The sequence below is a fragment of the Ursus americanus genome, chromosome 27, assembly GCF_024610735.1.
Source record: "Ursus americanus isolate L20-20 chromosome 27, mUrsAme1.1.p, whole genome shotgun sequence".
NCBI lineage: Eukaryota > Metazoa > Chordata > Mammalia > Carnivora > Ursidae > Ursus > Ursus americanus.
Window position 1 is genome coordinate 31,599,611 of NC_142153.1, and position 71,943 is coordinate 31,671,553.

Below are 71,943 nucleotides of genomic sequence, written 5' to 3' on the forward strand. Positions count from 1 at the left end.
GAAAAAAATGGGGCAGAGGGAGAAGTGAGTGCAAGTGGGGGAGGAGGCAAGTACATGGCTGGCATCTGAGGCACTAGGTGATGTTGGAGCAGGGATAGATTGAAGGGAGCATTTGGTGACCTTAGGGATTGACAAAAACAGAAAAGGAGGGAAAGGAATAGGAGCCAAGTTACTTAATGAGGGTGCAAAAGGGGGCATGTGGAAGTGGACTCCAGATCATAGAGAGGCCACACCACCGGAAGTGACCTGAGCAGAGGAAGAACAGGACTTTGGGACAGGTACTGTACTGGTGATCCAGGGTGAGCACAGGCCTCAGGAAGAGGGTCCAGGTAGGGAGGGTTAATGTAGGTTAAAGAACAGGACGAGGGGATACGGGGTACACTGAGGGGACATAGGAGTCCAGATTGAGGTGAGGGGTTGGGACAGTGGTGGAGGGTGTAGGTGGAATCTAAGTCTTTTTCTTCTCTCCTAGTGCTTTCTTTAAACTCTAAGCAGTTATTCCATATAAATTAGAACCTCAGACTCTCTGGGCAATTTTGCTAGGCAATATTCTAAGTTTGACCCCAAGATTATGTCCCTTGGGGTTCACCCCTGTATAATTTCCTTCCTTTGCTTCTGTTCTGGACCTTTGGGTGTGATGGAATATCATTCTCTTCATTATATGGCAACGGGGAAGGGGTTTTGCAGATGTCATTAAGGTCTCTAATTGGTTAATTGTAAGATAATCATAGGGGTGTTTTTCCAGAATAAGCATAACCTAATCAAGTGAGCCATTTTGAAGAGGATCTGCAGGTCAGAAACAGAGGATGTCAGAGAGCTGTGAAGCCAGAGACAGTCTGCTGCTGGCCTTGAAAAAGCGAAGGAAGGATAAGCAATAAATGTAACCTCAGGGGGTGGAGAGGAGTCTTGAGGAAATGGTAGGAGAAGGACGCTTTCTGATAATACCTTTTGGATGGTTTTGGTTTGGGAACACTTGGTGTACTCAACAACGAAATTAAAGTCAACAGGATGAGTGGGAAAAAATTGAAAAACAAATGAGCCTAACTTTATATCAAATACCATAATCACAAAATAAAGTCAAGTCATTTTTTAACACAGTGTTTTTACTATATACACTTAAGTGAAATACAAAAATACTTGCAAATTATCCTTATGCCTACTTGATTTTTTTTTTTTTTTGGCAGTGGTGTGAGTGTAGCAATTTTTGAAGTTTTTTTGTGTATGACTGAGTACGTGATTAAATATATTTTAGGTTGTTCAGCCAAAGTTTTACCTCGTAATGGAAAATGGAGATACAAATACTTGAGGAAGAAGAAGATAAATCTCAGGGTGTTGAATTGGAAATAGACTTAAATAACATGAATTAATGATGTGTGTTCTTGTGCTTCCTGATCCTGCCCTCTGAAAGGGCCTAGAAGCAGGGCACCTCAGTTGCAATGACAAATATCACTCAAATACTGGTTTCTAAATTTCATTCTCAATAATGGGAACTAGGCTTCCTTCGAGGAAGGGTTGATTGAGGCAGGCAAACAGAAGATTGGTATTGAGGAGGGAAAGTATCTAAGGTATCTTTTGTGGGAAAGTAAGGAAGTACTCACAAAAGGAGAGGTAGACAGGTGAAAAGGAAATGGGCAGATCAAAGGGGCCCAATGGCCACATTTGGGACAACCATATCATCAAAATAAAGAACGAAAATAATGGATTTTTAGCACATTGAAAGATTAACATATTCATACATGTACATGCGTCTATATGTGGAGGGAAATGAAATGCTCTTTATAGTAGAAACCAACTAAAAGCAGAGAGAATGGTAGGAAAAACATCACCACTTGAAACCACCAGAGTGAAAGGTTAACATTAGGTAAACACTTTAAGTATGTAATTGAAGTTTTTACCACCCATGAAAAAATTAACATCATAATGAAAAGCATTGATACCTTCAGCTCCTTGTGTAAATCACTGAGAAAGACCAAACATCACTGTGTGGTGTTCCTGAAAAATGAAAGACAAAGAATGATGATAATACATGAACTACATGTCACAATGAGAAAACAGAAGGAAATACCATTTTGGAGAATTGTGGTAAACAACTGGTTCAAAGTCTACAAAAATGACAATTTCATGGAAGACAAAACTGAAACATGTTCTAGAACACAGGAAAGTATCAAGATAAGAGAGCTTAAAGCAATGTATGATCCAGACTAGGATCTAGAGAGTAGAAAATTAATAGCACCAAAAAGAATAAAATACTGAAAATATATTTAACATAGGTAGATCTGTTCTCTGAAAACAGCAAAATATTTTGAAAGAAATGAAATATACCACAAAAGAGTACTTATGGAATGAAAGTGATTATGGATTGGAAGACAATATTAGATGGCAGTATTCCCACATTGACCTACAGATTCAGTGTAATCTGTATCACAAATCCAGTTGACCATAAAATGTATATGGGAGTGCAAGGACCCAGAATAAACAGAACAACCTTGAAAGGAAAAATTAAATTGAGTGCTCACATGTCTCACTTTCAGATCTTACCACAAGCACATGAATCACGACTGTAGTAGTGGAATAAGAATAGACTTCTAGATAAGTGGACTAGATTTGAGAGTTCAGAAATAAATCCTCATATTTATAGTCAATTTATTTATGACGAAAGTGCCAAGAATATTCAGTGGGACTTATAATAGTTATTTTAACAAATAGTACTGGAGCACCTGGGCATCCACATATAAAGAAAAGAAATCGTACCCCTATCTAACATACAAAAAAAAAACCCTCAAATGGGTAAAATAGCTAAATATAAGAGCTAACATCACAAAACTCTTAGAAGAAAACAAAGACATAAATATTTGTGTTCTTGGGGGTGCCTGGCTGGCTCAGTCGGAAGAGTATGTGACTTGATCTCAGGGTCATTAGTTCAAACTCCACGTTGGGTGTAGAGATTATTAAAAAAAAATTTGCATATATATATTTGTGTTCTTGGATTAGGCAATACCAAAAGCATGTGCAACCAAAGAAAAAAAATTGATAAATTGGGTTCATCAAAGTGAAAATGTTTGTGCTTCAAAGAACACTGACAAAGTTGAAAGACTTGCCACACAATAGGAGAAAATAATTGCAAATCAAAGATCTGAAGAGAGCATAGTATACAGAATGCGTAAAGTATTCTTACAACTCAAAAATTGTCAAAATAATCCAAATTTAAAAACAGGCAAAAAACTTGAATAGATCTTTTTCCAATCTAAATGTGACCAGTAAGAATACAAAAAAATGCTCAGAGCGAGTGAGAGGACATGGAAAAACTGGAACTCTCATGCACCCCAGGTAGGAATATAAAATGGTGCAGCTGATTTGGAAAGCAGCCTGGCAGTCCCTCAAAAAGATAGTTACCATATACTCAGCAATTCAATTTCTACTGACATATCCATAATTGAGAACATTCGTTCACATAAAAATGTGTATGTGAGTGTTCTTAGCAGTTTCATAGAGCCCAAAGTGGAAACAACCTAAATGTCCATAAACTGATGAATGAATCAGCAAAATGTGCCATAATCATACAATGGAATGTTAGCCTTTAAAACAAGAATGAAATGCTGAGGGGCCCCGGGTGGCTCAGTTGGTTAAGCGACTGTCTTTAGCTCAGGTCATGATCCCAGGGTCCTGGGATCTAGCTCTGGGTTCGGCTCCCTGGGAGCCTGCTTCTCCCTCACCCTCTCCCTCCAGCTTCCCTTGCTTGTGCTTTCTCACTCTCAAATAAAAAAAATTAAAGAAAAAAGGGGATGGAATGCTGAGTATGTGCTCCTGTACTGATGAACCTTGAAAGCATTATATTAAGTGAAAAAGGCCAGACACAAAAGATACATATCATGTCCTTCAGTTCATATGAAATGTCCAGATAGGTCCACAGAGACGGAGTGGTTGCCGGGGACTGGGAGGAGGGAGGAATAGCGAATGACTGCTAATGGGCGCAGGGTTTCTTGGGGGATGATAAAAATGTTCTGTAGTTAGTGATGATGCTAACAGAGCCTTGTGAATATACTAAAAATAAATAAATAAATAAAAGTCACAGTTTAAAGGGTGAATTTTATAGAATGTGAACTGTATCTCAATTGGAAAAGATTACACCAGCTAAAGAACCAGAATCCTGGGGTGACATGTGCCCTATGATGGAAGGAGAAATGAACTCGGAGTTGGGAGAGCTCCACAGGATACAGAATGTCCCCATGGCGGCAGACAAAAGCAGGGGAGCCCTCAGCTTGCCCATGGATTTGGGGCCCAGGAACCTAAAGGCAGCAGTGTTGGCCCCTCTGCATCCAGCCTTGCCCTCTTAATTTTAGGAGTTTGTTTCAGGGGGTCTTTATCTAAAGAGTCACTTCTCTCATTCTTGAAATCATTATTTCTGACTTTCCTCTAGATGGTCCTCCTCACAAATGAGAGAAATGAGTAAAATAGGAGGCAACCCTGAACTCCTTTCATTGGTGTTTTTCCTTTAGTTGTTGGCCAAGGGGGAACACAGCATCAGAGAGGAATGTCATAATACCATGATGTGTGGAATTTCGGTGGAAGAAGTTTAAAACATTGGTATCTTTTATATGATTTGCTACCAATTGTAGAAGCAGTCACAACACACCTTTTGGCTGCTTACTTGTGGAAGGGGCCCATCTAATTCTGCAGAAATATAATATGGATGCAAGCAGAGTCTCAGCTCGATAGAAATGTGACTCACTGATCCATCTGTCACCTCAACCACGGGCATCTGCATTGAGGTTCCCTTGCTTGGTTCTATAAGAAGCCCATCCAAGACTCTGTGGGTGCAGTTGGAATTGCCCCTGATTTGAGTTTGGGCAGAAAATGTAACAGAGGACTGAGGATGGGGAGTGAAGACCTGTGAGCAGGGGCCACAGCCCCAGGAGAGTCCAGTTTCCTCTCTGCGACACTGTGGAGCCTTTGCATCCGCGTTACTCAGTCGTACCTCCGTGGCTGGGGATCTGAGGGCCAGACATAACCACAAACACCTTTCTTTGCTCCTGTCACTCCAGGGCTCCCGCTAGTGATGGCAGATCCTCTTCCCTGTTCCATGTGTTTGCGCTGCTGCTCACACTCATGTCCACAGCCGGCAGTGTGTTGTGGGTCCGCAGCAGCTGGCAGTCTATGGACTTCCAGCTCAGCGTATTGATCTTGGGTTGTGAAATTGTGTTTAAACACTGAGAACACGGGTTCAGGTTTGTAAAAATATCTATGCCTTTATATACACGCACATGTTCATACTATTAGTGATCGCCCGCTAAAGACCATCAGGAACATGCCTGCAATTGAATAAAAATTGGATTCATTACTCTTTTCATCTAGAGACAAGTTTCAAAATGGAACTTTGGAATATTTCATTAAGAAGGTGTTAGAAGGACCTCGTTTTCACGTGTGTTAGTTGATTTTGGAAGTGAGTTAAAAGAAGCAGTGATTTGATCTAGATTATTTGCTGTCAGAAAGCAGGGATAATTATGAAATCTCTCTGTGTGGAGGTATGAATAGAATAAGACTACAGCTGTAATTTGTAAAGAAATAGCAGTCTTATATCGGCTGGGAGAAGGGTGTGATTGGTATTTTGTGGCTTGGATGGTGTTCATATCTTGTCTGTGTCCAGACATGGTAACTGGGTGGATTTGTCTTTCTTCTGATCCATCATGGTCCTATAATGGCCTTAAATGATGTCGATGTCCTGTGCAATTTGTTACATTCACCAGGAGCACATCAAGACCTAGCAGATGATACCAAACCAGTTTATGGATGACATGGTTTGCTTTTATCTTCCTCATACAATTTAAAGAGAAGTAGGGGCAGAGATGAGCTGGAGCATTCAGGGTATTTGTTCTGGACTCCAGGTCTATAAAAACAAGTGGAATAAAAACCTGACAGAAAATAATGGAGCCATGTGAGCCTGACTGTAGGAGGAAGGGAGCTGGGCTTGGGGTTACAGTGACCTTAATTAAACAAAGGGACAAGCTGGTGTCCAGGCAGCCAGTAGATGGTCCTTCCCTATTGTCTCCTGAAGTTGGTCCCTTACCTTCCCTTGCATCAAGAACAGGTGTCAGCTTGCTCCGTGCCCTCCAGCTGTCCTCTACCCACTCTCTTTGTACCCAGATCCACCCCAGAAACTGCTTAATGCCAGCCCTGTAGGATTTAAGGCTGCTAAGTGTTGAGACTCCCTCACTGACAGATGCCAACTTGGGGAGGGTGAGAGGTAGAAAGACTGAGCAGTGATGCACACTCGTGTCACAGTGGCTGTCCTATGTCACATTTGAGAATATGCCAAATAGTAAGTGAATTGATAAAAAGTAAAGATTTCTTCCATGAAAATCATTTTGTATGGAACATTCATGGCAGTGAAAAGTAGTTGAAATAAAAACTAAAAACCTTGGCTTTTATTCTGAAAATTGATGTGTAAACTACACAATGTGGCAGAATTAAATGACACTGCACCTTGGCCCCCACTGGGGAGGGCCCATGAACGAGTGTGTTGGGGGGCATGTTCATGACACATACTTGGGGTGTTAAGTGGACTTGCTCTTCTCTGAGCTTGGTGGGTTGAATCTCCTAGAGAAAAGTTGTCTCAAGGGTCTGCATTTATGTTCATGAAGCTACTTTTTCTCCTGCTTTGGGGGGATCAAAGGTAATTTTCTCCTTCAAGTAGTCAAACCTCCTTTCTGTTCCCTAAACTTCTCTAGCTTTTTGGTTCAGGAGAACAACAAGGGAAGATATGACTAATTACTAAATTCTTCTAAATGATCCCTGTAGCATAATAGAGGAACGTGGTGGTATTTTGTTGTTGTCACTATTAAGTAAGAATTATTGTATTTTAGATATATATTCAAGGTTGATATTAGAAATCTGTTAAATCTTGTTTTTTAGAGAACTAGAATAGTAGAAAAATATAAATGTGTCTCTTAATTTATGTGTGATGTCTGTTGTTGATTTGCATGATAATATGTGGATTTTTATGTTCCAGTCATAAAGAATAAAATAATTCTATTTTAAACTCTATCTTAGGATCTGTTATCTGGCCACATTTCACTACAGAACTGTGAATGTTTAGGGCAACTTTTCCAAAACAATTAAAATTGAATAATTGCAATTATTATGAAATTTGAAATCAGTAGTATAAACACAACACATATTTTTACTGCATAGGCCAATTGTTGACTAAAATAGTCTAGTAGATAGTAACTTGAATATTCAAATAAAGTACTCTTTACCAGAAAATGATATATTTACAGTATGCCATAGTGTGAACCACTTAACATTTCAAGTGAGAACATTAGCCAATATTAGGAATTCTTCATAAATATAAAGTGAATAATAATGATTTTATTATGTGGAAAATGAAAGGACATTATAACTTCCAGATATTCCGTTCTTTTGGAAATACACAGTTTTTAAAAAGTTAATCAGCACAGAGGATTTTTAGGGCAGTTAAACTATTCTGAATGATGTTGTAATGATGGATTTATGTCATTAAATATTTGTCCAAACCCACAGAACGTACAACAGCAAGAGTGAACCCTGAGGTAAGCTGTGGGCTTTGGGTGATGATGACGTGTCAGTGTAGGCACACCTACGCCTCTGGTGAGGGGATGCTGGTGCTGGGGGAGGGTGTGCGTGTGTACAGGCAGGCAGTAGATGGGAAATCTCTGTACCTCCCCATCAGTTTTGTTGTAAACCTAAAACTGCTCAAAACAAATACTTTAAAAAAAGTGAACCAGAAAACGCCAGCACTTTAGAAAACATCACTTTCTTTGTTGGCCAAACAATACCTCACATAGCTTCTATATAAATATTTCTGAGAAACTTAGAAAACATTCTGTTAAAGTTTTATTGGCATTATGTGTTATATCAAATAATATAAATTAGTAATGTAGAATATATTAATAGTACTTCATAATTTTATATTAATAGAGTACAGTTATTTTTAGTAATTATTGAATAATTCAGTAGTAATAGTATAAGCACAGATTATATAGTATTATTGAAATTGATACATGTTTACCATTAGAATATTTCATTATGTTTTCAGTAATGACTGTATCATTAATGTTTGCATTTATTGTTCAAATTCACCCTTCTATTTTAATACTAAGTGTTTTATCATAGTTTAATTCTACAAAATCTTCTCATTGGTTTTTCTTTTGAATTTCAGACATGATTGTGGTCACCCTATCATTGAATCCTGCTGTTTTGAAATCTGAGGGTTCCTACTGTTTTGAAATCTGAGGGTTCCCACTTCCCACTGCTGCAGGAAGAAATGTAACTTTGTTTCACCTCAGTTATATTTGATTTCTAGCATTTTAATTAAAACAATTTTTAAAATGTGAAAATCCCTAAGAATATTCTCGTCACTAAACACAATGCAAATTGGTACGGATTAACTACAGTTCTTGCTTAATTCAGAGATGCTTTTCAGGACTCTTCCATACATATGTAGTCATGAATAACCAGATGGTGACCTTTCTCTGGGCTACAGTTTTTCCCAAAGAACAGCTGTGCAGTTTATCTTCAGGAACTAATAAACTGAGTAAGGGATGCCTTTGCTTTTTAAGTGTAGTGTTGATATTAATCACCCAGACATTGCTTTCCTCCGTAGAAAAGACTAGTAACTAGGTGATTGTGTTCCTTGCCATAGTTCAGGCTGACATACTCAAACTAGTACTGGGCTGAGTGCAGTGATAAGGAGGGCCACTGAGCAGGGGGTAAAGGAAACTCATGTACTCGAACAGAAACACCAGAACCAGCTTTGGAGACGGTTCTACATGTCATTCAACATCTTATATGTTTAAGAATCTCCAAGGCTTACGCATGTCTTGCAGAGGAAATCCTCAAAGGATTTGAGGACCTGTTTTCTTACTGGGGAGGTTTTTAGTCCATGTGTAACTGTAGTGTAACGTAATGGGACAGTAAAAAAAAGTTGGTTCCTATGTACCATCTGAGGACAGAGAGCTAGTGACAGGGATGGTCACAGATGCACAGTAATGAAAGTACAAGAATGCAGACAGTCTGTGAGATAAGTTTTCTTAACCTGTCATTGTTGAGTTCACAGATCAGCTAGTCTCTTCGAGGGAGCCCCGCTGCCTGTCCTCCCAGAGTCTTAGCTACGGTGCTTAGGGAAGATGGGGTGGGCTGCTGGGGAGAGGACACAAGCACCTCTCAGGGCTCCAAAGGTGGCCACAACCCTGAAACTAGTCAGTCTGTTTGGACCTTTTTTTGGTAAACTAACCACATTTTACGGAGATGTTTAAAGCAGCGACAACTGTAAGGGTGGTTTCCATTTCCTGTGGACAGTTCCCCAGTAACATGCAGAAACCTAGAAACCAGGTCCCTCATACAAGTTCATGGTGATAGGCCCTGGGGGAGAGAGCGTTTTACTGCTGTTACATAAGCAACTGCCTCTAAAACTTTTAATATGATATATGGCAAGATTGGGAAAATGTTTTCCTTTGAAATTCTTCTATGTTTCTCTTCTGGAGGTGAAATGACTAGATTTAACTTTTGGTATGACCATGCCCTTCTCTGAATATGACAAAAAATAACTCTAGAAAGAAAAAACTGAGGGGTGACATCTACAAGATGGAAGGCTAGGACGTCCCAGTGCCCATTTCTCTCACAAAAATAAATAACTACAAACTGGCAAAAATAGCTCTGAGAAAGCCGTGGGCTATGACAAAGAAGCAGCAAAAACCTTGCAGAGCTCAGAACCCAAGGATGGCTACATGAAAAGTTCAGGAAACCTTCTAGCAGTGCAGCCCCTTCCCCAGTCCTGAGCAGCTCAGCTGCAGAAGGCGTCCACCACAGGAGTTCCACCCCACATGGGAAAGGGAAGGAAAACAAGCCTTACCACTGGGGACATGGCAGCCTTTGCTACTGAGCTCCCCCATGCTCTGCATCACAGCTGACCCCAGCTGACCGTTATTGCTGCAGTGAGACCTGCCCCCAGGGGCTCTAGCTGCTGCTACGCGCCGTTCCCCAGGCCTGGGATGCGACATGCCGCCCCATGTACGGTACTGGAGCTGCCGCTGTTCGGAGCCCCACCGACGGCAAAGCACCCTCCTCTGCCCTGTGTGCCACCCCTGATTCCCAAGTCACACTTTGACCACCACTACCCTTGGCCCTGCTGCCCCTGCCCTGACCCCTACCCCCAGGCCTGGCAACAAATATTATCATTCCCAGCGCAGGCGGGGGCACAGGGAAACATGTAGTGCCATGCATTTCTTATGGACAAAATAGCCTTTCTGGTAGCAGTTCGTGTAAATCAAGAGTTCAGTTCTGTTAGGCAAATACTGAGCTCCTTTTTGGTGCGAGGTATTGCTGCATGCGGGTGACAAAGGCCCACACTTGCTCGCAATGAGTGAGCGCGCCCTGTGCGGCAGACAGACTCCGGTGTCTGTCATCAGGCGGTGGAGGGCAGAGACATGCGCTGCATGTGGGAAAGGCAGGAGTATGACCGGAGCTCGGTTTGAAGGGTTCGAAAGGATGGTTTGAAGAAATGGTCCTGAGCAGGATCTTAAAGCATGATTAGAATTTAGTTGAAGATGAGCAATGAGAAGGAAGAGAAGAAGGGAAGGAGATCTCTGCAAAAGGCAAAGCACGGTCACAGGCATGGTGTCTGAGGAGAGGGGACTGCAGTACGAATGTGAGGCCGAGTGGCCAGGTAGGGGGCTGCAGAGGGACCGCCCCCCTGGACCCCTGAGCCCCCGCTTGGGTAGTGTGGGCTTCACCCCAGAGGCAGTGTGAGGTCCAGACACAGGGAAGGGACGCCATTAGAGGTGTAGTTTTTTAAATCCTGTATAAAAGTCACTGCGGTGTATTTCTCAAATTTAAAAAGTAGCAGATGGAAACAAATGACTCAATTAAAAATTGGGCAAAGGACTTGAAAAGACATTTCTCCAAAGAAGATCTACAAACAACCAATTACGTGAAAAAAATGCTCAACATCAGTAGTCATGAGGGATGTGCAAATGAAAACGACCGTGAGATACCACTTGACACCCATTAGGATGGTTTTTATTTTAAAAAATAATAAATGTTGGTGAAGATATGGGGAAACCAGAATCCATGGGGATGTAAATGGTATAAAATTTCCCAGGTGGAAAACACTTTGGCAGTTCCTTGAAAGGTTAAATGTAGAATTACCAAATGAGCCAACAAATTCCAATTTGGAGTGTACGCCCCAAATAACTGAAAGCAGGGAGTCAGATACGTACACAGCAATGTTCATAGCAACATTCTTTGCAGTCAAAAAGTAGAAACAATCCAAATGTCCATCAACAACACATGAATGGATAAACAAAATATGGTATATCCATGCAGCGGAATAGTTGGCAGCCCTAAAAAGAAATGAAATTCTGACGTACGTTACAACATGGGTAAATCTTGAAAACATTTTGCTAAGTGAAATCAACCAACCACAAAAGGACAAATACCATATGATTACCTGAGGGACCTGTAGTCAAATTCATAAACAGAGTAGAACAGAGGTTATCAGAGGCTGAAGGAAGGGAGGATTGGGGAGTTTGGGATGATGAAAAAGTTCTGGGATTGGATAGTGGTGATGATTGCCCAACAATGTGACTGTACTTAATGCCACTGAATTAGACACTTAAAAATGATTAAAATGGTAAGTTCTGTTACACATATTTTACCACAGTTGTTTTTTTTAAAAAAGAGAAAAGACTGATCTACAAACTAATGGACAAACGGATGGAGGATGCCTATTGTTTGTGAAGGACAAAGGGGTGGGGCACCCTGAGAAAGTGTGAGATGCCCTTTCCACGGTCAAGTTCAGAGACTCCACTACTCCAGCTCTGACTCACAGCCTAGCAGAGAAGTCATGGTTCATGTCCATCTCCAGACAACTGGGAGGTGCTGTGTCTCCTGTTAACTCCAGCAACATAGTTAAATAGTTAAATTAGCGTAATTAAATTTGGTAACACAATGTTTGGCGTTAAGCGTTGGCTCTCATCAGAAACAGAGTGCCTGCCGTGGGACCTGCCATGGGCAAGTGTGGGCAAGTGGTTTGGAAGTTTAAAGATCAACACAAGCGTGTCCTATGACTTAGTGTATCTATTCCTGGTTCAGTTCCAACAATTATTCTTCCGCATGGTCTCCAGAAGACATGTACAAGAACGCTCGCTACAACATTCACATCATGCCTGCTAACAAAGGGTGGGTATGCCGATGTCGAAGAGTCACCAAATGGAGTACGCAGCAGCAGTGTGAATTCATGATCTACAGATCCACCACCGATTAGAACAAATTAGCGGACGTAATGTGAAGCCAGCACAAGGGCACATGATCTGTAAATTCCAAATGTAAAGGACGCCGTGAATCCATGCTGTCAGAAGTGGTGGCAAGGGCCACCTTTGGGGTGATACACCGACGGGGTGCACAGAGGTTGAGTGGCAGGTGCTGGTCACGTCTGCTTCTTAATCTGGTTGCCAGTTGCAGTGGATTCAGGTTGTGAAAATAGATCAAGTGTTTCAATTTCAACAAAAATTTTTGAAAAAGTGGAAACAAGTTTTCAGAATGCTTCACAGAACTCCGTCGTGGCACAAGGTTGGAGACAGCATGACAGAGTCTCCGGACATAAACCAGATCTAGCCGGGTGTGCGCTGTGATGACACTAATGATTGTCGGAGCCCAGGAAGACCCACAGAAAGGGCCACAGTGTCTCCAGATTCGCATCTCTCTCTCTTTTTTTTAAAAGATTTTATTTATTTATTTATTTTACAGAGAGAGAGACAGCCGGCGAGAGAGGGAACACAAGCAGGGGGAGTGGGAGAGGAAGAAGCAGGCTCATAGTGGAGGAGCCTGATGTGGGGCTCGATCCCAGGACTCTGGGATCATGCCCTAAGCCGAAGGCAGACGCTTAACGACTGAGCCACCCAGGCACTCCCAGATTCGCATCTCTTTGAACAAATAGCCAAGCACTGAAACAGACTCACCCGTGATTTTTCTTCCCCAGAGGTGGGCCAGGCTCTCTCCCTGGCTACTTGGCAGCTGTGTAATTGTTCGTGTTGAATAAAAGTCCACCCTGGTAAAAGACAATGTTAGGTGATTTGAGAAAAAATATCAATTTTTTAAGTGATTTCTAAAAAGTTTTGATGTTTAAAAGGTATTTTCTGTTTTGTTGGTTTTGTTTAGGTTTCCTGAAATAAGGAACTTGACTGAATTTTTTCAGTAATTTCTCTACTAAATTGTAGTCTCTCAGAAACTGGAGATCCTGCCACACTGCTGGGGGGAGAGCCTGTGGTCTCCCTATTCTGTTTCTAGTTTCCACACTTGACTTAGGTCTCTGCTCTCCCTTTTCTCTCACCCACAACATCATGTCTTCAGCCAAGAAATCCTTTTCCTGTGAATCAGGTCTGTGCAGTGCTCCACAGGAGAATGCATTTCTTGACTCAGGCCTTCATCATAATGTCCACAGTACTAACAAGGGGATATTGGGACCAAATGATTGTGTGTGTTGTTTAACAAGTGGTAATTGTGGAGCCCAAAAAAAGAAAGAGTGAAGATAATTATAAACTAACTTCTTTGCATACTCCTGGGTTTTAGTAAGTGATAACCCAGATCCCTATGAATAACCAAATAGTTTTACCACACTTATGTTTACAGTACATTTTAAAAATTCTATGGAAAGAAATTATTGAAAACAAACATCTATAATCCAATTTATCTGTTCTTCTAATTTTTAACCCTCTTTAGATTCATTCTTCAGTTCCCCAAGTTATGCAAAACTTGAAGACATTCTGTTACTATTTGAATAAAAGAGAATCTTTTAAAGTGTAGTTTAAAATGGATTTTTCATGGCAAATAACCTTCTAGTGAGGTGTGACCTTTAGAGATACCACATGTTGCTCTACACCTTGAAAATGTTACCTATTATTTCATTATCACAAAGAGAAGAACCAACAATTTAGGTTTAGCATGAAGTATCTCAGTTATTTAGACAATTACTGATGGCAAACTGGAATCAGGAAAGGCAACTAGAAAAAAAATATATGTATAGAATTTTTAAAAAACAAGCATTGATGATTTTTTGCCAACTTTGCCAAGCAGTGTTCTGATTGTATTTGATCAATTTAGGATGATTGCAGATGACATATGGATAAACATGTCTGTGACCCACTTTATATGTAATCTCTGTGTGTACATAAAGGTACAGTTTAGGGGTGCTTGGGTGGCACAGTCCGTGGAGTGCCCGACTGTTGGTTTTGGTTCAGGTCGTGATCTACGGGTCATGAGATCAAGCCCCACGTCTGGCTCTGCGCTTAGCAGGGAGTCTGCTCCAGATTTTCTCTCTTTCTCTCTCCCTTTGCCCTTCCCCCCCTCTAAAATAAATTAACAAATCTTTAAAGAAATATTTTTTAAAAAGATACAGTTTTAAAAGTGACAAAACATGGCTGCAGAAAGAGAACATCTTCCAATGGGTGGCCAACACAGAGGTAGGTAGACGTGGTCACTGCGGGCTTGGGGCACAGGCTCATCTCCAAACCCAGAGCCTCTGCCTTTGTGAGTTTCAAATATTGGTATTCACTTCTTTAAAGAGCACAGTCTCTTTTTAAAATAAGTTGAAGACCAGTGATCTCATCCTTTTCCTTCCTTCTTAGGTGAAGAAACAAAAGCATAGAAAGGTCCAGTTTGTATCCCCAAATCCAAGCACTAAATACAGCATAGGAAGACTCAGCTCGAGATAATATAAACACATGGTGGAAACCAGTTTTCTGGGAGAAAGTTGTACCAGGAAAAAAATATCACTAAATGATGCTGAAGTAGAATTGAATGCAACCAAAACAAGCTTCCTTGATTCCAGAGGTGGTAGGAAACAGAGTCTTTCAGGCCACTGAAATCACATACACCGATAGCTTTGTATTATTTGCTCTGGTTTCTTCACATTATGAATTTAGTAGTAAGTATAAACGAAGTTCCCATAATATCTTGATTCTATAGAACGGTGTATTGCATCTACACCCAGGCTCTAGATGCCACCTCCATCATAACTACGGAACACAATATATTGCCTACAAGCAATTCGTTGCAATAAATTTGCCGCCATTTAATGTCCCAAATATAGAAAATTGCCATATCCATCATATCACTGACTTACCAAATCTATATACTTTTCGGCAATTGCAAAGGAATTATAAGTCACTGTATAATATGATGTGATTTTTTTTTATGTTTCAAGTTGTATTTAAATTCTAGTTTGGCCAACCAAACTTGGTTAGCTGAAGTTTCATTTTATTTAATGGATCCATTAAATAGATTAAATCTGTTGACTATTGCAATGGGGACTAGAAATCCTTGAGATCTTATAGTTCTGCTAGTACTTAAATGGGAAGTGACAGTAATTGTCACGTCTCTAACACAGAAGCCTTCAGTAATTGCTCATAGGAGGAGACAAGAAGGCACAGAGGAAGGCTGGGTGGCAGGTGGGATGGGAGGTGGGTCAGATTAGGGCCACGTATCTTTGTGGAGATGAGGCTGCTCGTCCGTGAATGACCAGGGAGGCTCAGATTTCTGGCTGTTAACAATATAAACAGAGACCAGTCCTGAGGTTTTGTCACAGAATGTGGGGAAGATATTGGTGCAATTTGCTCCTTATGTATTTAGTCCCCTGGTTAATGTGAGATGGTCCTGTCAAGCCAGGAATGGAGCCACTTGACCAAGGGGACTGGGGTTCTGGGGTCTTCCTTCATGTGAGGGCCCTTGGTGTTCCGTTTGCTTCTCTGACAGAGCGTGGTCGGCAGTCAGGGGACCACCTTCCAGGGGAAGATGGACCTACAGAGGCCTCATTTCCTGTCTGGATCTTCCTTAATTCCTGCTTCAGGTGGTAAGTAGGACAAAGGTGCTCTCTGATCAGGAACACAGTGAAATGAATGCAGTGCCAAAATGAGAATTCCTCATGCCACTTGACTCGTATTCCCACTGCTAAGATAAAATCATTGGCAAACAATTCTCATGACAATTTATGGAAATGTCCTAACTAGATTATATATACAGACACACACATACAGGCTTACCTATATGAATATATATTAATTTCTCTAGGAGCTTGGTGTTAGTTCATCTTCCATATCTTTTAATATGATTTATATTTAATGCTAAAGTTTCAATGGAACAAATGCTTATTTGACACAAATAATCAAATGTAATTTGCACACCTGTCTCCGTGTTTGTATTTTATGAACATTGGCTGTGTTCAATAACCCATCTTACCAAGAATACTTCTAAGAACAGAAAGGTTTGCCTGGCTGACTGTGCTTTGTGTGGTCTGAACTGGGGAGAGTCAGTGGTACTCTGGTGACATCTGGGCTGGTGTCAGGAATCCTGGATGCCATCACTCTCTCTCTGTGTCTCTCTCTCTCAATTAAATAAATAAAATACTTTTTAAAAAAGAGAGATATTCCACAAATAAAGTACCTTCCAAGACTAAAAGCGTTTTGAAGTTTTAGGGCTACTACCATCATCATTATGAAGAGGAGCACACAAGCTTCACACGCGGTGCGTCCCCCCATGGCCAGCAGGTGGCGCTACGACCCCGCGGTTTGGACTCCCAGCAGCAGATCAGAGTGTCTGTCAGACGCTGGTACTTGAGGATCTGGAAGGGACCAGGACTTCACAGAGGACTCGAAAGCTGCTGGCCTCTCCCAGGGACTCAGTGAAGGAGTCACCACATTCTGGGGAGGGAAGACTGAGTTAGGAAAACCATAGAAGGAGCATGATTCTTTGGAGAGGAAGGAGCATGATTCTTTGGAGAGGAATAGCTTTTCTTCTTTCTTCTTCTTCTTCTTCTTCTTCTTCTTCTTCTTCTTCTTCTTCTTCTTCTTCTTCTTCTTCTTCTTCTTCTTCTTCTTCTTCTTCTTCATGTTCAGTTAGCCACTTATAGTACATCATTAGTTTTTGATGTTTCTTTCTTTCTTTTTTTAAAGACTTTATTTATTCCTTCGACACAGAGAGAGAGACAGTGAGTGAGGGAACACAAGCAGGGGGAAGAAGCAGGCTCCTAGCAGAAGAGCCTGGCATGGGGTTCGATCCCAGAATGCCAGGATCACGCCCTGAGCCGAAGGCAGACGCTTAACGACTGAGCCCCCCAGGCGCCCCTAGTTTTTGATGTTTCTGGTGGGCTATGGGTGGGGGAACATAAATCAGGATGGGGGAGGGGTGGTGAGGACTTATCATAAACTGTAGATGTTCTATAAAAAGAACAGCCTATAGGGGCACCTGGGTGGCTCAGTTGCTCCAGTGCCTGACTTCAGCTCAGGTCAGATCTCAGGGTCCTGGGATCCAACCCAATGTCGGGCTCCATGCTCAGCGGGGAGTCTGCTTCTTCCTCTTCCTCTGCTCCCCCGCCCGCCCCCCCCTCCCGCTCCTGCTTTCTGCTCTCTCCCTCTTTCTCTCTCAGATAATAAGATCTTAAAAAAAAAAAAAAAGAACAACTTATAACTATGCTTCTTAGCAGGTGACAAAGCATAGTGATAAGAAGCCATATTATGTACCTTCAATATAATACTATTAAAATATTACTATATCAGAAGTTCAGCAATAAGAGAAGGAAAAGGAAAGTCAACGGATCAGCAAAGTAGTAATTACTAAAATTTCATTGTACACACACCAAAAAGAAGTTTGTGACCCAGGAGCACAGAAACCACATAGGGATTGAGGCTTAGGGGTATATTGTTATAAACCAGCTTATATAACGGGAAGGCAGTGACTGCTTATTCTTCGCAGTGACTAGTTATACTAATAGAATTTTATTAAATGGTAAGGAATTTCTTACTGGTCACCTCATATCAACTTTGGGAAACAATTTTAGTTTTGTTTTTGATTTCCAGAGATACAGAGAAAGAAATGACTCAGTTCGAATTTGTCTTACAAACTAAAGTAAATGATGTTTTGCTTATTCCACTAAACTGTATTTATCTGCTCAGGGAATTTTTAAGGCTGGTCTCCATTTGCTTTGACTTTAACAGACCTTAGTACTACCATCATTATTATAATAAACGAAAGAATGAACAATTGAATAAGTGAACACAGAATTCACATCCGATGCGCCCCCCGTTGTGGCCAGGAGGTGGCGCTATAACCCTGTGGTTTGGGCTCCAAGGAGAGGAGAGATGAGAATGCTATCAGACACTTGTACCTGAAGGTCTGGGATGTACCCTGACCCCACAGTATCACAGGGGCTGCTGGCCCCTCACAAGGACTCAGTGAAGGAGCCACCGTATTCTGAGGAGGGCAGACTGAGTGAGGAAAGGCACAGAAGGAGCATGATTTTTTGGAGTGGAGTAGCATTTTGCATAGTCTTATGGGCTGTGGGGAATAAAATTCAGGACAGGAGTGGGGGGATCTGTCATAAGTTGCAAAGATTCTATAAAAATAACCTATATGTATAGTGACTAACATAACATAATAAAAAAATTTTAAAAAATAAAAATAACCCATAAAAGTGCATCATAGCAGGTGACAAATGAGAAAATGATTTTTAAAAATCATGTTACATACCTTTAATATAATAGTATATAAAGTAATACGAAAATATGTCAAAAGTTGAACAATAACAGAAGTAAAGCCGATAAATAACCAAATAGTATTCAGTAAGTCTTTATGTGCACACACTAAAAACACAAGTGTGTGCCCCAGGAAGACTCGAATCAAATACGGCACAAGGTTCAGGACTGTATTGTTATAAAGCAGTTTATGCGTTGGGAAAGCAGTGACAGTTTATGCTTCACAATGATTGGTAGTAATAGAATTCTCTCATGATAAAGTGTTGGTGCCTGGTGTCAACCTTGGGAAACAGTTCAAGTTTTGCTTACGATTTACAGAGGCATGCCCAAAATATGACACAGGACCAGCGAGTCTCAGAAATAACCGAAATTAAGATTTGATTCTTTCACTAAATTGGTTTTTCCTGCTCCGAGAAGTTTCAAAGCTGGCTTCCATTTCTTTTGGATTTTAACAGACTTTAATACTACTATCATTATCATTCTGAAGAGGAACATCTGATGTATCGCCCGTGGCCACCAGGTGGCAATAACAACCTTTGATTTTGACTCCGGGGAGCTGATCAGAGTCAGGAAACTGAGGGTCTGGGAGGAACCAGGACTCCACATGGGACAGGGGAGCCGCTGGCCCCTCCCTGGGACTCACTGAAGGAGTCAACACATTGGGGGTCGGGGGCTGAAGTTGAGTGAAGAAAGTGACAGAATTAGCACGCTTTGGAGTAAAATAGCATCTCGTAAACTCACAGGCTAATGGTTAGAGGAATAAATACAAGCACAGAGAGGAGAGGGGAACAGATTTAGATTAAAATACAAAGACTCTAAAAATGCATCTTAACAGGAGACAAAGGAGAGAGTAATAAAAATGTTTTATGTTACATGGATTCAATATAATAATATATACAATAATACATAGATATGTGAACAATGAAGTAATAATAGAACTAAACCCAATGAATCACTGAGTAGTAATGAGTAGGAGTTTATTGCGCACAAACTTAAAATTTACTTTGAGACCCTAGGGCTCCATCAAACAAAGGATGAGGCACAGGGGCATATAGCTATAAAGCAAATTATATAGTGGGAAGACATTGGCTGTTTATTATTCATAGTGATAGAGTACAATACTACATTTTTATAAATAATAGGAGCTGGTTACTCATTACCACATACCAACTTGCAGAAAAGTTTGTTTTCCTTATGAATTTTTAGAGAGAAACAGGATATAACAATGTCACAATCAAGTTAACGATTAGCTAAATTAAGTTATTTATTCTGGACTACGTGGATTTGTCTGCTCGTGGTTTTCAACACTGTTCTGCATTTGCTGTGGATTTGAACAGGCTTTCCTAATACCACGCTTATTATCCTGATGAGGAACTCCGAAGCCTTCCTGTGGTTGTGTACACCGTGGCCAGCAGGCGGCGCCAAAACCCACTGTTTTCCGCCCCCTGGAGCCGAGCCTTGGCTGTCAGAGGCTAGAACCTGGGGCCCTGGGCGGAACCAGGACCCCGCAGAGCCCAAGGGAGCTGCTGGCCCGTCCCTGGGACTCAGTGGAGGAGGCACCACATTCTAGGGAGTGGAGTTTGAGCCAGGAAAGGCAGAGGACGGCCCTGACCCTTGGGAGCTTCACAGAACCTTGTATGGATTCAGGGGCTAATGGTGGTGGAATAAACATCAGGACAAGCAGGAGGAAGGGGAAAGGAGGAATCATACACTGCAGAGACCCTAAATAGTACAGTTCACAGCCGTGCATTTAATTGGTGATAAGGGAGACAGAGCGATTCAAAAAATAATCACGCCTGTGTCATGGGCTTATAATGTATACTGTATAAAATTAGCATAAAAACGTGTCACAGGCTCAGCAATCATAGAGGTAAAGCCGTGGAATTACTCCGTACTCAGTGGTCCACGTTTCTTGTGCAAACACCAAAAAGGCAGTTTCGAGACCCTGAGGCACTCTTGATCTCACATTGATGAAACTCAGGTGTGCGCTGTCATAAAACAGCTTGCGGAGTGGGAGGGCAGTGGCTGATTATTCTGCACCGCGCTGAGCTCCGCTGTGAAAATGTGCTTAAATGATAGGGGATTGGATCCTGGTTCCCTCTTATCAACCTGGAGAATCAGCTGAAGGCTTGCTTGTGATTTCCACAGGCATAAACAAGAGATGGTCAAAGTCCTGTGACAAAAGCAGCTACATTAAGCTTCCGATGGCCTGCTCACGGGTGTCTCTGATGAGGCGTTCTCAAGGCTGGTGTCCATTTGTTTGTGATGTTATCAGGCTTTACTTCTCCCATCATTGTCATCATTCGGAACAAGACCCCGAGGTCTTCCCATCTGACGTATTCCCCACCACGGCCACCAGGCGGCGCGAAGTCCCTGTCCTGGTTTTGCTCTAGGATGCTGATCAGAGTGCCTGGGGAGAGGCTGGAACCTCGGGTCTGGGTGGAAGCCGGAAGCCCCAGAGGACAGGGGAGCTGCTGGCCCCTCCCAGAGACTCAGTGAGGGAGGCACCAGGTTTGGGCAGGGGCGGAGTGGGGAGGAGAGGTTTACTGAGGAAAGGCACAGACGAGGCCTGATTCTTGGAGTGGAAGAGCGTTGTTTCTCTCATTGTTTGTAAGAGTCACACATTTACCGATGATGGGGAATTGGTCTCTGGCTTCCTCACATCCACCCGGGGAAACTTTCTTGTGTGGCTTGTGATCTCTCGAGGCATAGAAAAGAAACGACCAGGTCAGTTCGTGTTACTAATAAGCTCAATGAAGTTTTGAATGCTTGGCCAAAGTGGTTTGTCTGCTCATGGACTTTTCAAGGCTGTTCTCCATTTATTTGGGATTTTAACAGGCTTTACTCATACCCGGATTATTATCATGACGAGGAACTCCGAAGCCTTCCCGCCGGTTGCGTACCCCGTGGCCACCAGGCGGCGCCAAAACCCTTTGTTTTCTGGCCCCTGGAGCTGAGCCTGTCTGTGGCTGTTAGAGGCTAGAACCTGGGGTCCTGGGAGGAAGGAGGACCCGGCAGAGCCCATGGGAGCTGCTGGCCCGTCCCTGGGACTCAGTGAAGGAGGCACCACATTTCTCTCAGTGATTGTTGATAATATCTACTTGTTTATAAATGATAGGGAATTGGTCTCTGGCTTCCTCTCATCAACCTGGGGGAAAAGTTAATAATGTTTGGTTAATAGTTTCTTGAGTCACAAGAATGAATGGACCAGGTCATATTCACCTTCCATATTAGCTGAAGTATGCTTTGGAAGTTTGGCTCTAGTGGTATTGCCCTCTATGTGAGTTTTTTACTCTGGTCTCTTTTGTTTTTCTTTAAGGGAGTTTATCACCACCATCATCATTAGGAGATACTGAAGCTTTCACACCTGATTCATCCCCCATGGACAGAAGGTAGGGCTTACGGTCTGTGGTCTGTGTCTTGATAGCCCATCTGATTTGCTCCTTGACATGGGACCTGTGTCTGGGATGAGAACCCCACTGAGGAGAAGAGTGGTGCTGGTCCCTCACAGGGACCCCGTGATCGAGGCTTCTCATTCCAGTGAGAAGAGCGTGAGTGAGGAAAGGCAGAGAAGGAGCGTGATTCTTTCTAGTGGAATGGCATTTCCGTGCTCTCTTGGGCTGGTGGTATAGGAATATATACAGGAGGAGTAGGAGTGGGGAAAGGATTTATAATAAATTATAAAGACTCAATTAAAGATAAAGCCTACAACAATGCATTGTCAGCGACAAAGGAGAGAGATTGAAAAAAAAGTGTCATGTATTTATATAGTGTGTATATTAAAATACTATAGAAATATATATAATACCAATATATGAAGTCAAGAGGTACCTGTATTGGTCTTTAGTGGTGGAGCTCTGTAAGTGTTTCTCTTGTGGATTTAATTGTCTCTCAGCGTCTCCTGTGCCTTCATCAGTTCTGGGAGGAGGCATGCAGGTGGAGAGAGTCATGAGAGGTACATGTAGGTCTTTTCTCGGAAGGAAGACACCATACCACTTTAGAAGGCCTACACACGTTATTTTTTCAAAAAAGTACTTTTTTTGTTTAGAAGAAAAATATCTTTGTAAATGGCAGTATTTGTCACAGAACTGCCCACAGATAAACAAATACCTAGTGAGGAATCAAAGGGCTCTCAGGTGGTTGTGTTTAATTCTAATGGCTGTCTGGTCGTCATTGTGCCAACGTGTGTGGCTGAGTCCCTTGGAGGAGTCTTCGGACAGGAAAGATCCCCTCATATCTTAGAAGTCTCCTTGGAAAATGAAGACAGTGACCCCTGCATTCATGGGGGGATTTAGCTTTACTATCATTAGTATTTATGAACCAATTCATAATAATGGCATGAAAACTCTCAATACTATCCTTTTCACTGAAATACCTTGCAAGAGAATACATATGAAAAATGAAATAATTTTGAGGTTTTTCGGTATTACTGGTATAATAAATTCATAGTTATGAGTTTAAGTATTCATTGATTTAAATATTCATCATTGAGTAACTTAGCTGATTATGCCTTACATAAACTACATATGAAACTTGGGGCGCCCGGGTGGCTCAGTCCTTAAGCGTCTGCCTTCCGCTCAGGTCGTGATCTCAGGGTCCTGGGGAATCGGGTTCCCTGCTCAGCAGGGAGCCTGCTTCTCCCTCTCCCTCTGCCTGCTGCTCCCCCTGCTTGTGCTCTCTCCATCAATTAAATAAATAAAATCTTTAAAAAAAATTAAAACTACATATGAAATGAAATGCTTGCCAAGAGTTAATTTTGAATGTGATGAAGTACACCATCACTATTAGGAACTAGGATCAACTGTCATTAAATAAGATCCACAAATTGTTTGTTCCTGGGCACCGCTGGGCTCCCAGCAACGTGGAGCGGGGCAGGGCTGACCAGGTGTTCCCCAGCTGGCTCAGGTCCCTTCCAGGTAGAGGCCAGGGCAGCGGCGCCCTGCGCACCCTGTCTGGAGTCCCTGTCCCCCCGCTGGCGCGCTGGCCCGGCCCTCCTTGTCGTCCGTAGTCCTCTGTCATCGGGCCCCCTCCATCAATTCGGCATAGGCGCCAGGGGAGAGGAGCTCCTCGGGGAGGACGTTAGAAAGCCACAGACCCCCTTACCCCTCCCCTGCCCCCCGCAGTGCAGAGCCCCAGGTGCCCGGGCTCCCGCCAGCCACCCAACCTGAGCGCCCAACTGTGGGTCCCAGGTCCCAGCCGAAGCCTCCTCCGCGCTCACAGAGCAGAGCAGAGGCCACCCCGCCCCGATTTGCAGGGCTCCCGCCTCCTGGCACCCACTCACCCAGAGCTCACCCTGCAGCCCCAGCAGCTTCTGGGCGGGGGGAAGCCCCTCAGCCCCTGCCACCCTGCAGACCCGGCGGGGGGATGGAGCCAAGCTGCAGCCCCACTTGGAGAGGCCTTGGCTCTGTGCCCGGTGGAATTTAATTAATTTCTCGATGTGTTTTGATGGATATTCTAATTCAACATTTGCTTTTAGATATGGAGAATTTATTTACTCTTATACTCATTGCTATTTATTCTTTTTGTTTATTTGTTTTACGTGTTCATGGTAAAGTACAGTCCTTCACTGATAAAATTAAATTTGTATGTATTTTGTTTAATGTTTGTTGTAACCCTAAATATGATTATGATTTCCATATCTCTTTCCATACCTCATGACTACAACAGTAGTAAAGTGTATCAACCATGTCTTTGTGTAAACACAGTACTTATTTAGAGATGGTGGCACGTGTGTCTGAGAGAGGCAGGTGGCTGGGGTCATAAGCACACTGGGATTATTTTTCCAGTGAAAATTAAATACAGAACATGATTAGACAAACATTTCTAAAACCAGTTGAAGTTTTCTTTCAAAATGGAGGTTCATTCAAAACACAAGACCTGTAATTTTCAGTAGACACAAGATTTGCAAAACAATGTTTTATTGCATGTTATGCAAAGAAAACAGAAGAAAACCTGTCTTCAGCGGCATCTAGTAGGCCTGAGTCCTACCTGGGATACAACATCTCAGACCAGTTTTCAGAGAACGTGCCCCTATCGCAAGCTCCTTTCAGCTCCTTCAACACAAGGCCTCCACATGTCTGCTCTCTCTTACCTCCAGGGAAATCCCACTGCATGGACTCCCCCTGCTAGCTATCAGACCCTGTCTCTTCTCACAGTTACTGCCCAGTTTAATCCACAGATACTCATTTTTTAAAGATTTTATCTATTAGAGAGAGCACAAGCAGGGAGGAGGGGCAGAGGGAGAGGGAGAAGCAGATTCCCCGCTGAGCAGGAAGCCCAACTCCCATCCATCCGGGGCAGCTGCTTAACCAACTGAGCCACCCAGGCACCCCCACAGTCACTCATTTGACCTGTATTACCAAGACCAGGTGCTATGTGTGCCTCTGACCTCTCACTGCGTCTGCTGATTGATTCCCACATTCCCATGGCTCTAATGCTGCCTCCTCATGGCTCCATCAGACAGTCCAGGATGACTATGACATCAGTTCTGGCCTCACTATAGAGTCACAAATCTCTACCTTGCTTCAAAATATATCTGGCACCCCTGATATATCAACAAGAAGAATCATTTTGCTATGCTCCATGAACATTTCAAACTTCTGGGCATTTAGAATATCATTGTTCTCAGGGTCCCTTCATGTTTTGTTACACAGACAAAATGGGTAATTGGAAAAAAATATTTTTGCTCACTGCCATAAAATGTACAAATATGCCTCCATTTAATCTTATCATTTACGCCTTTCATTAAAGCAGAACGGTCATATTTACCTTAGCTAAGTCCAATTTTTTACAACCTGTTTCCTTTCCTCTTTAACTCCCTCAGACCTTATGTTACTGATAATACATTAAATCTCCATTATTGATCTTCCCACCACTGCTCCATTGATCTTCTCATTTAAGCACAATATCTTTCATCTTGAAAGGCAATAGCTTCTGCCCATCTTTTCTGCTGTTCCAGCCTCATCGCCTTCTTTCCCTTCACAACAAAACTGAAAGAACAGTTTCCTGACATCACCTTCATCCTAATTAGGGTCACCAGTGGTTTTCTCCTTAATAAGAGAGCTCTCTGTATTAATGATGATCTCCCTGTTAATAAATCTTAATAAGATCATGGTTACCCATAATTAAACCTATCATTTCTAGGTCTTTGTCTTACTTGGCATCAAAGAAAATTGGACCATGACCTCTTTATGGATTAGTTCATTTTCCTAGGCTTCTCTGACACCTCAGGCTCCTGATTGTCCTCATACTACCATGGTCACCCCTTCCCAGTGTCTTTCACGTGGTCTCCTCAAATAATCAAGGAGGTGCATCTTAAGACTAGTCTTTGTTCTCCCTGTTCACTTGACACTGTGTTAGCAATCTCATACATTTCTTTGATTTCTTCTATTGTTACCTCTATGATAGCAATGTCCAAAAGCTCATGCGTAGATTTCCTTTGTGCGGGATAATTTCTACTCTCATGTGGTACAGGCACCTAAAATGAAATAGATCCCAAACTGAAGCCATTGACTTCTTCCCCAAATAAAATTTCCTTTTCCTCTAGTCTCCATTCTTAGATTATGGCTCCACTAGATACCCAGGGACTAATATTGGACACAATCTCTCAGAACCACACAAACCCAACGAAGCGTTTTTATCTCTAAACATGAGTATCATCGTTCATTTCCACCCCAACATCCACGCACATATCAATATGAACAATATTGAATCGATGAACATGGGCTTTCTCTACATTTACTAAGATCCTGTTTGATATTTTTCCAGGGTTTCATATTTTTCTGTATACAGATTTCTACATGTTTTGTTAGATTGAATATCTAAGGATTTCACTGCCTTGGTGCTACTGTAAGTGAAATTTTTAAGATTTTAAATTCCAATCATTCACTGCTTTTATATATGTCAACAGTTGATTTTATATAGTTACCTTATACTTTGTTTCATACAATCCCCATGCTTTTAAATCAAGATATGGGAGAGTCTGCTCTATTTCAGTTAGAATTTCCAAAATTGCTTTTTTTTTAAAGTAAGCTCTAGAATTTCCAAAATTGTGGCACTGATTAATCTGGATACTGAATTTTGGTGATTCGGGACGACCTATGGGAGGGATGCCGCTGTCCATTAGAATTTCCAAAATTGTGGCACTGATTAATCCGGACACTGAATTTCGGTGATTCGGGACGACCTATGGGAGGGATGCCGCTGTCCATTAATGAACACAAAGTTTCCTGCGCTGCACCGTAGCGGTCGGCAGGGGGCGCGCCGACCCGCTTTCTCTGACACGGCGCCGTAGGTCCGCGTAGAACGCATGCGCGTCACGCCCGTTGCCCTGGATGCCACCGTCTGCACGAGAGCTCGAGCTCCGTACTCTCCGGACAGACCCAGGCGGCGACTGTGCGCGACGAGGGCCCGCGTGTGCGGTGAGTGACATCCCTGTGAGGCCCGGACTGCTGGGAGGGGGCTTTCCCCCTCTGCTGCGGGATGGTTTTCCTAAATAGTGAGAAAGAAACTCGTTTTCCGCCCTGCCCCGCATGCCTTACTCTTTCTCGCGTAGTGTTTTACCAGGACATTTTACAGGAGTTGCGTTCATTGAGGGGCTTCGGGAGCGAAGTCGTAGCATTCTGTGGTCATTTTTATGGATTCGGGATTGTTTCTGGGGGAACCGTGATACAGGCAGAGGGAGGGACACATGCACGGTGGGGAAAGGGACGGGTGGGCGGGGCGCGAGGGAGAGGTTGCCAGGTGCGCGCGTATTTCTGAACGTTTTAACCTCCCGTGTGTCCTACCCTGTTCAAGCAGAGGGGAAACATGCTGAGAAGTTGCACAGTAGGTACATTAAAACTCATAAAATTATTTGAAGTGTAAATAATCAGAGAATGTTAGTAGCCTAAATCCGCTGGAGATCAAGACTGTAAGTGATTTGCTTAATTGAGGGAAACGCCTTGATGAGGTTTATCTTGTTCCGCATCCAAGTTAAACAAGGTCTGTCTTCGGATTATAAAATACAGGAGGTTATCAGCTTCGTAAAAAGGGAGTCTGTAAACAAGTCTGCTCCTGTTCGGAGAGACAGAAAGAAGTTCTGAGATCATGAGTGTGGTGACAGCATACTCAGTAATGAAGCTTCACAGTGGTTTTGCCATCTCTTTGGGTTCTTGTGAATAGTGGAGAAAATTCTCTTCAGGCAGATGCAACTTCTTTTATTTTGTCAAGGAATTTTAAATCTGATAATTATTCTGATTACAGGCAAAAAAAGTGAAAACCTTAGATACTAAATAACAAAATAGGTACAAATTTACGTGCAGAAAACTGAAACATTGTGGAAGGTTATCAAAGAGAGTCTTACTAAATGGAGAGCTATTCCTTGTTCATGATAGGCAAGTATGGTTAAGTATATTATATAGTATTGTTAAGATGACATGTCTTCCCAAATTATCAGTAGATTCAATGCCATCTGAATCAAAATCCCAGCAAGGTATTTTTTTTTTAAAACTGTTTTTTAAAGTTAGAATACCCTAAAGTTAGAATTTTTAAAACTGTTTCTAAAGTTAGAATAACCTACACAATTAGGAAGAACAAGTTGAAGATCCCCCACCCCCTTCCTAATTCCAGAAATTAACCTAAAGCTATATCATGATTAGAGCATGACACTGGCAATGGATTAGACACAGAGATAAATGGAGCAGAATTGAGGGCCTGAGAAACAGGCGCATTCAAACAGTCAGCTGAACTTCGCCATCCGAGCAGAGGCCGCACTGTGGAGGGTAGCGTCTGTTCAATAAAAAGTGCAGCGACTGTTTGACCATGTGGAAAAATAAATACACAGATTTCACTGCATACCAAAACTTACTTTCATAAACTTAAAAATGAATTGCAAAACTTAAAAAATTCTAGAAAAAAAAGTAAGAAAATACCTTCTTGAATTTGGGTGTAGAGTTAAGTTTTGTATACACCACCAAGAGCATGATCCAGGAAAGAGAAAAATTACGGTGAATTCCATCAAACTTAAAATGTGACTCTGCAGAAGATCCAGCTACAAGAATACAAAGACTTCTACGGGGGGATCTTTGCAGAAGAGAGCTCAGAAAAAAGGATTTGTGTGGAAAATATGGTAAGGACTCATAAAACCTAAAACAAGAAGAAAGTTTAAAAAAATGTAAAAAATGAGTAAAGATCTGAAGAGAGACACAGAAGATAAATATACAAAAAATCCTCAGCATCACTTGCTATTAGGGAAAAGCAAATTTAAATGAGCTACCACTTACTACTGCATGTTAGGATGGGGCTAAAATTTAGAAAAATTGACAAAACATTTTGCTGACTAGCATGGAGAACCACCAGGACCGCTAATGGGAATGGATATGACACTTCAGAAGACAGTCTGGCGGTTTCTTACAGTGCAAACATAGTCTCATTGTACCCATAATAATTGTACTTCTAGATATTGACCCATCTGGGCCAAAAACTTACGCCCACACCAAAAGCAGCACACAAATATTTATAGCAGCTTTATCATGATGGCCCCAAACTGGAATGAACCAAGATGTTCTTCAGTAGGTGAATATATAACCCAAACCAAAATTTATAACCATGAAATGGAATGCTATCCAGCAGTGGAAAACATTGAACTATGAAGCCACATGAAGACATGGATGAATGTTACATGCATATTTCTAAGTAGAAGAAGCCATTCTGAAAATGATACATAATGTATTATCTCTTTATGTATGATCTAGGAGAAGATGCAAAACTATAGAAATGCTAAATAGATCAGTGGTTACCAGGGGTCTGTGAAAGGAAGACATTGAATAAGTGGAACATTCTGTATGATACTTTAATGGTGGATACCTGCCACTATGCTTTTGTTAAATGCCGTACAGTTTTACAGCAGAAATAGTAAATCTTAATGAATTAAATTTGAAAATAATCACTTGGGTGGTAGATGAATCCCAAGATGAAATAATTTATAGAATAATTTCATTTCATTAAAAAGTATGAAACAAAGAAATTATAGATGGAGGAAGGAAGGGGCTGACCTAAGTAACTTGGAATGACTGGAATCATTGACTGGAATGACCAAAGCCCAAAGGAATTGTTACATAAACAGTGTACTCTATTTGATAAGGTTCTTCCCCAGGGAGGTACTGGTTAGCAATTCTGAAACCATTATACGTGTGAAATGGAATTGAACAATTAATAAAAAGGGATAGCAGATAGCAGGAGCCAGGTATCTCACTGTTAGAGTGGGAAATTAGAGATAAGCAAGGAAGGTTAGAATAAGCCATGTTGGATACATCACTATGAACTAGTGTTTAGTATAGATACAGACGTTTTCATAAGCAGTATTTATCATTAGGTGTATATACATAGGCTGGCATACACACACACACACACATACATACATACATACATAAATTTCCTGGTGCTGTCATCATGGTCAAGAAGCACACCCCAGTGGCAGTGAGCACATTTAGCTCTAGAACCTGGGTTTCTAGTACTATTCTCCAAGAAGATGAACCAGGGCTCCTTGGAGATATAGCTGATCCTAGGACTGGGCAGGAAATATTTGACATCCCTGGAGAATCTTGAGTTTCCAAAAAGGAAGTTACAAAACAAAACATAAAATAAAGATGGGATTAAGTCAAAGGAAAACACAAGCCAAATAAAAGATCTCCTAATGCCACAATTGGAAACACTTTGGACAACAAAATAGAGTTGAATTCTAATCAAAGTATAAAATAAGCATATACGAATTGATATTGATGTGAATGCATGAATGGGAAAGAATAGATTTTACTCATACAGAAAACACCGCAAATAATTGATTTAGATACCCATCCTGAAGGAGGTGGAACATAAATTTGCACTCCTTCAGTGTGGGCTGTATGCACTGACGTTCTTCCAAAGAGGATGAGCCGTACACAGAGGGGGAAACAAGTAAATTCAGTGGAGAAATGTGACAAACACTACCAAGTCATCTCGAGAGCATGTAGCCTTGATATAAAGTCATGAAAATGGCCATTTATCTATCTTCCTCTCAAAACCAAAAGACCACAGTCCTTCTAATCATGGGGGGGGGGAAATCAGATAAACCTTTATGGTAATTCTGAAGACTGTCATAAGCATCCAAAACAAAAGTCTGAGAAAATGTCATCGCCAGGAGGAGCCTACGGGGACATAATAAATGGGATGCGGTATACTGGATGGAGGTTGAATAGTGAAGATAAACCCGTGGAAATCTGAATAAAGTATGGAATTAGTTAATGATGTATTCATAAATCACGTCAAATACGGCATAGTGGTGCAAGAGGATAATAAGAGGGGAAACTGGGTCTCAGGTGTATGGGAAATAGCTGTATATTTTCCCAAATTTTCTTTAAAGTTAATCTGAATAAAATCTGTTCCTAAGTTAAAAGTTTATTAAAAACACCGTTATAATTTTCTAACACATGCATGTTTGATTATTCCTACTATTACTCATAATTGACAGTGTGTACTAGTCATATTCTATTTTTATTTGGAAGCATTTTGACACAGATGAATAAATAATACAGGCTGATATATAACTGTGTATTACATATGCTATATATATATTTGGTTCTGGTATGGTCGAGTTTATGTGTCTACCCTCTAAAAATAGCTTTTCTGAGGAGGAGCAGTATTCAGAAATTCTGGAGCTGAAAAGTACAACTGAAATGAAAAATAAGAGGTTGCAGCATTGGATTTGAGCAGGCAAAGAAATAACTGGTGAATATGAAGAAAAATCTGTTGAAATTATCAAGTAGTTTATAAATGAGCCAAAGATGGTCCCTGTATTTTTACTTCTTCACAGCAGACCAGGCCCAAGAGCTTAAAAGCCCACCAGTGCCAAACTCACATTTTTACACTGAATTGTTTTAAACAGCTGGAATTAGCAGATTTTTAACCATTCAGAGCCTGTGTACTGTGCAGAGACATTGTGCCCACTCTCCTCTAGCCATAAAGCTTAACTGTGGACTGCACAAGTCTCTAAGCTGCTGCTAGCCACTCCCCCTCCCCCCGCAGTCCGACCCAGAGACTCCCCATCTGTGACTGACACTTCCCTCTGGACGCTGAAGACCCCTCTCCCCCAGGAGCTCCCTTTCCATCCTCCCCTTCTGAATGGTGGCCCCACACTCTTGCCTCTGGAAGGAGTCAGCTTGTGTGGGACTGCCCTTTACAGCAGGTTGTCAATGTGTCACCCAAACAGAGCTCTTGTGTGATTCTGTCACCTTGTAGTCCTGTAATTTTCCTTTATCTGCCATGAAGTCTGTTATCTCAGTACAACTGCCCAACACACTTACAGCCCTAGGTCAGTGGAGATAAGGCCCACTGGGAATGGCCTCCTCTGAGAAGGGGGTGTGTGCATCAATCTTAGGGGTCCCAACACTAGCACAGGCCCACCCCCAGCAGGCCCCAGGACCAGCCTCTCCCTTCCTGGAGACACAGTGGGGCAGAGGGTGTGTGATTCCTGGCTGAGCCACCAGTTAGGTCTCAAATTTAGTTGAGGCCCAGGAGTACACCTAAAACCAACTATAAGTTTCATATTGTTGTAAGCAGATCAAATATAATAATACATCCTGATTATATTTTTAAGAATGATTATGAAATATTTCAATATAAAAATACAGCAGAGTGGTATATTCACATAAGTTAATTTGTAAAATATTTTTTGCAAACATGAAGTACCTATTACGTGTAATTACAACTTGGCATATGCAGGACCAACTCATTAGTCTTCATAAATTTTTTTTTTTTGTTTTAGTCTTCACAGCAACTCTTAAGTGCCTTAAGGTGAAGGCACTAAGCGTACTTCCACTTTAGAACTGAGGAAGATGAGTCATAGAAAGTTTCAGTAACGAGATCTCATTGGCTGTGACAGTGGAAATTAGAACCCATGATTTTGTCTCCAGGGTCTGAACTTCTAATCATTGTTTCCTTCAATCCTTGTTCACACCTCCCTGTGTCCCAGCCTGATCACAGACCCAGCCTCTCCAGCTAAGATGCTGGATATTGATGGCTCATTGTCCTCACACGTAACTTGACCCTCCCTGGTAGAATCACTTGTGGATATTTTTTTTAAAATGATGTTATCAGTTCCACCTGGAGGTGTGCTCATTTAATTGGTCTCAGGCTAAGATTCTGGGATTGTGTCAGCTTGGGAAGAGAACAAATCAGCTGGGTTGTTTCTGAAGAACATCTCCCCTTGAGGTTTAGGTCCCATATTAGGGTTTGTTGAAGGGCAATCCATTTCCAAGCCCTGGGACCAAAGCCACGGAGACTGCCTTTGTGAGAATTTTTGTTTGGAGAATACATTGAGTTAATTATAAGGGCTTATGTGGTGTCTGATAGGGGATTTTATCGTTCTAGAGTTTTCTTTGCAGGACTGCTATGGGGGTGCATAGCAGTGGCTCTGTTTTAACAGGAAGGCACATAATTCGGGACTCACTTGAGTAAGATGTAAGATGTTGTCAGATGAACTCCTGCCCCCACAGAAGCTTCATGAAAAACTCCAAGCAATGTTCCTGGTCTGGAAAGACTGAGTTTCCCAGGGGCACAAGAGGGCTGGAGACAACCTCATTTACACTAGTATCTGGAATACTGTGCTCAGGGTCCTACTGAGCCAGGCTCATAGCATAATAAGTAACCTGTCAACTGGGATGAAGGTCCCTATTATGCCACCACCAGGTGCAGAAGGAGCCAGGTGATGGTGGGAAATTGGAACGAGTGGAGCTGATCTGTGTGGAAGGAGCTGTTGGAGAAAGAGGAGACTCAGAGTCTTGTTAAGTCTCTAACCAATGTGTTTACAACTGCACAGAGAAAACTAGAAGCTCAACAACATGAGATTTTTCAGCAACAGGGTTTATTGTTTAAATATTTACAGGTAATATATTGAAAAGTTTTATTTCTTAAAAAATTCTGTATTCAGTATGCTTGGATCACTTTACTTTTTTGCATTTATATGCCACATTCTCCCCATGAATAGTTATTTTTCTCAAAATCCTGAATTTTTGGCTACGTTGTACGTTAAAGGCTCTAATTTTAGAGGTTTTTCCCTAGACTTAGTTTTCTGATATGAAATCTGCCTGAAGTTCTCTCCATTGTGATTTCCCGAATGCCATCTCTTCATGTAAGAACTTAATGTTGGCTGAGAAATAAGTGGTCAGTGACACTGAGTGACATGGACAGTCAGAATCCTCACGCACCCCAAGTGCTTCTCTATGAACAGGGGGTTTCTCGTGATTGCTCACTGCAGTATGAATTATTTGTTATTCCACAGGAGCACTCATCCTCTTCCATCTTGTGTTAGTGCTTATTCAGACTTCACTGAGTTTTCTTGTACGCACCATGCCTGGTGCCTGGCTGCATACTGTTCACAGTGATTACACACTTAGGGGTTCTCCCCTGTGCGGGCCCCACAGTGTGTTTGAAGTTGAGAGCAGCTGCTGAAGAGCTCTCCATTCCTGTATTTACAGAGCGAGTTCTCTCATGTCCTCTGTGGTTTTGCTGCATAGATGTCCCATGTAGGGATTTCTTCCATTGTAAGTTTGTGTATGTCAAATAAGTAAGAATGACTGAAGGATTTCTACATTGATTACAGACAGCTTCTTTGATGTGTAAGTCCTCTGGTGTGTTTAAAGGTTAAAGCTATGGTTGAAGTCTCTCCCACATTCATTACATTTATAATACCATGTTATCTAAGGTCCGAATATTTACTGAAGGCATTCATAATTTTCTCTCCATTGTGGGTTCCCTCGTGTCGTCTAAGAGCAGAACACTGACTGAAGGATTTCCCACACAGATGACATTCATATGGTTTTTCTCCAGTGTGAGTTCTCTCATGTCGTCGAAGGGCAGAACATTTACTGAAGGCTTTCCCACACAGATGGCATTCATACGGCTGCTCTCCAGTGTGCGTTCTCTCGTGCTGTCTGAGGTTGGAGGACTGACTGAAGGCTTTCCCACATAGATGACATTCATATGGTTTCTCTCCAGTGTGAGTTAGATTGTGTTTTCTAAGGTCAGAACTTTGAATAAAGGCATTCCCACAGATATGGCATTCATATGGTTTCTCTCCAGTGTGAGTCATCTCGTGTCTCCTAAGGCTTGAGCAATTACTGAAGGCTTTTCCACACAGATGGCACTCACATGATTTACCTCTAGTGTGAATTTGCTTATATTGATTAAGGTATGACTGGTCACTAAGGGATTTTGGACACTGTTTACTGATATAAGGTGTCTTTTCTGTGTGAGTTAATGAATGTTGAGTCAACATGAAGCTATGAGTGAAATCTTCTTCCAAATCATTATATTCAAAGGGATCCTCTGGAGTATGAGATTTCTGCTTTTGGGAAAGAGATGAAAGGTTGTTAAAGCTTGGCCTACATATCCATACATTCATATCTCTACATAGGAATCCTAAACTAATCATTCAGTGATAGTCTCCAATTAAAATCTTGCCAGTACTACTTCATACGTATGATGTGTTTGTTACTCCCCTGCATACATAAAGATTTTCTCCTTTGTAGCATCCCAACTACAGAGCTTATAGATTAATTTTGAAGACTTCAATATGTTTCAAAGACTAGCCATAAAATCAATGTTTATGCAGTTGTCTTTTTTTTTTTTTTTTAAAGATCTCGGGTTATGTTTTGGGGCCTCAGATTAATTTCTTCACTAAATTCAAACTATCCAAAACATTTTGCTCAAAAAAAGCTTATTCTAACTTAATATGAATTAGGCTATGGTGTTCAATTACTAACATCCTATTTCTGGGTCTTTCATTTGGATGACCAGGGTTACTACCCATGAAACTTACCACTGGCATGATTGTAGATGTGTCTTTCCTGCTGATATGTTGTGTGGCTATCATTTCTTGTTCTTTAAGGGCACTTTCCCGGCCTAAAATAATTGAAAACAAAACAAATATTTAGAATGACAGTAGAGGAATGTAAATGTTGGAAAGCACCAAGACCCATGTGAGTCTGTTTCAAAAATTGGCACATTGATGGGGCAAATATGTCAAATGAAGGAATACTCTAGGATTACTAATTCACAAAGATTTTCAGAATTGAGTTATGAAAAAATTACAATGAAAGTAGACTGGATAGGGAAAGAGAAGGGAAACCTTCAAAGGGGAATATGAGGGCAGGAGTTACTGCATGAAAGTTTAATTTCATTGAGTACATGAATATGCTTTCCCTGAAGCCACAAAAGGTACTGGCAAGAAGAAACACGAATTGTGATGGACACATGCAAGGAATAATGACAGCATCTGAAGAATTTTGCCCCTATGTCCTTCCTCTCCATTTCCGAGACTGCCAGTCGCTTGACAAAATCTTCAGCTGGTATTTGTGAGAACCAACTACCGAGCAGGCACCTCCTTCCACTGAAGCCCAGGACCCTGCTGCCCACCTGGGCTCGGGCCTCGAAGAAATCCAGGTCCTTCTCTCCACAGCTCTTCTCCTTGCTCCAACTGGAAAATCACATCTGATTTGCAATGCTGATATCCTGTTCATTGGAAAAAAAAAAAAAAAGGTACATGGATTTTGAATTCTGCACTAATAAAAGTCTCCCCTTCTGAAAGCTATTATCATCAAGTCCAGGACAGGCTATTGAGGAAGAATAAGAACACTGAAGCTCAGTCCAAGCAACAACCACTTGAATGGAAAAAACACTGAAATCCAAATGTGTGTCCAAAATAGTGAAGACCTCTGCATGCTGATGTCCACGCCCAGATTCAGAGACAGAACGCAGAATCCTCAGTCTTTTCAGAAATGGAGAAATTAAATGTCTCCACAGTGGGCTGAATATGGCTTTCAAACAGATATCAAACAAGCTAACCAAGAATAATCAAAGTTCTGTTTTTGTCACTAGTCTAGTTGAAACCCTTGACATAATGACTAGAGCAGAGTAATTACTTAGAAAAGGTTTAATCCGTTTGTTTTTACATTCAGAAATACTGAGTTCCCAGTTCTGCTCTGGGTGTTAGAGACTGAGTAGCAACAAAGACATTAAATTGTGGTCAAAGTTATATTCTAGTGGCGTGACAAACTAGATATAGTACAATATAAAGAAACAACCTTCTTTCAAGTAAGGTCTATGGAAGTTTCAGGGTAGAGAGCAGAGTGGGTATGCAGGTGTGCAGAAGCTGTTCCAGATACTTCTCGACTGACCACCTTCCTATTCACCCATTTATATACGTATACACATTGGAAGACTCACCCAGGGAGACCAGATGACGTATATTTTCCAGCATCACATCTCTGAACAGCTTTCGCTGGGATGTGTCCAGCAGGGCCCACTCTTCCTTGGTGAAGTCTATAGCTACATCTTCAAATGTCACCGATTCCTAAAACATCACGGATATTCTGTTTTAGACAGAACATTCCCTACCGACGTCCAGAGTAGGAGGGCTGAGATGACAGCATTGAGGAAAAGGGTGGAGGAGCTGGGTGTGTAGAAAGATCAGACTGAGTCTGGGGTTCCTGTCAGTTCATTCTTGGTGCTGAACTGGCATCTGCCTTTCAGATGCATTACAGAGATACAGTCTGAATTAATAAAACTTTATTATAAGGGATTATTACATGAAGTGTGATATAACATAACCTAGTTTTTTTTTTTTTTTTGTTAAACTGATAATTATGGGGGCACCTGGCTGATCAGTCAGGGGAGCTTGCAACTCTTGATCTCTGGGTCATGAGTTCAGGCCCCATGTTGGTCATGGAGCCTACTTACAAAAATAAATAAAGTCTAAAACAAAAACTGGTAATTATGACTTCAGGCACAGGATTATAAAATTGGCACTTGAAAATTCATAACTAAAACTCACTTTCTGATTAACTTCAAGTCACTTCACAGACTTGTTGTAAGTCAAACAGTAACCATGACTTGCCATTTTTAAACCGTGACACTGTTCCCACAGATGAACCTGTTAGGAGTGCTGAAAGACCCAATGAACTAATGTATGAAGTTCTTCCTAAGTACACATGTATTAAATACAAGCCATTAGTCTATTACTCATTAAAATATCCAAGAACCTTGAAACCATCTCTAGCATTCTTCAGAAGTGAACACGTTTCATACAGAATCTGGTACACGCAGTGTAGTCTTGCTCAGCTCTGCAGCCTCAGGTGTTCATAATAAGGTATGAGGTCAGAACAGAAGGTCCAGCAGCACAAGCCAGGAACCTCTGAGACGCTGTGCTGAAGGGCAGTCCTAGCCTGACCGCTCCTGTGTTATGAGGACTCCTAATTTTCTCTGGACGTCACACACCAGTTATCACCTGTCTTCTGTCTTGTCCCTCCTGCTAAAGGAGAACAGAAGCCTCTTGACTGGTTTTGCTTTATGTAATTCTTAAAAAGTTTCTGCAGGATCCTAAATTTTACTCTACTGTACGCCCTTCTCCTGAATATATAACCACAGTTATGGAGTTAATACTCCCTATACACTAATTGCAATGATCAAATATAGGGAAAAAAAGGTTAATTACAAAAAGTAAAATATGAGACTGGGGGCAAGAATGATAATGAAAATTTAGTTCTTTTTAAGATGTTTCCAAAAGTACAAATATAGTCTCTCAAAACTTGAAAACTGGAAAAATATGAATGACTCCTCATGCCTTTTGTGGCCTCAACTTCTCTTGTGCTCCCTTCAACACTCCACAGCCCTCACCGAGCACCCGAAACTCTGGCCTGCTGGAAAGCGCCTCCCTATCGGGCCGCAGTGTTCTCCTCCTTGCTCACCTCTTCACCTCAGCCCTTTATGAAAGGATCATCAGAGCCGACACCATGATTAACAGGTGAATTATTTCCCAATAAGGATATGGACTGAGTTAGAGAAAGCCAACTTCTTTCTTTTCTGTAATACACAAGCTTAATGGAGCTGGGATAAACTAGTGTGGTATCAGGAAGGTTACTAGATTTTGCGGAGTTCTTGCCTCACTATAACCATCCCAGAGTCCTGGGGAAATGTCACTGGAGCTCAAATCCCTAAAGACTTCCTGACTGTCCTTGAACATTCAGGCCAATAGGAAAAGCTCGCCCATCTGATGGCACTAGGGTGTTATTTCAGCAGGAAGAGGCTTCCCTACTCACCAGCGGCTGCATTGTCAATAACTCGGTTGCCAGGTGTCTTTCTCTGGGTTTTCACTCTCAGACAGTCCAAGCACTAAGCAGGCAAAGCTGAGAATGGAGAAAGAAGCATAAGATTCCAGTCCTGTGCACAATTTCCAGTCTCCCCTGTCACGAAGCCCTGACCCTTACCTGGGTGTGACCCCAGCCTAACCAATAAACATGCAGTGCGGTCTACAAGAAATGCAGAGGACTCACTTCCTCCCCCATGGTCAAAAGTCCGACGACTAGGACTGCAGTTGCTGATAAAAAACATACAAATACAGCTATTTTATGAGTAAGAACACTGAAAGTATTGAGTTGTTTGTGTTAATCAGCCCACAGCATCCAGAGTTATTTAACTCCCTCCCTGGTTCCGAAGCACAGAGATCCCGGACTCATGCCACACATCGATTTTTGTTTCCGTCTGTAGGTAAACACTGGAATTTCTCAGATTTCATTATTCTCCCACCCAAGCAGTGGTTCCCCAGCAACCACGGCAGCCTTCTGTAGCCACACTCCCCTCCTGCTCTCCCTCAACTCTAATTTTCAGATCTGTCGCCCACGGACTTGGATGCCAAAAAAACTAAAAAAGTATATTTTATGATAGGGTTAATCAACTCAAGGACTTATTCCATTTGGGGGATCAGTGGCACTCATTCTGCGAGTCTAGTCCTTAAAAATACCCTACATCAGAAAGGAGGAATAGATGAGTCATAATGCTCCTGTTATTTACTGTCCCAACCCTCTATTTCAAGGACGTCCTGATAATACAGAATGGCTGTGGTTCAGGAGGAAATCTAGTTGCTCTGATTATCTTAGCAAAGTTACGGTAACTGAAGTCCCTGTTCTATGTTAATCTTCATTAGCTGCACTAAGGCTGAATTTCATTATTACACACACACACGTATGTATATGTACACGCACACTTACATGTATACACACAGATGTGTGTGAGACACACAGTGAGAAAGCATGTAGAAACCGTAAATTCTCCCCTCAAATACCAATAATTAGATGTATTTCACGGGAAAATGATGATAATGTGTCATAAACAAAAGTAGGATTAACTCACCCATTTGTACCTGAGGTCCAGAAAAAGAAAAAAAAGAAATTTGTATCAAATGTGACTCCACTTCAATATTTACATGTATTCGTTTATTTAATCCTCACAATAAACCTGGTGATTTTATTTACCAGTTTAACAAATGAAATGAACAGAAGAGGTTCAAAAACCTTCAATCATGTAACAAAGTTACAGAGCCAGGATATGACCTATCTGTATTTTAATTCTGCTCTGCCTATGCTCAAATTCCTTAGGGATTACACACCACCCCTAGATTTTACCTGGAATATTGCATCACTTCTGACTTAATCAGAAACCCTACCATTGGGCGCCTGAGTAGCTCAGTCGTTAAGCGTCTGCCTTCGGCTCAGGGCGTGATCCCGGCATTACGGGATCGAGTCCCACATCGGGCTCCTCTGCTATGAGCCTGCTTCTTCCTCTCCCACTCCCCCTGCTTGTGTTCCCTCTCTCACTGGCTGTCTCTCTGTCACTCTGTCACATAAATAAATAAAATCTTTAAAAAAAAAAAAAAAAGGAAACCCTACCATTATTACAACTTCTTCTCCTTCTTACTTTTTCACGGAAATTACACCCCATACTCAGTTCTCTGTTCACGGGAAACTCCATGTACTGACCACTTCTCAAACATCAGGCTTTCCCCCTTTCCATTTTTCCTGCCCAGTTTAATCCATGCTGACTCATTTCAACAGGCACTTAGCAGGACCAGCACTTTCTGTGTTGCCGGGACTATTAACCGCATTTCCCCATCAGGATCTCAACAGCAGGTGACTCCACGTACCTGCCTTTCCTGAGACTGCATCTGACACACATGGCTAAGCAGCTGATCCCGGTCTAAAAACAGAACTACTACTCCTAGAGGTTTTCAAATGTGTCTGGCAACTCTAGATCATTCTTCCATGCTCCCATATTTCAAAATCTTCCCCATGCCTTTGATGCTACACATTCTCACCTTTCAGAGGTGAGATTATTCCCTACTACACATGCTGCGTTAGTTTGCCAAGGCTGCTGTAACACAGTACCACTCACTGAGGGGCTTCAACAACAGAAATGTATTTCCCCACAATTTTGGCTGCTGGATATGAAAGATGTTGCCAGGGTTGGTTTCCTCTAAGGCCTCCCTGCTGTGTAGACCGCCATCTTCTCCCTGTCTCCACATGGCCATCCCTCTGCACATGTCACCCATGTCTGTGCCATAATTCCCTCTTCTTGCAAAGACACCAGTCAAACTGAATTAGGGCCCACCCTAATGCCCTCATCTGACCTTAATTGCTAGTTTAAAGGCCCAATCTCCAAATACACTCTGAGGGTAGGGACCTCAACATTTGACTATTGGGAACACAAAATTCAGTCTATAACAGAGATGAATTACCTAAGGTGACACACTAACTCAGTTTTTCAGCATAATATCTACAAATATTCCTATTTTCATATCCATTGGTTACTCCTTTTCACCCATAGAAGTCATGCTACCTCTAAGTCCAGTGTCTCCAACTGAATTCCTTTCTCTCCTGTTTTGCCAAGAACTGCATTACTGTTTATACATTAAACCTCCTTCCCAAAAACCTCCACATCACAATCTCTCTCCACAATCTCCCCATCACTTAAGTTCATTATATCTCTTGTAACTTGAAGCAAAAAATTTCCTCTGAACCTATTTTCTCTCCAGTTGCTGCCCTTCTACCCTCCCTTCAAAATCAAACTGGAAGTGCAGTTGTCCTTCGCTCACATCCTCCTCTCCCTTTGACTTAAAAAGGCCACCACTGATTATTTTATAAATACACATATTGTTAACATCACTGATTGTCTCTCCAATAAATCCTTATATAGAAACAAAGAGTTAAACCTTGACCTCCTTTCAGAACTTCTTCCCGTCTATAATCAGTCCTTCTCCCATGTCCTCTGTAAAGAATGCCTCAATCCTACTGAATGTCTCAAGACTTAATGTGAGCGCCTGTTCTCCTTTTACACCAGGTCCTGGCAGGCTCACATGTTTCTTCAGTTGTTCCAGTTGTTTCTATTGCTGTCTCTAAATTGAAAGTGACCAATTTCTTGTCTGGATTCTCATTTGTGATCGATCATCTCTGCTTGCAAACTTGCACCTAAAATGCAGTATTTTTTGGGACAATAACTGCATCCCTCCAAATACAGAAATTACTTCTTTGTCTGAATCTTAGTTAATGGCTTGGTCCATCTGAGTATTGACATTTTAAATGCCTTTACCAAGCCAACAAACACACCGCTATTATTTCTAACCTGGGCACTATTATCACTTTGTTTCCACCCCCATCCACAAACTTCCCACTCCATATTCTTTCTACTCCAATTTCAGTTTAAATCTCCATTACACACAGATACTCTCATTAAACTCCAACCAAAGTAAGTGTTTCCCTTGCCCTCTGCCTTGACTTAAATAGAACTACTATTCTTTCAGGTCACTCATGGAATTTGTTATAGATTTATTTATGCTGTCCTCTCAAAGGTCTAAATGCAGAAAAATCTGGTGAATGGTGGAGTTAAGGCAAGTTTCCCTATTACATCTAAATGATAATAAAGAGAAATTCTATGTCCATGGTAAGGAAACCTGCCCCCAAGTGCCTGCAGTCAGATAAACCATCGCTTTCTGATTATAAATTCCTCCCTGAAATATAGGAGTCTGTCTTTCCTGGTAAAAATTCTATCCAGTACTTTCCCAAACCCAAATAGATGGAAAAGCTAATGAAGCCAACTCTTTGATGTGTAGCTACCACACAAAGGACCTCAGAGTTTCTCTCTCATTCTAGATAATCATCCTTTTGATGGTAATCTATCTTTATAAGCAGCTGATAACCTCATCAGTGACATAAATCAAAAGACACACCCTGGTCAATCTGGATGCCAGTCAATATAAATGTAATTGAGGCAAGCTTTTCTAACAGAATCTTTTATAATGAGGTAAATCATATAGATGCAATTAAGGAAAACAGATGATGTCTTCTTTTTCTCTAATGATACTTTTTAGGGTCGTTTCAGGTTCTTCGCAAACTAGCAGAAAATACAGACAGTTCCTATATACCTCCTGTCCCCACAAAAGAACGGCCTCCCCATTATCACCAGAGTGTTACATTTGTTACAACTGACGAACTTAGGTTGATACATCATTATCACCCCAAGTCCTTAGTTTACATTACTGTTCACTCTTGGGGCTATACCTTCTGTTGGTTTTGAAAAATGTATAACGACATGTATCCACTGTTACAATATTATCAGTATTTTCACTGCCCTAAAAATCCTCTGTGCTCTGCCTATTCCCTGCCCAACACCTCAACCCCTGATTGTTTTACCGTCTTCATAGTTCACCTTTTCCAGAATGTCATAGTTGGGATCACACTGTACGTACTTTTCATATTGGCTTCTTTTACTTAGTAACAGGCATTTAAGGCTCCTCCGCGTGTTTTCACTGGCTTGATAGCTCATTTCTTTTTACCATTGAATAATATTCTAACGTTTGGATATACCATGGTTTGTTTATTCATCACCCACTGAAGGACATTTTGGTTGCTTCCGAGTTTTGGCAACTGTAAGTAAAGCTGCTATAAAACATTCACGTGCAGGTTTTTGTGTGGACATACCCAACTCATTTGGATAAACAGCAAGAAGCATGACTGCTGGATCACATGGTAAGAATAGGTTTAATTTTATAAAAACCTTTCCAACTCTCTTCCAAAGTGGCCGCACGTTTGCATTCCTACCAGCAGTGAGCTGGCGCTCCTGCTGCTCTACATCCGTTCCAGCATCTGGCGGTCTCGGTATTTTGGATTCTCCCCATTCTAATAGCACATAGTGGTATCTCATTTTTTTTTTTAAATCTTGCATCTCCCTGATATAGGACGTTGAACATATTTCATATGTTGATTTTCTGTCTGTCTCTTCGGTAAGGTGGCTGTTCAGATCTTTTGCCCATTTTTAAATGGAGTTGGTCATTTTCTTATTGATTTTAAAAGTATTTTATATATTATGAATAAGTCCTTTATCAGATGTGTGTTTTGCAAATATTTTCTCCCAGGTTGTGGCTTGTCTTCTCATTTTCTTGACAGTGTTTTTCGCAAAGCAGAATTTTTAAATTTTAATCCAGTTCACTTATCAGTTACTTCTTTCATGGATCTTGCCCTTGATGTTAGAGTTAAAAAGTCACTGACAAATTCAAGGTCACCTAAATTTCTTCCTGTGTTTTCTTCTAGGAGTTTGATAGTTTAGATCTGTTATGTGTTGAGTTAATTTTTTAGGAGTATAAGGTCTGTGTGTAGATTCAATTTTGTTTCATATATGGATTTCCAGTTGTAACTTGTCCCCTCATTGTTGAAAATACTTTTATTGTATTATTTTTGCCCCTTTGTCAAGTATCAGTTGACTGTATTTGTGTGGGTACACGTCTGGGCTCCCTATTGTGTTTCATTGATCTAGTTGTCTGTTTCACCAATCGATTATATCCTTTAATTCTTCATCCTTCTAAAGGTCTCAAAAGCAACCTTCATCTCTTTGCCCAGAGGCCTCACCATGTGGTGGACTTTGGTTGTTACGGGACACACTGAAGAAAAGCTAAAGCCAAGAGCTCTATCCTGCTCTTTATTTCTTTATTTAGATTTTATTTATTTGAGAGAGAGAGAGCGCACATATGCACGTGCAAGCAGGGGGGAGGCGCAGAGGGAGAGAGAGTCCCAAGCGGACCCCACACTACGCACACAGCCCAAGGTGTGGCTTGATCTCATGACCTGAGCTGAAACCAAGAGTCAGTCGCTTAATTAAGTAAGCCATCCAGGCACCCCTCCTGCTCTTTATTTTTAAGAGGACTTGTAATCTGACAACTCTCAGACTGTGAGCATCACGGTGACTCCAAATAAATAGAAACATTTGTGCTTAAAATATATACTCAGGTATCTAGAGTTTGTACATTTTACTCCCAAGAAACAGAAAAACAATTTAGCGTAGGTCTCTTCATCAGATTTATCTGACTGATGCCTAAGGACTGTAAAACCCTACAAGCTTCAAAATATTAGGGCTTCCTAGAATAAATTATATAGCTTCATTACTGGTTTTCCTATAAATAGGATGTGCTTTGTTTTTGAAAGGAAAAGTTTCAAAGAATTAGGACAGATCTTAAAATACATTGAGATCTAGAGATAGAGTTGTTTTTGAAGAGAAATCATTCAGTATACATTTTAAATACAAGCATTTGATTTAGAAGTTGTCATTGACATCCTCGTCATTATCACTGCCACCATCATCAAATGCTGGTGCACTAAGGCCAAAACAATGTCCAACCAGGTTCTCCTGAGGCCATGTGGTTCAGAGGTCAAGAGCCAAGGCTCCAGTCTCAGCGTGCCGGGCCCCAGCCAGGCTCCCCTATATGCTGGGTGATGTACAAATTGAGAGATGGCCCTGACTTCTTCATAGGACTGCTGAGAGGCAAAAATGGGTTAATGAGTGTAGTTTTCACACCTGAGTCACTGCTAGAATTACTTCTGTCTGGGGCAGTAAAGGCAAGCTGCAGCTAAGTAGCGGAAGTACAAGGGCTCAGAGGGTCTGGGACACATCTGTGAGCCGCTCTCCACAGCTCCCTGAGCCCACTTCTTACATCTGTTTTCTTACATGTTATATCTGCCTTTCATAGTCTTTTGGATAGATGGATATTCTGTAGAAACATAACCCAGTAAACAACAGTGAACTGTTAACACAGAGGAAACATAAAAAACAAACAAAAACCAGAGGTTACCTTACATTCTACACTAAAAGTGCTGACAGTTCCAGGATACAATCTTTTGGGCACAATTAAAAAATCAAACAGCCATAGCGCAACAGTGAGGAAGATGACAGTAGTCTAACATCAGGACCAAACTTACAGGGCCCTTGACTCACACCAGCCACAACCCTCACAGGGTGAGAACACCCTGGAGAATGTGGAAATGAGAAAGATGTCCTAGTAGCCCTTCCTTTCGGTCTGAGATGGACACCAGGAGTCTGCATTTTTGACAGGTACACCAGGGATTGTGATGTGGAGTGGAACCCTGAAAAATGTGATAGAGGGGCTAATAAGCTAAAGACAAATTCCTAATATGGGCTCAGATCCCCATCAGACATGGCCAGATTCACCACCTCAGAGGCACTCACTCATCGCCGGCCGCACTGAAATCAACTGCCTTACTTGCCTTGTTCCTGGGCCACGTGCGAGCTGGCTTTACTGTCTCGCCCACGCACAGCTGTTTTACTAGAACCTCCCTCCCATCCCCAACTTGGCATTCTTGAACTTCCTTACTCTTCAAGAATCTGTTTACATATCATATCCCCTTTGAAGGATATGATCCCCTTCCCTGAACGTTTAGTCTAATGTTGGTGCCAAACCTCCCCTTTTCCCAGTCGCGCACTTAGGACACCTCCCTGCAACGGCCAGCTTGACTCACTCTTCCTCTGAGCTGCGTGAACTTAGGAAAGCAAGGACAACACCTGTCTTGGCTCCAAGTCATCACTGTACTAGAGTTCCCTTAAACTGTGGGATATGGAGAGATTCAATGAATGCAGAAAAGCAGTGAAAGAGTAATGTACCATCTCAACAAAGGCCTCTGTTTTAGATACATCAATGCAGGGCCAAACCTGAGTGCGCTATGGCACTGTTCTCGCTCACCCTTCTACCAGAAGCAAACTTCACCTTTCTAATGCAAACACAGAGGGATGGACCTACTTCCTGTACTACAACCCCAACAGTTTAACAATGAAGGCCTCCAGAATGCAGGCTCAGGGTCCTAGGGTCTTGACTCCCCGTGGACTAGCCTGCCTCTGAGCTGGTGACAAGTCCTCTTCTGAGAATTTGTGAGGGTTTTTTTTTCCTCCTCCAATTCAGTGGAATTGGGTCTGGTTCGCAAACTGATTTAAGTATCACCCTCTACACGAAATAGCTGAATGGACTTAAGGTTAGAGGTCTTCCTGGGATCTAGAGCTGTCCTAGAGCTGGTGTCAATCAAGCGTTCCCCCGAAAGTGGTTGGGAGATGGGTGGAGGTATCTCACTACGGCACAGGCTGATGAATTCTCTGCTGTTTGCAGACAGTCCCCTTCATACTGTGGTGTAACTGGAGCCTCCTATCCCCATGTTCTGTGGAGCTGCCTACATATGATGAAGCGGTTCTACTTGGGACAGCTGCAGAGGGAGTGCTGGATAAACACGAGCAAATTCTCCTGAATATTTTACCATGGAAATTCCTGGGCTTTTTTAGATTCAGAAATATTTAGTAAGGATTTATTATTACACTGATGACTTTTCATCCAGAAAGCATTTTGTATAGACAAGTAAATATAAATGCTTGAACATTCTCTAGAGAGATCAATAAAAATATAACTTTTAAATCTGGTTTTAAAAAAATTGTTTTAAAAACACATTTCGGTATATTATACTGTCCTTTTGTGGCTGTTATTTCTATGAAAAGCAAATTTCCTTGGTCAGACTAGGCAGATGTGATTTTTGTTCTTGCTGTTATCTTCAGTACATAAAAGTCACTGTGCCAATATTACTGCTACAGTAATACCTTAAGAGTTCAAAAAGAGCTACTGTATTAAGAAAATCGAGAGCAACTGCCCCCACATATTCCAGGCAATTCAAGTCACTTGACTCAATCTGTTGGATTACTAGATCAATTACTTATTATATTTCTCATCAGCCTTATATATTTTACTAAATAAAATTTCTAAGGCAACTGACCTTTATTTGATGCCTTGGGAAGCTTATCAATAAATAAATCTTAAGTGGAGTTTCATGGACACTAGGCAAAATTCTGTGAACTTTAAATGTGCTGAATCAATCTCACAAATTACTAACGTGTTATGACTCATGTTATAATGAGGAACTGTGGCAGGGGTGCCATACGGCACGTTGTCAGACACGTGCCAGTAAAAATTGGTGCTGACTGTCATCCTTGGGGAGTCCCGCAGAATCAGCAGCTTTGGACTTAAATGAGTGAGGTCCTCATATTATTACTTCATAGGTGCACTAAATGGAGGCAGAGAGAAGCCAACTATCCAAGAAATGTCAACTGTCCATTCAACTCCTTACTTCCAGGCAACTGCTTCCAAGCCGGCACCGGAAAGGCTTGGAGGTGGTCAAGTGTCCAAGTAAGCTCTTTTCATATTTGGGACTTGTATTACATTTCCCTCTGATAGTTCCTCCTTTTCAAATGTCTGGAGTCTGCAGTGTATAAAAATTACCTTTCTGTTCTGGCATGGGACTGGAGCCCATCTTTTGTTAGAGATCAGGTAATGGCACTGTCTGGGTTTAGGAGATTTTCTTCCTATTGTTGAGAGAAATAACTTGTAATTAAGGACGGAAATAGCTGGATCATTCTTCCTTAGACCACCCATCCAGTAACCTCTCTTTTCTGAATTAAACGGACCATAGCGTTCACTTATACTTAAAACAGAAGTCTGATCTGGACTTCCATCCACCCATCCCCAAGCACCTATATTATGCACTAAGGAAATTTCCAGTCATCAAGCTGTGGAACATAGACTATGTCCAAAGAGGCCTGCGTCCTCTACACCTAGTGACTGAGGGGTAAAATAACTTACAGAAACGGGGAAGGGTTGAAGAGGCTGGAGATCGGCCCTGGGGCTTCCGCCCTGGCAGCATCCCAGAACTCCATCACGACTGAGTCAATGCTGGATCCACCTAACTCTAACAGGAAAGATGCTAATACTGCAGCAAGACAGTTGTTCACAGCCAGGGCTTTCCTCTGGGTCCTGACTGTAGAATCGTGGAACTTCCTTCACCACCACGGAGCTCTGGAGCAGCACAGAAGACCCCTGCAGTGCACCCCTTCCCGAGCAAATGCAACAGCTGTGACAGGGCTGCTTTCGTCAGGCAGTGGCCTCATGTTTCTGGCCTCTATTCCTCCCAACTATAAAAAGCTGGGTCCACTGAAGAATTCACTGAGTCAGAGGTAGGAGGAGCTACCCTTAAAAGGTAAGCCAGAGCACCCCAGTGTTCTTTCTCAGTTCCACCATTACACTCCTACCTGGGGCAACAAAGGAGAGTCACTAAATTTTTTAATACATTCCTTCAGTCCCTCTGGTAGTTATGCTTGACTTGGCATGCACTGGCTCCCAAGAATTGCTTATAAAATATTCGGGAGTTTTATAAACTGGATGGTATGTCCCTGTTAGCTTGAATTTTGCCACAGTATACAAGGAAATCAGCAAGGGATATGAATCAAGACTGTTTCAGAGAGTCAGTTAACTACTGCACAACTGCCAGAGGCCACTGACCTGTATGCTTCCCTTTCCAACAGGACCACGGAATGTGGTTTCTTGCCTCCGTTAGCATCATCTTGGGAGAATACTAATTTCCTCCATCATTTAATACTCATACAGAATCTTGTATATCTTAAAATTGAGAACATTACCTTAAAAATAACATGCTTTATGATTTCTAAAGCAAACATATTTGTTTAAAAAGTATTTCATATTTGTGAAAAAGTTAGCGTTGTGGTCCCTATCCCAGAACTCCCACTCCAGCAGAGGTCTCCATTCCCATTTCAAGACTGTAAACCTAGGATTCTCTTGAACTCAGTTACATCTTCCAGCCCCGCTCTGTACAAAGTCTACGGATAACTCATGGACGGGGTAGGAAGCTATCTGCCCAAATACATCATCAATACTGATCACGTATTAGGTGACAGGTATTTACTTATAGTCTTGCCATTTATTCAGAAGACCCTACAAGTTTGCCATTATCATCTTCGCTTTTCCTCTCAGGAAACCAACTTGGATAGCATTTGTGTGACCTGACAAAACCCAGACATTCATTGGCTGAACTACTGGCTCACATTTATCTGGCTCAAAAGCCTGTTCCCTGACCAGTGTTTATGATGAATTATGTCTTCTCATGGTTTCAAATGCCTCTGAAAAATAGGAACCCCAGAGCAATAAACCATTTGGGAAGAAAAAAGATAAGAGAAGGATGCAGGGTGTGTAAGGGTGGTGAGAAGTGGGACGGAGTCATTTTGTGGCTTCACTTTCACCCTTCAGTGGATGAGTTTGGGCTGAACTAAAGGGGACCAGAGAGTGGAGCAGAACCTTCTGCAGAAGAGCCTTGGCATCCCCTCTCCTGACATGGGGTACGGACTTCCAGGAACTTGAGGGTTTGGGGTCTGGGCATCTTAGGCAAACAGAGAAGATGTGAGGGGTAGAGGGGAAGTCTTCAGCGGTGGGAGGAGTATCTGGCTCCAACGACTGCAGTGAATCCATCCTTTCTAGCTGAGATGATACTTGGGTTGTGAGATGATTCACTCTCATACGGAGTCTCTAAAGCTCCCAAAGCTGCTGGACTACTGCCTGTAGGAATTCATCAGCTGAGAAGCAGTTCACCAGTTCTAGCTTCTGGAATCCATCAACTTCAGAGAGGGCCATCATGAGCCCCTTCCCTGACACTTAAGGAAATGTCCACCACTTCCAGGAAATGCAGAGCCTTCAGCCTGGACAAGGTCACCACCTGCCTGTCACTGACGGCAGGAACAGCGTCCAAGCCAAGGTTGTGCTGGAAGAGTGGTGAAGAGTAGCTGCTTTCCCCGAAGATCCATGACTTCGAAATTTTAGAGTTGTGTAGTCCCACATTTGTCAGGAACTGGGGAAGTTTGGTGACTAGGAGTTTCCTCAAGTATGCAACATGCAACTACAGTTTAGTCAGGTGGGGGCACCTCTACCCAACTTCCTTAATTAAAGCTGGAATGATTTCAGAACCATTTATGCCTCAGCTCAGTAGCACCCCACACTCGATGACAGGAACCCCGATCCCAGGTATTGCCCGAAGAGACGCCTTACCTGCACCAGCCAAACGTTCTGATAATCAAAAGGACTAAAACCAACTGCCTTCAACTTGATTTAGAGAGTGAAATGAGTAACATTCAGGGCTCCTGAACAATATCAAAGCTCCACTGAGCCACCATATAAACACCCCGTGAGGAGGCCAGGATGGGTTCTGTATAAGAACTGCCATCCATATAAAGCAGATACCCTCAAGCATTTTCCCAAATAGAGTCCATACATACATACCCCGTAAGGTGTCAGGTACATGTCTCCATAGTGCAGAATGCTCAGCTAGCATCTTCCAAAGCTTACAAACTCTGCAGAGGAAGAAAACTGACATTCACGTCCAAAGCTGATGAGAGCCCGCAGTTTCACCTCTGGCCCCTTGCTGTCCTCCTCCATGGCTACAAGGCCAGAAGGCAGGTGGATCCCCTGCTCCAACTGTGCCCTCAGCTCTTATACCAGTATTTTCTCTTTTAGGGCACTTGGACTGGGCCCTATGGCTCTATACCCCTCTGACACCTGCCTCTTCCCTGAGCTTTGAGGTTCTTGCCCTTCAGAACAGTGAGAACACCCCTCCCCTGGATATTGGTCCATACCTGGAAATCTGAATCTCTTCCGTAATGCACAGAAATGAGAATGTCTTCAGCATCACAGAGCTAGGCAATGCCAAGGGGATTACCAAGCTATGCTCTCTGCCCGCTGTATGCATGTACTGTGATGAAGATACTGAGTCTTTTGCCTTCTTGGGTGAGCTGAGGGGTCTGAGGAACTGGAGAGTTGTTTAAATGTCTGGAGAGGTGACAGCTGGTTTCTGGGCACTATATCCTCTTATTTTCCTATGAGTCACCCAGTGGAGAGGACAGAGCTTTACTTCAGATCTGAAAGAGAAACCATATATTAACTCAAGGATCTGATAACTGGTGAAAGGTAGCCAGGACACTCAACAATGCCCAAAAGATACTCTATAGAACATGGTTTACCAACTGAGTTATCCAGAACATATGGGAAAATCCAAGGAGACAGAAGGAAAATCTAAGGAAACTATTATCACATTGGCCAGGGGATTATGTTAGGTTTTGCCTTCAAGGCAAATTTAGATTGAAATGTAAAATTATGTTTTACCTTTAGGATTTTTCTTCAACGGAAATACAGGGATATCCAGGGAATCCCTACATACAGAACAGGAAAGTCCTATGAGTGGGAAGGAAGACTTCACCTAGGTATCACTGTGTTTTGTCCATGTTTCCAAGTGGTACACATCAAAGAAGGTCATGAGTGGATGAAAACCATAAATAAAAAAGCAGCTTCTCAGTAGCTGATATTTCTTAGATTATGGAAAATGCCAATGAGGTCCCACAGACTTTCCAAATGTCCTGTGTTAAACAGTCATCATTTTGAGCCAGGAAGAGGTCCTGCTATACGATGACCCTGACATGTATTTCTCTGCAAACTAGAAGCATGAACGCATGGGGTTTAAGGAGAATTCAACTCAATGAAAATGGCACGAAAAAAATAATTAACATAGTAACTATTAAAAAAGGAAGAGGTAGGAGTGAAAAAGCAATTGAACATTAGTATTCAAAGAATCCTTTGCCTTGGAGCAAAACATTTAAAAATTATCCCATAATGTTAGTAACGGATAAACAGCAAATTATTAAAAACCTTAAAAATAGAACTTCAAAGCAGAATTATAAGGATGAAAAAGATTACAAAGGAAGGAAAAATGACTTGGCAAAGCTCCAAAAGTTCCAAAAATAAAAACCATTTAAAAGAGACCACACTGGGAGGTACGAGAAAGGAAAAGAGACTGCTGAAAAGTGACTCGTTAATGTTGCTGACAGGCTTAAAATGAGCAAAGAAGAAAAGGATTAAGTAAAAATCATTGAAAGCTGTGAAAGACAAGCCCATAACCTATAAAATCCATGTTACTAGTAAAGATTACAAAGAAAATGAGAGGACAAAAAATAATTTCATGAATTCAATAAAGAAATATTAAAACAGGGGTGCCTGGGTGGCTCAGTCATTAAGCGTCTGCCTTCGGCTCAGGGCGTGATCCCGGAGTCCTGGGATCGAGCCCCACATCGTGCTCCTCGCGCTGGGAAGCCTGCTTCTTCCTCTCCTGCTCCCCCTGCTATGTTCCCCCTCTCTCGCTGGCTATCTTTCTCTCTGTCAAGTAAATAAATAAAATCTTAAAAAAAAGAAATATTAAAACATACAAAAAAGAATTTGTGAGTTTGTGGAAACGAAGTTTGGAAAAACATATATAAAGCAATACAAAATAAAAGTGCCCCCAAAGAGTCTGTAATTCAAACATGAATGATCTGAGGATCATTATAAAAGCTCAAGTGAGATATGAGATGATATTCAGTGAACAAAATGTGATCATGAAGAATGCCCACAAAATCTTCAGGGGAACCAACTGTGACTCTTCATCTTATAACCAAGTGAACTCTTCTTCAACTATCACAAGAGATGAATTTAGAGAAGATTTGTAAGTATAACACACAGATGAATCAGCAATAATTTAGTGGCACAAAGACTGTGCCAAGAACCAAAAAAAGGACACACTACGAGAAGGCAGTCAAAGCAAACATTTCATAACAGGCTCTAGTGTGGAGTCAATAGAAACTGTCTCATGAAAGGGAAATTAAATGTGTATTTAATAACACAGCTGTACAATTATTTAGAATAAAACCTATTTAATGGTTCCAAGCTATTTATTCACACAGCACTGTATTGATCAACGTCCCACCCAAGCAGACACAGTGACATGTTTCTGGTGACTTCAAGATGGGTGATCACACAGCTTAGCCCCTCCCTCCAAATCCCTTAAAGAGTCACTAGGAAGAAGCCCTTCTGCATCCTCAGTATCATCTTAATATTTTCAGAGCATTGCTAACCATTAAGATCTCCCAGCCCTTTCCAGGCTATTCTGGGGTACATTTGTTTTCTCCATACCAAAACCATGTTCTCCAACAAATCTGCCAATGAAAATGACTGATATGTACACCCATTCTCCTGTCTTTCCTTTCCTCTCAGAACTGCCATCTGGAAAAATGATGTTATTAAGTGAGCTCCCTCCAATCCCAACACCAGTGATGGGCCAGGCTATTCCAGGTGCTAGGGAGATAAAAGTTTACAAGTTAACATAACCAAAACAGTCTGGCTTTCTTGCCTCTTACCTTCTAGCAGTACACAAACTGGAAAGCAAAGGCACAGAGTACAAGCTTTAAATATGAAGGAAGTATAAACCAAAACAAACGTAGCCTTCAAATTAATACTATAATAGAAAAACCTTTCAAAATCCAACCTGGCATATTTTTAACATTCCCCCCAGGAACAGCACGGGTCCACCATGGGAGTTCTTGAAATTTGGGCTTTTGAAACTCGGCCACGTGCCTGAGATAAAATGGCTTGGACATGGGTAGGGTGAATGCAGGGTTCAGATGGAAACCAGGGTCACAAAAAGGGCAACTGACAGCTCTTCTGTGAAGGTTCACTGAAGATGAAGGGGCCTGAAGTTTAGCTCCCAGGCTGAAGAGCAGGCCGCAGCCATCTTCATCCCGCCCATCGGTGCTGAAAGCCTTCAGGGAGCAAAACAAGGACACATAGCCTGGTACACAGGGACCTGCCCACCTGCATCCTGAAGAGGCATTTCCACTGAAACAAGACAGCCTGAGAATCAGCACACAGGCCCCTCCCCCAGAAGACCAGCACAAACAACTAGGTCCCACCAAGTTTACTGATCACAGAGTGCTGCAAAGCTTCAGCTCTAACGGAAATAAAATCGATATTCCTTTTTTACGTCTATTCTTTATTTTTTCATTTTCTTATATTTTCCAAGTCCTTTTATTTTTTATTAATTCCTATTTATATATTTATATACTTTATATATATATTTTCATACTTTTCAGTTTTTTATTTTGGATTCTAGATTCTTTTAAAACAAGCAGAACAAAACACACCCAGGATCTAGTTTTTTTTTCCTTGCTTTTTATTTTTGTTTTCCTGTTTTTTCTTTTTCTTTTTTGCTTTGTGTTTTTCTTTTTTCTTCTTTTTTCTCTTTCTTCATTTTTTTTTCCTGGATAAAATGACAATGACCCCAAAAGGAAGAACACGAGGTGAAACTCACAGCCAGGGATTTAATCAACATAGGTATAAGTAAGATGTCTGAACTAGAATTTAAAACAATGATTGTAAGGATACTAGCTGGGCTTGAAGGAAGCACAGAAGACAACAGAGAATCCCTTACTGCAGAGGCAAAAGAACTAAAATCTAGTCAGGCCGAAATTAAAAATGCTCTGACAGAGATGCAAACACGAATGCAGCCATAAAAACGAGGCTGGATGAACCAGAGGAGCAGTCAGTGATATAGAAGATAGAATTATGGAAAATAAGGCAGCTGAAAAGAAGAGGAAAAGAAAGGCAATGGACCATGAAGGCAGACTTAGGGAACTCAGTGACTTATTAAAACGTAGTAACATTTGTATTAGAGGAGTCCCAGAAGACAAAGAAAGAGAGAAAGGGGCAGAAGGCTTATTTGAACCAATTATAGCTGAAAACTTTCCTATCTGGGGAAGGACACAGACATCAAAATCCAAGAAGCATAGAGAACTCCCATTAAATTCAAAGGCCAGCCACTGCCAAAGAATATCATAGTTAAATTTACAGAATACACAGGCAAGGAAAGAAGCCTGAAATCAGCAAGAGGCAAAAGGTCCTTAACCTACAAAGGAAGACAGATCAAGTTCATAGCTCTATCCAGAGAACTGGCAGGCCAGAAAGGGGTGGAAGGATATATTCAACACACTGAATGGGAAAAATATGCAGTGAAGAATTCTTTTTTTTAAAATAATATTTATTATGTTAGTCACCATATAGTACATCCCTAGTTTTTGATGTAAAGTTTCATGGCTCATTACTTGCGTATAACACCCAGTGCACCATGCAATACGTGCCCTCCTTACCACCCATCACTAGCCTATCCCATTCCCCCACCCCCCTCCCCTCTGAAGCCCTCAGTTTGTTTCCCAAAGAATTCTTTATCTAGCAAGGTTGTCATTCAGAATAGGAGAGATAAAAAGATTTCTAGACAGACAAAAATTGAAGAAGTCTGTGACCACTAACTCAGCCCTGCAAGAAATTTTAAGGGGGACTCTCTGAGTGCAGGAAAAAAAGACCAAAAGCAACGAAGACTAGAAAGGACCACAGAACATCAACAGAAACACCAACTCGACAGGTTACACAATGGCTTGAAATTCATATTTCTCAATAACCACGCTGAATGTAAGTGGACTAAATGTGTCAATCAAAAGACACAGGATATCAGAATGGTTTAAAAAAGAAAGACTCATCAATATGCTGCCTCCAAGAGACTCATTTTAGACCCAATGACACCTGCAGATTGAAAGTGAAGGGGTGGAGAACACTTTATCATGCTAATAGACATCAAAAGAAAGCTGGGGTAGCAGTCCTTGTATCAGACAGATTAGATTTTAAACCAAAGACTGTAGTAAGGGATGAAGAGGGACAATATATCATACTTAAAGGGTCTATCCAACAAAAACATCTAATGATTATAAATATTTATGCTCCTAAGTTCAGAGCAGCCAGTTATATAAACCAACTAATAATAAAATTAAAGAAACACACTGATAATAATACAATAATTGTAAGGGACTTTAACACCCCACTTACAGCAATGGACAGATCATCTAAGCAGAAGATCAACAAGGAACCAAGTGCTTTGAATGACACACTGGACCAGATGGACTTCACAGATATACAGAGCATTCCACCCTAAAGCAACAAAATACACATTCTTCTTGAGTGCACATGGAACATTCTCCAGAATAGATCACATACCGGGTCACAAATCAGGTCTCAACTGGTACCAAAGGATCAGGATTATTCCCTGCATATTTTCAGACTACAGTGCTTTGAAAGTTGAACTCAATCACAAGAGGAAAATTGGAATATTACCTGGAGGTTAAAGAACATCCTACCAAAGAATGAATGGGTCAACCAGGAAATTAAAGAAGAATTTAAAATATTCATGGAAACAATGAAAACATAACTGTTCAAAGGGAAGTAAATAGCAATACAAACCTTTCACAAGAAAGAAAAAAAGTCTCAAATACACAAGCTAACCTTACACCTAAAGGAACTGGAGAAAAAACAGCAAATAAAGCCTAAGCCATACTGTAGATGAGAATTAATAAAGATTACACCAGAAATCAGTGAAATAGAAATCAAAAGAACAGAACAGATCAACGAAACTAGGAGCTGGTTCTCTGAAAGAATTAATAAGATCAACAAACCCATAGCTAGACTTATCAAAATAAAAGAGAAAGGACCCAAATTAATAAAATCATGGAAGAGGAGAGATCACGACCAACACCAAAGAAATGCAAACAATTACAAGAACATATTATGAGCAACTATATGCCAACAAATTAGGCAATCTGGGAGAAATGGATGCATTCCTAGAAACATATAAACTACCAAGAACTGAAGCAGGAAGAAACAGAAAAACTGAACAGACCCATAAGCAGCAAGGAAATTGAAGCAGTAAGCAAAAATCTCCCAAAAAGAGTCAGGCCGGAGGTCTTCCGGGGGAATTCTAACAAACATTTAAAGAAGTACTAATACCTATTCTTCTGAAGCTGTTTCAAAATATAGAAATGGAAGGAAAACTTCCAAACTCGTTCTATAAGGCCAGCAAAACCTTGATCCCAAAACCAGACAAAGACCCCACCAAAAAGGAGAATTACAGACCAATATCTCTGATGAACATGTATGCCAAAAATCTCACCAAGATATTAACCAGTAGGATCCAACAGTACGTTAAAAGGATTATTCACCACGACCAAGTGGGAATTATTCCTGTGCTGCAAGGGTGGTTCAACATCCCAAATCAATCAATGTGATCTACATTAATAATAATAAAAAAAAGGATAAGAGCCATATGATCCTCTCAATAGATGCAGAAAAGGCATTTGACAAAGTATAGCATCCTTTCTTGATTAGAACTCTCCACGGTGTAGGGATAGAGGGAACATACCTCCTCAGTATCATAAAAGCCATACATGAAAAGCCCACAGTGAATATCATTCTCAATGGGAGAAAAACTGGGAGCTTTTCCCCCAAGGTCAAGAACACTACTCTCCCCACTGTTATTCAACCTTGTATTAGAAGTCCTAGCCTCAGCAATCAGACAACAAAATGAAACAAAAGGCTTTCAAATTGCCAAAGAAGAAGTCAAACTCTCACTCTTCGCAGATGACATGATACTTTATGTAGAAAACCCAAAAGACTCCACCCCAAAAATGCTAGAACTCACACAGGAATTCAGCAACATGGCAGGCTATAAAATCAATGCACAGGAATCAGTTGCATTTCTATGCACCAACGAGACAGAAGAAAGAGAAATGAAGGAATCAGTTCCATTTACAAGAGCACCAAAAACCATAAGATACCTAGGAATAAACCTAACCAAAGGGGCAAAGGATCCGTACTCTAAAAACTACAGAACACCTATGAAAGAAATTGAGGAAGACACAAAGAAATGGAAAAACATTCCAGGCTCATGGATTAAAAGAACAAACATTGCTAAAATGCCTACGCTACCCAGAGCAATCTACACATTCAGTGCCATCCCTATCAAAATACCATCAACATTTCTCACAGACCTGGAACAAATAATCCTAAAATTTGTATGGAACCAGAAAAGACTCTGAATAGCTAGAGGAATGTTGAAAAAGAAAACCAGAGCTCGTGGCATCACAATGCCTGACTTCAAGCTCTATTACAAAGCTGTAATCATCAAGACAGTATGGTACTGCACAAAAACAGACACATACATCAGTGGAACAGAATAGAGAACCCAGAGGTAGATCCTCAACCCTATGGTCAATTAATCTTCGACAAAGCTGGAAAGAATATCCAATGGAAAAAAGACAGTCTCTTTAACAAACAGTGTTGAAAAAATTGGACAGCCACACGTAGAAGAATGAAACTGGACCATTTTCTTACACCATACACAAAGATAAACTCAAAATGGATGAAAGACCTAACGGTGAGACAGGAATCCATCAAAATCCTAGAGAACAACACAGGCAGAAACCTCCTCAACCTTGGCCACAGCAACTTCTTGCTAGACACGTCTCCAAAGGCAAGCGAAACAAAGGTGAAAATGAACTATTGGGATTTCATCAGGATAAAAAGCTTCTGCAGAGTGAAAAACAATCAACAAAACTAAAAGGTGGCCTATGACTGGGAGAAGATATTTGGAAAGAACATATCAGATAAAGGGTTAGTATCCAAAATCTACAAAGACCTTATCAAACTTAACAACCAAAAAACAAACAACTGAGTTAAGAAATGGGAAGACAACGTGAATAGACACTTTTCCAAAGACGACATCCAGATGGAAAACAGACACATGAAAAGATGCTCAACATCACTCATCATCAGGGAAATGCAAATCAAAACCACAATGAGATACCACCTCATATCTGTCAGAATGGCTAAAATTAACAAGAAACAACAGGCATTGTCGAGGATGTGGCAAAAGGGGAAGCCTCTTGCACTGTTGGTGGGAATGCCAACTGGTACTGCTACAGTGGAAAACAGCATGGAGGTTCCTCAAAAAGTTAAAAACAGAACTACCCAACCATCCAGCAATTGCAGTACTACATATTACCCAAAGGATACAAAAATATAGATTCGAAGGGGATATGCACCCCAATATTTATAGCAGCAATACCCACAATAGCCAAACTGTGGAAGGGGCACCTGCCGGGATCGCTCAGTTGGTTAAACATCTGACTCTTGATTTCGGCTCAGGTCATGATCTCCGGGTCATGAGTTCAAGCCCCACATGAAGCTCTGCAGTCAGAGTGGAGTCTACTTGAGATTCTCTCTCCCTGTCCCTATGCCCCCCACTCTGCAACCGGAGTGGGCGTGTGCTCTCTCAAATCAATCAATCTTTTTTAAAAGAAGAAAAAATGTATAAACTTTAAGTATACTTATTAGAGAGAGCTTGAAAATGAATGAACCAATTGTTCAACTTTACAAACTAAGAGAAAGTAAGAGGAAGCAAGAGTAAACTGACATTTCAAATTTTACAAAGAAGATAATTAGTAAAAGTTAAAAGAAAGATTAAAGAATGAAACAAGGAACCACTGTTTGACAGAAATGAGTTAAATAGTTTTGAAAGTCAAATCAAGAAATTAAAAAGGACACATGAAAAGTTTCTTCCTCTGGCAAGATCAGTCTTGAGAAGTCTCGCCTGAGTGTGGAGAGACTTTTAGGGCTTCCAGTCAACATAACACTTCACTGTTCTGCAACCACGCACAAGAAGGAATTCACTATGTGGCAAACTGTCCTCTGCTGTTCACTGAAACAGTGGGGATTCAGGAGCATTAAACTCCTACATGAAGATCAACAGATGGGTTTTTCTGCCTATTCAGAACACTCTCCTATCCTAGTGAAGCCCACACATTGTGGCAGCAGTGGATATATGCACTGGACTGACCTTCCCTTGAAGACACAGACCCTAGTCTCTGCTAGTATCTGCTGAACACAGGGTCAGAGCAGACACTTCCATTTCTCCTGCTCCTGAGCCTCTCAGTCTCTCTCCCATTCCTGGATCCCTAAGCCCCAAACAGCACTCTTGCTCCCTCTCCAGGCTCCCTTCACACAAAGAGCTTCTGCCTCCCTCCTCTGTGGAGAGATACTTTTGTTCTATGCTTGGTTTAAAAAGTCTGGACCCTTTCCTGTCAAGCTATCTTGTGACTCCCTGCATGTGTATTGAGGCAGGTGAAAAGGTCAGTAGGAGAAGCCAGGAGAGAGGAACAGCATTGTCCTCACAGGAATGACGTGGCCTGGATGGGATAGTGTGGCAGGGTTTGCCCTTCACCCCCCACCCCAGATCATATATCTCATACTCAAGAGCTGCTTCTCTGTCATGGTTTTACTCACAATCTTGAATATCTAATTCCTCTTTCCCAGAACATCCTATTAAACTATTAAAAAAAATGAAATTAAGAAGACCTAATTAGTAGCACTGGAAAACATGAAAGAAGGTCAGCAACGGAAACAGCTGAGTGATTTATTCAATTATGAACAGATGAGCTCTCTTTCAACAAAGTTCCCCAACTTTTCAGCTCATCCTTGATCATTTCCAGAGACGGGGCAAAGGGAACATAAACATACTTAACTGGGAACTAGTTCACAGCCCACTAGGGTAAAAGATCACCTAAGGGGAGAAAGAAGATGTGGAATATTAGACTAACTAGTAAACTAAAGTTTGTTAATATAAAAAATTACCAATATCCTTACCAAGACCACATTGGAATACTGTATAATTATTTACTAAGCACCAAAGAATATTTTCAATATAACAGACTGTAAAACCACTGAGACCTCATCATCTCAATCTGACACAGTACATTTAAAAGGGAACAGAAGTGGAAAATTAAAAGCAAAACTCTACTGAATTTGGGATCTTCCGTTCTTTAGCTCCCCACCCCCCCCCGCCGTCGCTACTGTTGCTCGACGCCCCCGCCCCCATTCTGTACTTTTCCATCTCTCTGCTCATCTTTTATCGTTATCTTCTTTTGTAACACTGCTTCTAGCCCGGGTCACGCTCTCTTACTCTTATTTGGTCTAAGCCCTTCGGACCCACTTCCCTATCCTTAATTTTACCCCCGCTTTTTCTCGTCTCTCTCCTTGGCTCTTGTTTCCCTGGTCCTCCCCTGGCCTCTCTCTTTCCCCTTAGTCCCCTGCCCCACTTCCACATTCACAGGAACAGAGTGAAGATGCGCCTGCCCAGGGAAAGCACACTTTGTGGTGGCACAGCCAGTGGGAGGGGATGGGACAGAACAAGGGGTGTCAGAGGACAGGGGCAGGTGAGCGTCCCAGCACGGGGCCTCCCTGAGGAGGTGACTGTGGAGGGGCCCGAGGAGCAGCCGGGCCGGCCCCGGAACGACGCGAGGAGGGGGAGGAGAACTCAGGATGGGCTCTTTAGGATTCGGTGTCAGGAGGGCGAAGCGTCCTGGTGCCGCGAAGGGCGAGAACCCACCTCTCGAGTGGGGACTTGACACGCGCGGGGTTCGGAAGGGAGACGGTAAAAAGAAGAGAGGCAGAAAAGCTGGGGCGGAGACGGCCTGGGAGCCAGCCTACCGGAAACAGGCGCGGATCCAGAACAGCAGCACAGCGTCTCGCGACCGGGTGGGGCTCCCCGCGGGCGCGGCTGGCGGAGGTGGGGGCTGTAAGGTTCGCGACGCCCCGGACTCCAGGTGGGAAGGACGCAACGCTGGGGGCATCAACGTGCGAGCTGTAACTGGAAACGCTGAAACTCACTCCAGCGAAGACGCCCTTCCATCCGGGAAATCTGCTTCCGGGTGGGCCGGAAACGGCGACTCGGGTGGGCCGGGGCCTGGAAGGAGGGATTTCTGCAAGGCGTGCGCGCTCCTCCGCCCCGCCCCCAGGGCGTTTCCGGTCTACTAGTACTTCCGCCCACGGAGCTTGGGTCCGCCCTTTTGCTTCCCGGTGGATGTGTAGGGTGTTCTGTGGGATCGGGCTCCCCCACCCTGCTTCAAGTTAGTGATTCAGGTACTCTAAAGTTAAAGCTTAGCGTTGGTGCCAGCAATATGGAATGCGGAGCTATTTGCTTCTCAACAATTGGAGAACGGCTTAAATAAAAAACGCTTTGTGTGTGCGTGCCTGTGGGTCCCGCGGGCTCGGAGGGGCGGCCCTTGTGCGGGGACCTCTGTGCGGAGATGCAGGCGGTGTGCGGGGCAGGGACGTCTGCAGCTCCACCTGTTAAATGTTAGTTTCTTTTTCGGTGGAACGAGTGTGAACGCCGAACTCGCCTGTGCGAATTGTTTGCACCGTGACAACCGCGGAAGGTACCTTCCATTTGTCATCTCTGTTCGCGGGACGGCAGAAGGACTTCGCGGGCCCAGGATTGGGCAGTGAGGATGGACAGCCGAGACACTGGTGTGACTGCACACATCTGGAGAAGATTTAATAAGTTCAAATACCTTTGAGTCAAATGTGCATGACATCCAGCAAGTTGCTTGAGTTACTACATTTCACAGTTTTTCTTTATCGTTATTCCGGAGTTACCCGAAAGAGCATTTTTAATTTTGAAAAATCAGATGTTAATCTGTGTTTTTTCTATTTCTAAATGTCTTGTGTCAAGTGTGGACAAGTATTAGTTGTTCATTATTTCCGTATACATTTGATTGAAATGTCTGTTCTCTTATAAGAACATTAAAAAGCACAGTAAAACTGGATTTTCAGATTTCAGTTGCCTCATTTATACCCTTAATAAATATTGTGAAATGTGTGAGTGAAAAATCTCCTTTTCTATCTCCTTTGTAAATTCTGAAGTTCACACTAGAGGGAATCTGGCAAAACTAAATCCCAACTATTCTTGCTGCAGAAATTTCTCAAGATAATTCCCAAAGAAGAACTCTTATGGTTTTCCCAAAACCTAACACAAATTTCTCCAACTTTTATATTTTTTAAAAATATTAAATGTCTGGACTCATGGATTTAAGTTCTGGAAGGATAATATTCTCTTAGGCAGGGGAACAGTAAACACTGGGGTTCATATGGAGGGAGTCAGGGCAGCCCTGCCCACAGCGCCTCCAGGCCTCCAGGGCAGAGATCACTTCACCTGAGCTCACCTCACTGGTCTCAGATCTGTGGGGAACTGGACACAGATTAAGAAGGGCTGTATATGATTTGGGGTCAAGGAATCCAGCTACCTGAACCTCTCCCGCATTCAGTCTTCATCCCCCTCTCTACATAGAAGTCAAGTGATAAGAGTTCTGCCAGTGTAAACCATCCAGCCTCCAACCCACCTTGTCCATCAAGTCTTCTGTGTTCTGTTTTATACATAGAACGCTTTGAGAGGCTGGAAGTTGATTGAAGTGATACAAGGGTGCACATAGGATATGCATCGTTTGGAAGTTCCCTATGAAAAGCTAAGCTCATAAGATGGTGTCTTAGTAGACTAAGGTCTGCCCACATCTCTGAATCTCTATTTCCCTGGCTGAGAATTAGGTACCATGAAAGCTGAGGAGTGAAAAGAAAGAGTGCATTGAAGTATAATTACTTCTATGTTTTCATTATATTATTATTACAATGAAAAAATATTTTTCAGGCTTCCTTAGAAAAATGCCTTCACTAAAGAACGAGTTCCCTTCTGAGGAGTTGACACAGCCCTACATAATCATGACTGTAGGATGGCACTTTGAAGAGGGTCACTCTGAAGGCCTGATGAGTACGTGGCCCCTCTAGAGTGGAATGCGTGGGTGTAAGAGAACCTGTGTCCACATCATCCCTGGGATGATGATGCCCTCCCTCCTTGGGGCGTCTGTGGTTCTAGTACATGTGACCATCAAGTGCCCTGAATATCCTGACATCTGAGGGAGCCTCCGGCTGAGAGCAGAGTTGTGCTGTGAGTCAAACTAGGGAGCTGTTGAGGAATGAAGCAGTTTCTCAGTTGGGTGTAGGAGGGTAGAATGAAGGAGCTTGAGCTTGGAGATTCTGATTCCCCTACATGGGGTCTTGACCATGTGAGGGGGTATAAAGTGTGACGTTTGTGAATATGGTGTCCCTTGGTATTAAGACATTTGTTTGCCTTTTGTCCTGAGATCCTGCTGAGATCTTTGGAATGCTCAGACACCATTTGTCTCATTCTTTTCATGACGAAAATACGTTCATGTGTGGATGTGTATGTTAATACTCTAATCATGTCATGTGGAAAGTGAAGAAAGCACAATAACCCAGAGGTAGAAAGTGGGCGATGAGGAACACAAACATGTTCCAGGCCAGTCCCTCCGAATGGTCTTCCTGAGATGGGACAGTGAACAGCGGAGCTCCAGGTTCATGACAGCTCCCTCATTCCAGCCTTCTGAGGAGCCACCCACTCCTGGTCAGAGTGCTTACGTCTTAGGGTGCTCTCAGGAGTGCTGGGCTCTAAGCTGATGCAGATAATTCTGAGCAAGCTCCTGGCTGCAAGTTCACCCTCTTCAGCCTTTTCAGGAGGACAAGAGCAGTTCCTACGTCCATGAATATATTTGGAAAAGTTTCGTGGTTCTGGAGGGCCAAAGATGCTCTCCCTGGGTCATCATGGCCAGCACAGTATGTTCCTGGTCCCTTGGGATGCCCCTGACAGCTCGAGCGCCAGGAGGGATGGTGGGTGTGTATGTCAGAGGGGAGCCCTCAGTAATCATCTTTGCTACTCATTTAATGAAAGGTGGCAGGTAGCTTTTTTTGTTAGTGGCAATTGGGACAACTTTATAAGATATTAATACTATGTAGCTTAGAACACAGGAAAAAATATTCCTGACTCATTTACATCTCCATAAAAACCTCCATTATTAATTTTTTGGATACACCATTTACCTACACTCTTTCTAACCACAAAAGTCTATGAATTCAAATACCGTCTTCATATAGAACACAAACACATACTCCCTCCTTTCTGAATGCATATAAAACAAACTTGTCTCCAAATGCGAAATCCCTAATCTGACCAAGGACAAGCAATGTGCACATATGCCTGCAGTCCCAGATGCACATACTCATTCCATATACCCTCAGGTGAACCACAAAATGTGTAACAAACACGCCAAAAGCGGTGTAGATGGCCCAGCCCATTGCTCCTTAAGAACACACCACTGAACGCCAAAGATTGAACTTACACTGACACACTCAATACCAGTAGAAAACGTGAAAACAAAACCCCCTACCGACCCCCCGTATCACGCAAACACATTCCACATTCAATTCTTCTAAGTCACTGAACATGGGTCCCCTATTACAGAAACAGAAACATCCCATGCCCAGCATCAGCTGACTTTCCAAACACCGCACCTGGCAAGTCCTCAGACCCAGGAATAGACACAATCCTCTCCAGAAATCTTGCAGTGGAGACCTACACCCCAAAGCCCAGTAGACACAAATGCACACTGAGTGTAATGTTCCTTGAACACATGCAGAGGGACAGTCCCCCCACCTGCCTAGACCACTCCATGTCACAAAATACTTCCTACATATGAGTCCACCCTGGAATGTTGTCTCCACTACCTACCGGCACCAGTGTGCACAAAGACAAACCTTCTGCCCTCATTTCTTCATCCATTAGTGATTGTGTGTGTGTGTATGCTTGTGTGTCAACACTTGTTGACTGGGATATGCCAAGAGACTTCTTACCCTTCTTGTTATTCCTCTTGCTACCCCTGGCACTCTCCCAGACATGGCACTTTGCCAACGTGCATTGCCACCTGAGCAGGGATATCCCCGGCTGAATGAGCAGGTGGTTTTCCCAGTCTGCATTTTGACTAGTGAATCATGATAGCATTGGAAGGCAGAGGGAATTCCTGAGGTTGGATTTCGGCTTTGGCCAGTATTGTTCTGGAGGAATTTCCACTGGTCTAAGGCATATTCATTTGGTTTCTGGTTTCTGCCATGTGTTCCTCCATCCCAAGAACTTCGATGTAGGGGTCCCTTTCAGGCAATGGAACTGTTCCTTTCTCTCTGCACTGGCAGCAGAGTTCTTCACCCTTTTCCAGAGACTCCGCAATTTTTTCTAAGTTCATTTTTGAGCTCTAGGAACCACCACTATACACATTTGCATTGTAGGACTGCGTGAACCTCTGGAAATCTTCTAAGTAGATTGTGTAAGGCTGGAGCTCGACTACAAGTCCCGGAGAGGGCTATCTGCCAGTCTGAGCAAATGTGGAATCTTCTAAGTCCTCTCTGGAAGCCCCAGAACCACAAGTTTTTGCCCTGTGCTAGTGGGGAAGTACCAAGGATGATGCCCTCCGATAGGCTTTGGTGAAATCACGGTACAGAGACACTGCTAACATAATGGGACTCAGGAAAACTAGATGGCAGAAGGGGAGACAGGAGGTGAGATCTGAGGTAGAGCTGGGGGCTCAATGCCCCATGTGGGTGGAGCTTCTGAGACCCGGAGGAGGCGGTGTGGTTCTGGTCACTCCTTCTTGGTTGGGAGCCCTGCCCCGCCATCCATGTGGCAGAATGACGGAAAGCTTCTGAGTGGCCTGTGGTTGGCAGGACCTGGACCAGGATCCCTGATCAATGCTCGGTAGCGATGTGGTCCAGAGCTGGTGCATGGGGCGCCACTTTCACCCATGGCCTCATGTGGCTTGTTTCCTTTTCCCTGCGACCACCCTTCTTTGCCATCACAGACAGCATTTCATGGTGCAGTCTTAGGACTCTGTCTCCAAACTATACCATGAGGCCCTCTATCAGTATATTGTCATTTACTCAAAGAAATCCATTCTCAATCTCCAACTCTTTACTTAAATATTATCTTCATTAAAATGATTACTATCTGTGTCATCATGATTATCATTGTGACTGTTACTGTTGTGATTCACCGTTTATTATTACAGTTCTTGTCACGGATCTTTCGTGTGATTGTTGTTATACAGTGGGGTCTAAAGTTTCTCAGTTCGTGAAGGCTGTCCAGTCTACTGAAGAAGTTATGAAGGGAACCCGAAGACATACATAACCCAGGACCTCCAGGCTCCCGCTGCACTGCCTGATGCTAGTCCGAAGGATGGGCCCCCTGAAGTATTTCAAGTTCCCTCTGGATGCAAGGACCTGCCCATACCAGCAGGGGAGACTTGGAAAGGACATTCTGGTCTTGTCTTAGGCTCTGGAAAATCTTAGACACATCCTCCACATGCCAGCCACTCTATATGCAGACCCGCAGCCCCCAGAGAAGCCTTCCTTGAGCCAACTGGGCCACTTAAAGATTTTCTAAATAAACTCAGGTCCACAGACCCCCTCCCGCTGGCTGCAATGGGTCATGAACAGCTTCTGTTACCCAGCTGAGATTTTAGGTTTCTTAGTAAATCAGCTCAGGGCCCAGGAGTCACTGCTTTGTAACTGGAATGGCAGGAAAGGGCCTTCCTGCTCACCAGAGCCTCTGCAGAATTTTCTAAGTCTGTTTAGGAGCCCACAGCAAAAGATGAACAAAGAGAGCCTCCCAGAATTCCTGAGCTTTTGGAAATTTTCAAAGTCTCCTCAGGTGTCCAGGGATGGCTGGAGCAATATGAAAAGGTCCTCAGAAGGTGACTGGCCTGTTGAAGCAAACACAGAAACTTCTAGAAAGCCTGGGGACCCGGGTTTTGGCTGTTTTATTCCTGCAGGTACAGAAGAACGAAGGTTGCCTCCCTCCAGCAGCCCTTGGAGGAGATACACAGCCAGACGTATCAGTCGTGAAGGGCCATGGAAGAGCAGAAAGCAGAAGGGCAGCCAGATGGTTTGGGATGACACAATGCCGGGGGCTTACCGTTTGTCTAGTCTGTGCTTCTGGGCACCATGTGTGGGTGTGGAGCCCTGCCTTCTCGGGAGGGAGCCCTGCGCCATCGGCAGTCTCATCTCCTGAAAGCTGCCGGGTGCTGGCTGGCACGGAGGCCCAGGACTAGGGGTACGTTAAACGTTCCCCGTAGGCCTAGTAACCCAAGGTTCACAGAAGTCTGCGTGTTTGCACATGATACTCTTCTCTTTCTGGACGTTCATCTTTGCCTTCTGGGATTCGAAATTACCCCGTGAGGCCCAATATCTGTACCTATTATTCACTAAGGGAAATCTCTTCTCTGTGTCCCAAGTCCATAGGTTTAGCATTACTGTCAATACTGTCAATAGTTACTACAGTACCATGAAGACGACCGTTATGGTTGATACTCATCAGTTTGTATTATGACCACTGCTATTACTGATTACAATTGTGGTTCTATTCCACAGCCATGAGTATAGTTTCTCTGTTCATGAAGGGCATCTGGTTACCAGAGATGACCTTGAGGGTCACAAACACACAGCTGCCCCCAGGATCCAGCTGTACCCGCTATTGCCCTCTCACAGGAGGAGCTCCTGAAAGACTCCATCTCCCTTCAGTCCCCTCTGGTGGCAGGCGCTGACCTGAGGGAACCAGGGCTCACCTGGAAAGGCACCCTTTGCCCTCCTGAGATGTTGGGAACATTTACAACAAGAACATCTCTGGCCGGTCAGATCCACTAGAAAATATTCTGAGGCAACACAGGGATCCGGCAACCCCTTTTGCTGGCATGGACTTCTGGTGAAGGACCGGGGTGAGACCCAAAATGTTTGGAGGCACAGGGGCAGCTTGAGCTTCTAGAAATGTCCTAAGTGATAGCCTGCCCCAGCAGCCTGAATATTTTCCACTTCCCTCAGCTCAGAGCCAGGGAGGCATAACATAACAAGGACGTCTCAAGGTCACCAGAGCTGCTGGAAACATTCCCAGTGCCTTCAGTGGCCCCAGAAATCCTGTTACTGCGCTGGGAGACAGAGAAATGTCACCTGCCCGCCTGGGTAACCGCAGGGTTTTCCAAGTCCTGCAGGAAGCCCTCAGTGTTGTGTAAGTCTACCACAAAATAATAATCCGTAATAAGAAAAAAGAGATGGATACTATTACTAAGAAGATCTTCGCAAGAATAATGACTAACAATAACGAAATGACAATCAACATAATGATTATAGTAATAAACTTAAGCTAATGGGAGACTAGAGTGCAGACTCCCTGTACGAATGGCAAGGGACCGAGTTCTAGCCTCATAGGATATTTGGAAGCCAGGTTTGGAGGTCTGCACAAAGAAACAAAAAATTAAGGTAGAAAGTAGCAGCGGAGAATAGAGACCCGAGGAAGAGAAGGACAAGGGTGAACCTGGGAATTCTAGCACAAACCCCAGAGGGGTGTTCTCAGGGAGAGAAGGGGACTTTGGTCCTGAGTCTGTCCATCACCCCACAGCCACTGGGTTTCAGAAGTTTCACCCCCTGGATGATGTGGTGGGGGGCTCCACGCGGGGAAGGCAGGACTCCAGATCCACACCCCCTGCGTAGAAGCCCCAGCTAGACCTACGTTCAGCCCCAGCACTGCCTCAGCCATCACTGCCTCGATGCCCTCCTGCCAGCTTTCCCCCACAGAACCCGGGGGGTCTTGTTTGGGAGCAGGCAGGGGCAACTCAGCAGAGGGGCTCTAGGAAGGTGTTCGCAAGGGTTGTTACTGGACCAGCAGGGGGCGACAGGCCCACACAAGTGGTTCAAGGATGCCCTGCCCCACTCAACACTGCCCTTGCTCATGCTGAAGGGTCCCCAGCTCCATGCCTTCCAAGGCAGTACCAGATTTCCAGAACACCCGGAGGTACTTAGAATGTTTCCCGAGGTTCAGACAGACCTAGGACACACTTGTGCCTCGGGTGTTGGCAACGGCAGCTTCTGGGCACTGAGCCGATACAAAATTCTAAGGAGGCACATGCTTGTCCGTCCTTTCCAGGACAGTAGGGCAGCACCCGGGACCTTGAGGAAACTCAGAAGAAAATTTTGTGATGGGTCTTCCTGAGAGGTTGACTGCCAGAACAAGAGGTTGCTGGCACCTTGAGGAGACTTGTAAAGTTTTTTTAGGGGCTCAGCAGCTCAAGAGTCGTTCCCCCGGATACCCTCTCTGCCTACAGAAGTCTCAGGAATGCCCCGGATGCCATTCCGGGACTTGTCCTTGCCTGCAGGAGCGGATCCTGGGCCCCTGAGTTAACTCAGAGAATTCTGTGGTGACTCTGATGTGCCAAGGAGGCCCTCACTGGGGCTTACAGGCCGGCAAACATGCTTACTGGGTCCTCGAGGGTTTTGCTACGTTTTTCCAGAGGCTCTGGTAATGCAAGGGTGCCCAGGCCGTGGAGGGAGCACAGGGGAGCAGCTTGTGTGCGTGTGTCTGCAGTCATCTTCAGGAGATCATGCAGCCTTTACCAACAGCGAACCTCTGCTCAGTGTTCCAGAAGCACTGCAAACGTGACCCAAGGTTAGAATACTAATGATAGAAATTAATGATGAATAACCATAGAACCATCATGATAACGAACAAAAGAACAGAAATACCAGCGGTTTTAGTGATTACTGTATTAAATGAGGAGATGGAGCTTATAGGACATACTCCTCTGAGGGAAGGACAAGATCAGAGCCCCAGGACTGCGCCGCGCCCTGTGTGCCCTGGTGGCACGCGTGAGCCACAGGAGGAAAAGGGTGACTCTCCGGGGGGGCCCGGGCAGCACAGAGACGGTGCACGGACCTCTGAAGGAGAAGAATATTGAGCGGAGGTTGAAGGACTCGGGTCCTGCCCGCCACAGGACACTCCGCAGCGTTCCGTCATTGGGCCAATGGCTGGTTGCGCCGGACTCCCCGCCAGGAAGGCAGGACCCCAGAGCCACTGCTGACCCACTGCACGCAGAAGCACTGTCCTCACGGAACTTTACATATGTCACTATGGGGTTAGAATTCCTGTCTTGACTGTTTTCCCTCCTCTCTACACTCTCACACCGTTTTAGTCTGGAGTCTCTTCTAGCCTCTATTACTGCAACGGCCTCCCTCCAAACAGACTGCCCTGGCAATTCAGTAAATCCCCCAGGCCAGCTCCTGAGTTTTGTTATAAAACTGGCATTTCATTTTGCACAGATTAAGATGTGTGCTTTACCCTTCCTCGCTGCACACATGCGTGCACACACGTTGTTGTCAGTCACAAAGGCCAAATATGAGGCTTATACTAAGACAAGAGAACTTAGAATTCTCTGATACTCGAACTAGAAAGAATCTGAGAGATGATTTAAGTTGGTATCTTCCAGTGAGTATTCCAGAATAAGTTTCAGAAAAATTCCTGGGGCAACTGGTTAAAGCAGACTTGTAGGCTCCACTCCACCCTACCAAACTGAAAATGTTGGGACTGGGCCTAAGTGTCGCCATGAGAAAGCCACTCTCCCTGTTAGTTTCATGCACAATAGTGACGAAGAGCCCCCTGGTCTGGCCTCAACAGACCTACATCTCCGTAGGTGCTGTGACGTCCGAGGAAGACAGTCTCCCTGCCATGGTCCCTACCTCTGGTCAGTGGCAGGTCAGGAAATTCAGCACCTAAATCCAGACCCTGTGCGTCCCTGTTCAGGGGCATTTCACTGCCCTGCCTTGTTCCACCTGATGAGGAGGGTTTGAAAGTAAATGACCACGTGATTCACGCTTCGAGGAGCAAAGCCTGGTCCCAGCAGGGAGGAAGCCCACACCTTCGTGGGGGAGGGGCAAACGACACACGGTGTGGTGAGCGGTGTGCCGGGAGCTGAGCGCCGAGGGCATTCAGGCCGGGACTGAACGTGGCGATTCAGCATTAGCAAAGCCTGGGAACTGTTCACTAAGAAAACGTCTGGTCACTAACTAAACGGACTGGTTTCCGATTGTCACTGACGACAGACGGCGCGGTGTGTGCCCTCTGATCTGCTGCCGAAGCCTTTGTAGCTTTTG

At 42.8% G+C, this 71,943-nt stretch overlaps 2 protein-coding genes and 1 long non-coding RNA gene across 6 annotated transcripts in view; 2 read left to right on the top strand and 1 right to left on the bottom strand.

Annotated features, from left to right (window-relative positions):
- The window catches only part of LOC123804144 (zinc finger protein 705A-like), a 19,615-nt gene extending 12,051 nt beyond the window's left edge, over positions 1 to 7,564 (top strand). Inside the window, exon 5 of the mRNA XM_045816122.2 lies at positions 7,537 to 7,564. Coding sequence (XP_045672078.2) covers positions 7,537 to 7,557 — 21 coding nt within the window. The 3' untranslated portion in view covers positions 7,558 to 7,564. The remainder of the gene's footprint in view (positions 1 to 7,536) is intronic.
- A 19,326-nt stretch (positions 7,565 to 26,890) lies between these two features.
- On the top strand, positions 26,891 to 50,840 carry LOC148107647 (uncharacterized). The gene is made up of 3 exons (XR_015722011.1): positions 26,891 to 26,977; positions 38,240 to 43,426; positions 46,843 to 50,840. It is a non-coding gene; the product is annotated as an uncharacterized LOC148107647 (long non-coding RNA).
- On the bottom strand, positions 33,414 to 50,890 carry LOC123804136 (uncharacterized). Of its 4 annotated transcripts, none has more exons than XM_087856492.1 (7): positions 50,839 to 50,890; positions 38,669 to 38,755; positions 37,613 to 37,881; positions 36,798 to 36,924; positions 35,988 to 36,083; positions 35,392 to 35,474; positions 33,414 to 34,917 (listed from the first exon to the last, which is right to left on the bottom strand). In XM_087856492.1, exons 4-7 carry the CDS (start codon positions 36,829 to 36,831, stop codon positions 34,267 to 34,269), a joined length of 864 nt encoding a protein of 287 aa, XP_087712618.1. In that variant the 5' UTR covers positions 36,832 to 36,924; positions 37,613 to 37,881; positions 38,669 to 38,755; positions 50,839 to 50,890; the 3' UTR covers positions 33,414 to 34,266. The 4 variants fall into 4 exon arrangements, with proteins under 4 accessions (XP_087712618.1, XP_087712619.1, XP_045672068.1 ...); XM_087856493.1 differs by having other exon boundaries at positions 37,613 to 37,878; positions 50,839 to 50,860; XM_045816112.2 differs by lacking the exon at positions 37,613 to 37,881 and having other exon boundaries at positions 33,414 to 34,914; positions 50,839 to 50,888.
- Positions 50,891 to 71,943: the final 21,053 nt, after the last annotated feature.

What these genes read in the sequence shown, in the direction of transcription:
- LOC123804136 (XM_045816111.2), bottom strand. An exon ending in ACGTCATCTGGTCTCCCTGG is followed by an intron (nt 36,084 to 36,797) that starts GTGAGTCTTCCA and finishes TCCAATGAACAG; the next exon opens with GATATCAGCATTGCAAATCA. An exon ending in TCTTCGAGGCCCGAGCCCAG is followed by an intron (nt 35,475 to 35,987) that starts GTGGGCAGCAGG and finishes CAATTATTTTAG; the next exon opens with GCCGGGAAAGTGCCCTTAAA.